This window comes from Chenopodium quinoa, unplaced genomic scaffold (assembly GCF_001683475.1).
Source record: "Chenopodium quinoa cultivar QQ74 unplaced genomic scaffold, ASM168347v1, whole genome shotgun sequence".
Taxonomy (NCBI): domain Eukaryota; kingdom Viridiplantae; phylum Streptophyta; class Magnoliopsida; order Caryophyllales; family Amaranthaceae; genus Chenopodium; species Chenopodium quinoa.
This window is the reverse complement of record NW_018744062.1, coordinates 1,509,907-1,568,563: the sequence shown is the minus strand read 5'-3', so window position 1 is coordinate 1,568,563 and position 58,657 is coordinate 1,509,907. Positions and strand designations below refer to the sequence as shown.

The 58,657-nt window shown below is 37.6% G+C and overlaps 4 protein-coding genes and 1 non-coding gene across 6 annotated transcripts in view; 2 read left to right on the top strand and 3 right to left on the bottom strand.

The window, feature by feature from the left end:
* Positions 1–8,787, bottom strand: part of LOC110690723 — a 9,019-nt gene extending 232 nt beyond the window's left edge. Inside the window, exons 1-12 of the mRNA XM_021867597.1 lie at positions 6,169–8,787; positions 5,929–6,063; positions 5,660–5,804; positions 4,586–4,870; positions 3,889–4,135; positions 3,397–3,563; positions 3,195–3,305; positions 3,028–3,079; positions 2,796–2,905; positions 2,430–2,558; positions 1,693–1,782; positions 1–716 (exon numbers count right to left, since the gene is read on the bottom strand). The exon at positions 1–716 is cut by the window's left edge and continues 232 nt beyond it. Of these exons, the coding sequence (XP_021723289.1) occupies positions 195–716; positions 1,693–1,782; positions 2,430–2,558; positions 2,796–2,905; positions 3,028–3,079; positions 3,195–3,305; positions 3,397–3,563; positions 3,889–4,135; positions 4,586–4,870; positions 5,660–5,804; positions 5,929–6,063; positions 6,169–7,529 (3,354 nt within the window). The 5' untranslated portion in view covers positions 7,530–8,787 and the 3' untranslated portion in view covers positions 1–194. The remainder of the gene's footprint in view (positions 717–1,692; positions 1,783–2,429; positions 2,559–2,795; positions 2,906–3,027; positions 3,080–3,194; positions 3,306–3,396; positions 3,564–3,888; positions 4,136–4,585; positions 4,871–5,659; positions 5,805–5,928; positions 6,064–6,168) is intronic.
* Positions 8,788–21,839: 13,052 nt separating this feature from the next.
* Positions 21,840–26,966, bottom strand: LOC110690720. The gene is made up of 6 exons (XM_021867594.1): positions 26,665–26,966; positions 26,432–26,483; positions 23,442–25,825; positions 23,016–23,336; positions 22,830–22,929; positions 21,840–22,736 (listed from the first exon to the last, which is right to left on the bottom strand). The coding sequence occupies exons 3-6, from the start codon at positions 24,209–24,211 to the stop codon at positions 22,032–22,034; spliced, it is 1,896 nt and encodes a 631-aa protein (XP_021723286.1). The 5' UTR covers positions 24,212–25,825; positions 26,432–26,483; positions 26,665–26,966; the 3' UTR covers positions 21,840–22,031.
* A 50-nt stretch (positions 26,967–27,016) lies between these two features.
* Positions 27,017–34,498, top strand: LOC110690722. 2 transcript variants are annotated; one of them, XM_021867595.1, is made up of 10 exons: positions 27,017–27,087; positions 27,433–28,260; positions 29,700–29,780; positions 30,226–30,300; positions 30,774–30,818; positions 30,902–30,991; positions 31,399–31,500; positions 32,043–33,479; positions 33,581–33,658; positions 33,771–34,498. In XM_021867595.1, the coding sequence occupies exons 2-8, from the start codon at positions 27,538–27,540 to the stop codon at positions 32,223–32,225; spliced, it is 1,299 nt and encodes a 432-aa protein (XP_021723287.1). In that variant the 5' UTR covers positions 27,017–27,087; positions 27,433–27,537; the 3' UTR covers positions 32,226–33,479; positions 33,581–33,658; positions 33,771–34,498. The 2 variants fall into 2 exon arrangements, with proteins under 2 accessions (XP_021723287.1, XP_021723288.1); XM_021867596.1 differs by having other exon boundaries at positions 33,578–33,658.
* On the bottom strand, positions 32,576–32,649 carry TRNAI-AAU. The gene has a single exon. It is a non-coding gene; the product is annotated as a tRNA-Ile (tRNA).
* Positions 34,499–39,588: 5,090 nt separating the features above from the next.
* Positions 39,589–51,817, top strand: LOC110690719 (phospholipid-transporting ATPase 1-like). The gene is made up of 10 exons (XM_021867592.1): positions 39,589–40,161; positions 40,529–40,740; positions 40,838–42,540; positions 44,423–44,777; positions 45,956–46,742; positions 47,128–47,251; positions 47,650–47,869; positions 48,790–49,248; positions 49,346–49,647; positions 51,418–51,817. The coding sequence occupies exons 3-9, from the start codon at positions 41,115–41,117 to the stop codon at positions 49,539–49,541; spliced, it is 3,567 nt and encodes a 1,188-aa protein (XP_021723284.1). The 5' UTR covers positions 39,589–40,161; positions 40,529–40,740; positions 40,838–41,114; the 3' UTR covers positions 49,542–49,647; positions 51,418–51,817.
* Positions 51,818–58,657: the final 6,840 nt, after the last annotated feature.

The following is a 58,657-nucleotide window of genomic DNA, read 5'->3' as shown; positions in this document are numbered from 1 at the left end:
ATTACTTGCAACTTTGGGTATTTATTGGTGAGATATAAAATATTCCAAAGTTGTAACTAATACGAAACGAAGGAAGTACAAAACTAATATTCCAAAGTTGTAACTAATATGAAATGGAGGTAGTACAAAACTAATCACTTTATAGACTGAAGTATATTTTGTGACGACTTTCTTGAGGCCAATCAAAATAAACTTTAACAACTCTGAGATGAGTCCAACTGGTGCCACAAAAATTCAGCATAGGCTATGTCCTCTTCTACCTCTGGTACCAGACAATTCACTGTTGCAACTTCATCGTCTTCATTGGGAACCTCTTCTACCACGTCTTCTACAGCAGTAAGGTCAATTGCTCTTCCCTCCTTGGCAAGTTCGGTTAAGGCCTCACTCATTGCACGCTTCGTTGCCGGCCTATCCCTTGGCCCATATCTTGGGGCAGGTTCCACAAAAGGCAAACAAATATCATCCAAATTTGGGGCGTTATCTTGACTAGTGACCTTAATCTTTGGTGGAGGAAAGACAAATATGATACCAAGTTCATAGTTGCAAACATGAAGACTAGAAACTGAAGATTGTTCTTCACTTCTTCCACTTACTAAGTTGCTAGACGGGCTTGAAATTGGTCGTCCCCAAGCAGCAGCACTCATGTTATGTGACCCACAATAAATCCAGCCAAATGAAGATCCATCTTTTTTTGATTTGAATCGCCTCCTCGCTACCTGCTTGCAAAATTACTAGTGTTACATTTAAACCATTTTCAGTCCGCATTAAGGGGCGTCAGATTAGAAAGTCTTTAATGATTTTTTCAGGTACTACAAAGACATTACATCTTAATGTGATGTTGTGGTATGTTCCAGTCTGATCACTAAAAATTAGAGCCTTGGCATACATCAAATTCAAGACAGAGCTAGGCATAGGAGGGACTTGTTCTCTCTTGCAACCAATAAACAAACTATGGCATATAGAAATTTTTTACATTGACAATCCAAAAGGAAGCCCCCTGTTAAATTCCTCCTCCAAGAGCAACAACAACGGTATGAACAGCCAAACAGCATCATTTGTACTCTCTTCTCATCCTAATCTATCACTGCCCTCAATCCCAGTTAAAGTATACTCTACCCCTGCCCCTAAAATTCTTATATCTCCAGCATTAATATGTTCATGCTGCCCACCTTACTTTGGTGTCTAACTGTTCTAGCCTCCAGATTCCAGAGTCAATCACCACTGAGCATCCATCCTTATCTGACCAATCCTCCCTCACTACACCAAATCAAATAACTCTAGTTCCATAGAGTTCTGTTAGTTGTAAATTGAGGCTGTTCAAACTGACCATTACTTTGTCCATTCACAGCTACTCCTGACTTCTTTTTACACGGAAGATGGGAATAAAAAAAGGGGGGAGGGTGCTGTACAGAGTCATTTCCAAAATAAAATGGTGAAGGCAGATATATTTTGACCGGCATATAAAAGGAATTAAGGATGCTGTACAGAGTCATTTCCAAAATAAGAATGAAAACAACACTGACCAAATGGGGAATCAAAATTAAATAATGGTTCAGTATTCTGGTCTCTGGATGCCCTCTCTTCCCTTATTTTCCTTCTATTTATAGCATTTTTCTTTCTTATATTCTGTCTCTCTTCACTAAGGTTCATGCTCAAGCTACTATTAACAGACTAATGAGAAAGTGTTTTTACCTTGACATGCATAGGATACCCAACTCTTTCACCGGGTTGAGGAATGGCATCATGGAGTATGTTCACCGTCTTCAATCTTTGCCATGTTTTCTGGACAAAATGAAATTTGAAAAGCCCCATTATACGAAAACCTTGGTATATAGCATCCTTTTTGATGTTGTGAGTGGAGCAAGAAAAAAACTCCTTAACTCTATATCACATGAACATTCTAATGAGAAAAAAATACATATAAGAAAAACAAAAGGCAAATCCATATTATTTCTTATTTTTCTATTTGGGCAAAAGTCAGAAAGGAACAAGGGATCATACGAAATTTATATGAATTCACAAGCAGCTCAGACTTTACAGACTTGATGATGACAAGAAGAAAATAAGCTATGCACTTTCGATGATAATATGAAATAGTTTCAAACCCTAGTGTTTCTTTAATCACTGAAACAAAGCACTCTGGTTTTTACCAAACCAAATTTGGCGTGTACTGAAACAAAAGCACTCTAGTTCGCAAGGGATGGAGGAGGAAGATTTTTGTCAATGACTACACGGAATAATCACTTTTGGTTCATGTAGCTGGCCCCACTTATGGGATTAAAGCTTTGATTGAGTGTATTGACCCACTTGCAATAAACTAATAATTGGAAATGCCTAGTCAGGTTTTGTAGTTACTTCAAACATGCTTAATCAAAATCCAATACACGTTAATGAAGAAAAAAACAGAAGAAAAGTCGCATGTTTCATACCTCTGAAAAGCTAAGGAGGTGTTTTGAAGGTAGTATTCCGCAGTGTGCACTCTTCACTCTGTCAATGGTTGGGAAAATTACTCGTATGGATGGGTTCTTCAATTCATGGGTAGTATTCCAACGACCCCACTGCCAAGGTTATCATAACAAAGCTAAGATATGAACAAGGATTAAAAAAACAGTAGAGATTGCTAGTTTGATACTATAACTATACACACATTATTCTTAAAGTGCTAACATTGGACTGAACAGCTTAAATGGGGAGGTGGCTTAAAAACCAAAAGAGGCCTTTCACTTCCAACAGCTAAGTGTATAAAGCAGCATTTCAATTGAACTACCAAGTCCAAAATAGAAAAGATATTTCACCTCTGGATCAGATTCTTCTGAGTCATACAAATTTTGGGATCTCTTACCAGCAGCTGCGGAAAATGCTGCTAGAAACTGTGCACTGACTGAGGTTCCTATAGACGAAGAACCTGAAAAGTATATAGGAGTCGCCAACAAAATAAATAAATAACAGAATACTTTTAAAATTCACAATAAATTTTGATTCTTACAATCATTCATGCAAAGTTCTAAGGAAATTCTCAAAGCTTACCGTAAATGAAATCAGATTCCAAAGGTTCAGGCCACTTATATCGATGTAGCACCTGAAATGGGCAGCATCTTAGTCAACAAAGGTACGAGAAAATAACAAAATCCATTAGCAGCAACATTAAGCACAAGGAAAGCACAGTTTTTCATTCAAATTCTTTAAAATATTACCTCTTCCAATCGCCTCAGTCCAGTACATCTCTGAAGGGAGGCAACAAGAGAACAAAATGCAACAGCATGTTCAGGATTCACTGTCTTTGGCAAGTCTAAAAAGTTGGGTCCCTGTAGGAGTCAATACGTTTTAAATGACCAGTCCAAAGCTATACATGCAAATATAACCAAAAGATTTTTTATTAACATTAAAATACCATGCCTGAGATACATGAAGAATCAGTTGCACTTTTAGGCTGTTTTCTCCAAAAGCAGCTGCAAGAGCTTCCCTGGAACACAAATGTCCACAAAATCTAAAAAATCCAGAATCCCATAATGGGGAAACCCACTTTGCCACTGCTCGGGGAAGGAATCCGAGTTGTACACAATCTAGGGAAAGAAACAAGAAGAGAATTCATTAGACAACAACAACATATGTTAATAACCTAATGAAATAAGCAATAACACCGTCCTTGAAACAGCGTACTATTAATACATAAACTTTGTTCCAGATTTCCAGATAATATATTATCATCCAAACTCTTGCTCAAACAAAACTGGAAAGAGATATTAATCAAACATATTGACCATATTAAGAGGAACCCAATCATGCAGATACTTAACATCTATTGAACTCAATGGAGCCAAGCAGAGACATAGAACTTCACATACATGAGTGCACTCACAATATTAGATTTAAAAGTATGTATCTAACCTCCTTTAGATAGCTCCGTGGAGTTAGGAACAACAACACTCACGGCATTGGGATCCGCAGGTACATTTTTTTCTCTTCTTAGTAGAATCTCTGACACCCCACATACAGTAGAATTGTCAAGATAAGAAGCCAGTTTCCTAAGCTGTATACCATTTGTGTCAACTGCTGTCCGGAAAAGATGACTTAAACCAACAACAGAAGCTTCAACAGAGCCAAGCAACATTTCACTGCATTTAAATTTACAGTACTGCCACAAGAGAAAAACCAAATCAGACTGTCTTTAAAGCACAAACCAGATACGTGAATAAATTAGAAAAGCTGAAAAGGGATCCAACATGAAGCCTGATCGTATACTCATCAAAGCATCAAGCCTGGTTCCAAATATTTCATTACAAATCATTGATCAAGACAAAATTGGAATCATTCTCCAGCAATACAATATGAATAAGATAAGGTAGTATGTAGTATGGAGGGACTATGAGTAGAATCTGACTATTAATATATTGAATCAATATAAAATTAACTAATCAAAATGTAGAAAGTCTACATCTTATCATTGATGCATCTTGACTACATAAAATCAGTCAAATGGTCATTGACTCATTGGGTAATAGTAACAGACTGACAGTGAACACAAACATCAAACCTCATAAGTAGAAACTGTGTGGACACATATTGTAGTTTGAGATGAACTTACTGGTGAAGCTGCAGACAGGGATTTATAAGAATGAATTCCGGGAACTGAAGCAACTAGATAGCCGTTAGCCCCAGAAAAGTCATACTTGGTCAACTCAACAATCCAGTGGGCTTCACTAGGAACATCATTTACAAGAGTTGCCATGAATCCTGCCAACTGAGCAGAAAAATCGGAGCTCAGATCATTATCCGTACTTCGGTTAAGCCGATTGAAAAGGGATGTGCATTCAGGGGATTTTTTGTGTGGGAAGTCTTGCCACCAAATGGTGTTGGTTACACTCTGCCACTGCAGATTCAAAAAGAAAAAGGTATTAAATGAGATTGCAAATACAAGAGCATAAAAAAATTTATAAATTAAGCTAACCACATACTTCCTCCATTTTTTGATAGTTGCAACACACACTTATTCACGGTATTTAAGAAAAGTGGGATTTACATGATTTAATACACTTTGAAATGGGATGAGAGGTTGTTAGGCGTTAATATAGTGGGCCATGAGCTTTAAAGAAGGGAAAGAGTACACCTTTCCCCTAAAATAACTTTCCAATTATAGTGTGTTGCAAGTATTGTGACATTGTCATTTTACGGAAGTGTTGAAAGTATTAAAAAATGGAGTAAGTATGTAGTAGGTGGGAAAAACTGACAAAGAATTACAGAAGAAAGAGCTGACAGGGTAGCAGAATTCAATCTGTAATCATCAATTGCTTTACAATTTAAATTGGAACCAGATTTTTGCACAACAATTGAAGTTTCTTGCATAGTGGTGTGTGCAGGCTGCAGGTGTCAAAAATCTGAAAAGCTGTCCTGAGTAGACTGATATTAACATAGAACTTATAGACTTCAAGTGCTAGGTAGGACATCAGCAAAATTGGTAAACATATTATACAATGAAACAAGCTCTGATCTTGTTATAATTATCTTAAGTGTTGTTTCCTACTGAAATGAAAAAAGTCTTGAGGTTAGTTAGCCTTAACCAGTGTATACTATTTGATTATGAAGTCAAATCCCAAGGGGTTGTTTAATATGCAATGGCTTCTAAAAGGAAAACAAAATTATATATAAACTTAGTGATTACCTGCTTAGCAACCAGATTGGCAGACGTAATTATGACACGCATACTATCCTCTCTTTGCAAAACCAGCAACTTTGGATGATGACAACCAACGCCCCGATTCTTCCGATCCTTACCAAAGGCTATTACTTCAGGAAAAGGAGGGTAACTATCACAACAAAGAGCCAATAAAGTACGTTGACAAATGTACAACATAAAGCAAGCACTTCAGGCTATTAACAAATATTCTCGTAACACTTGTTAGAAAAAAATTTTGAAGGAGGTCAACTCACACTACAACTAGATTGGGGAAGTTAGGGTATGGCGCACAAGATCTCTCACTGGGGTCCCCGCTCCAGCATTTCTCAGTATTATGGCATGCCACCGTAACTGGCAGATGTGAAGGAATATCACAATATGACAAAAACCTGCCATTAATGTAATATTAGACTAGTAATTAGTAAATCACAATATACAGCTATGACAAAGAGAGAAGACTAGCTCCACAGAAAAAGAAGAGCAAGACACTTTACCATTCAATATCACTTGTAAAGGTTGCAATAAACATTCTCAGTATGCTATCAACAGGGTGCAGGATTTCTGGTAAGGAAACAACTTTATTTTGTCTAGATGAACCCTGATGCACGCAATTAAGGTCATTTAAGTAAAAATTCTTCCCGGGTGGTGAAGGAATCTTCTCATGGCATTCAGTCTTCCTCATAGCTTCACAAAGAGGAGAATTTCTCCCATTTATGCAGATAGGTTCTGAAGAATTATCAGTATTACCAGTACACATGTTTGGATATGAAGTGTGAGCTTTTAACACCGACGATACTAAATTCTCGCTCAAAACTGTAGTATCTAAAGTTGACTGTTTCATTGTATCCCTCAAACCTCTAATGTCCTTCACAACAAGAGTCTCAACAGGATGTTGCTTCCCAACTACCACATTCGAAACACTCCTTGTCATGGTTTTGATATTATTATTTGGCTCAATGCCTTTGAATCTATTGCCCTCAATGACGCAATCAAATGACCCGCCAACAGAATAGCAGGAATCTATACATCGTCTAATATAAGATACAGGATCATCACTATGTACAATTTGATTGCAACAAGCAGAAAGAGTCTTTGCTCGTCTGACAACTTCATCACACTCAAAACTCAAGGACTTCAAATCTCTCACTCTCAAGGTGGCAAAAACCCTCTTGTTCACCTTACCCGGCAACAAGGGTCTACTTAACCTCGGCCTCTCAACCCGAAATTCATTAAAACCCGGTGTCACAAGCTCCTCTTGAAAAACAATGCTCCGAACCATAAACCCAATCCAAGAATTCAAGCCACCACAAACACCAATTGTGTTTCCACAAACAAGCATAACCTCATCTCCAACACACAACTCCACAGCCACACCCTCATTAATCTTAACACCATTAACAAACACTCCATTCAAAGAAGCCTTAAAACTATATATACAATTACAAAAAGAAAATTCTTTTTGCTCCATTATATTATTATCCTTAACAATTAATCTATCCCTAAATTGGTTAACAATACAAAATTTATCATTATTGCTACAATTACAAGTAGAAGAAGAAAAAACACCATTAAAGAGGTACAATTTCTTAACCAAAGAATCAAATAAAATCTGACAATGTTGCTTACTTACACGGGAATCATTGAATATGAAATGGGCGACCCGATTACTCCGCCCAATTGTGTAAGGCTTATCGGGTTCGAGCATTGAGGAGAGAGACTCGAAACCCCCAGAAATACTATCATCAATTTTGTGACCTAATTGAATTAGGTCAATCCAAACAGCAGAAATCTTCTTCTTTTTGCTTGAAAAATTGACATCGCCTCTGAAATTGATTCTCTTCTTGTTGGAATTCATTTGATTATTGAATTACAGAAAACCTAATCTAAAAAATTATTGAAGAAAAAGTAATGTTTGTGAAGTGAAAGTAAAAATTAATCAAAAAATGTAAGAAATTTAAATAAGAAAAATCAGGAATAGAGGATCACTGTTTATTCCCAGTTCATCTCTGAAATTTGGGAAATTTATGAAAAGGAAGATGAACAAAAATGGCCAAACAATTTTGGAGGGAAAAATGAAAACGAGACTATAAGAGGAGCCGGTATATAAGCTTCCCTAATACGCAAACAATTGTATTTTGACCGTAATTTCTAGCATAAGACTCTACACGGTACTCCAGTTTTATAAAACTCCAGGAGTACCATGCACTTGTGTTATTTTTTTTTTGCTAATTTCGAGTTTAATTTAATCTATCAAAAACTAAAATGGTCCCTAAAACCTTAATCGAAGATTTTTCGACATGTAAATTAATGTAAAAGTTGAATTGGGTTGCAATTTACAATTTTTACGAACTTTTAGGCTGCAATTTGGAAAAAAAAAAATTAAATGGCTGCAATTTGCAAACTTTTCTTTAATATATTTGCTTAGCTCCGTAATTGGAGTTGTCCATTCCACATTTCCACTTCACAATAGTTAAGATAGCCAATAATGCACTAATCAGCACATTAAATAACAACCATCCGAGGTTCAAATTGCCCGAATCATGAAAGAGAGATGGAAATCCCACATCATCTACTTAATTATTACTATTATAACGATCTTTACCAACCAAAGTGTCACATATTATAGCCAACATTCTGGAAATGTTATGTTAGGCGTTTGCAAAATGTTTACCATCAGCTACAACACGAGATAATTTCTACTACGTAAAAAGTATCCCACACTAATATCAGCTCAAAAAGCATGTGTTCCGCCCTTAATTGTCTACACGACAAGCTAATGAAGTCAAAATACAGGGTCAGGAAAGGTACAAGACTCAATCAATCGGTAATGCAATGCAAATGATATATGCATCTTTTCTGGAAAACACAATTCAAATAATTTGCTATACCATGCATAAATGCAAAGAATTCTCTATAAGATCATTTATATACTGCGCATAAAAGCGAAAAAAATCTCTATAGAATAGTTGTTGAATCTCTAGGGAAATTATGCGACGAACAAGTGAAGATTCTCTCATACGATTTGTGATAATGTGCTGTGTTTGGGGTAAAAATACCCTAAACACGTGGCCCAATGGCCTAGTGACACGTGGCATCCAGCCATTGGTCGGCAGGGCTCCAATCCTCTGCTGACACGTGTCCTCTAAACCCTAAAAGGGAAACCATCCCTTCCCCACTATAAATAGTGGAAGGACCCTCATTAATGGGGGGCTGGAACATTTGTTGTTCACATTGAATACTCCTCAAAAAGAAAAACACTTACCCCGAGCAATATTAATTGCAGAATTCTCCCATTACGCGAGAAGTAACTTCTACATTACGTGCATTCTACCTCCCGTATCTTTACTAACTTGATCGTCGGAGGCGGAGCTCCTACCCCCAGGAGTCTTCGTGATTTTGCAGGCACAGGCGTCGAAGGGCATTCTTGGAATTGTAACTCTCCCGCAGGACACATCAAAAAACCCTGAAACATTTGGCGCCGTCTGTGGGGAGAGTACTTCTAAGATGACTTCTGATACTGTGTCACCGAATCAGGGCAAACGGCCTGTGGTCGAGCCTGAGGTCCAGACGGACCATGAAAGTGGCGACGAAATTGAAACATATGTGGCCCCGGATGGGTCTTTCAGAACGAAGCACCCTCGTGCTAAAGATAGAAGAGAACGGGAAATCAGCCAAGCTGCTCCCAGCAACCCAGCCGGGCAACCGGCTGGAATTGCCCAAACGGTGGAGGGCTCAGCCCCCGTTACAAGAAACGAACTCATGTCTTTCATGAATAGTTTCAAGGGTGAGATCAAGAACCTCATCCGGTCAGCTACTCCAAAGAAGGGTCAGCCGGCCAAGAAGCCTTCTGGAAAGAAGGCGGTCAAAGAACGAGTTCCTACCCCTCATCCCAAGCCAAAGGAGGGGGAGGGCTTAAGGTTTGATCCAAGCAGACTCCGTTTTCCTCAAGGGGAGCTGCGAAAGGCCATCCGGCACGTACAGCCGGATGGCTCCAAGAAAACATTCTCAGACGCCCGCACATTTCTCCAAGAGAAGCGAGGTCAGGCGTCTGCGTCGGCCTCAACGTCGACCTTCCCGGACAGTTTCCATGACGTCTCACACAGGCGTACGGGAACGAACCTTGGGAGCCAGACGGGCGAAGCTTCTACCCGGTCTGGACCCAAAGTGATCCAGCCTGGCCTATTCGGCACACCGAATGGGTTGGGTGGATCCCCTTTCATGTCACCGGGTCTTTTCGGTGGGCAACCGCAGCAGCCGTTCCAACCCACGGACTGGCAGCTGCGCCTGCTAAATTTGGGGGAACAGCCAACGGCGTTCTCACCAGAGATAACCCAGGCGGCACAGCCGCCTAAGATCAAGAATGTTTTGGTGGGGGCCTATGACGGCACCACCAACCCAAAAGACCATCTAATGGCCTACTCTAACCTCATGTACCTCCAGGGGTTAGATGATGCCGTCTGGTGTCGATGCTTCCCGGCTACCCTCAAGGGCATAGCCCAGCGGTGGTTTGGTAACCTACCAGCCGGTTGCATCAACAGCTTTCGAACTTTGGCGTACTTGTTTACGTCAAATTTCTCAATGAATATTCCTGCCAAAAAGACTAGCCTCGACCTAGGGGCAATACAGCAGGGCGACCGGGAGGGCCTCCGGTCGTACGTCAGACGGTTCAATCTGATGAGAATTCAGATTCCAGGACTATCAGACGAAGTGGCCTATACAGACTTCTTTCGAGGTCTGAAGGATGGGTCGACTTTCAAGTTTGACCTCGTCCGGAAGAGGGTTGCTACCCTCCAAGAGGCATTAATTGAAGCTGAAGCCTATATACAGGCGACGGAACTTTGTGCTGTTAAGCAGCCGTCAGATTCTAAAAAGTCTGATAAAAAAGAGAGCCGGCAACAGCATCAGCCGGCAAGAAAGGAAGAAAAGAGAAAAGGGGTCTGGGCAGCTGACCGATCAGGACAGCCGACCCAGAAGATCAGGCGGAAGTCAGAACCATATGTCCCCAAATACGAGTTCACAAAAGATTGCTCCACCATCCTCCTGGAAATCAAAGACCGGATGTCTCTCGACAAACCGGCTGAAATGAAAAGCCCCGTGAATAAACGGGACAAGAGCAAGTATTGCCAATACCACGAGGATGTTGGCCACGACACCAATGGCTGCTATAGCCTCAGGCGGCTATTGGACCGTCTGGCAGATGAGGGGGCCCTAAAATCCTACCTACCCAAGGCTAAGGGTAATACCCAGGCCAAGAAAGGGCAGGCGGCAAAAACCGGCCCAGCAAACTCCAAGACGGATGAAGAGACCATCTTCACAATAGCAGGCGGTTTTGCCGGAGGGGGTCCTACCATCCGGGGCACCAAAGACAACATCAGGAAGCTGGTCAACTCAGTGGATGAGGGCCAGGCGTGGAAAGACATCTTTCCTGAGGTCCTTATTTCTGAAAAGGACCGGGGCAAGGTCAGGCGGCCTCATGATGACCCCATCGTCATCGAATGCAAGGTTGCCAACCAGAAGGTTGGCCGGATCCTAATAGACACCGGGAGCTCGTCTGACCTAATCAGTTATCAGTGCTTGACCAAGCTCAAGTACACATCCGGTAACATGCACCAGACTCCTCACCCACTAGTCGGTTTTGGGGGTGGAGTAGTGCATCCGGTCGGAAGCATAGATCTTCCGATCCGGCTGGGTGAAAAGGGGCAAGGACGCCACATGATAGTCAAGTTTTTAGTTGTGGAGGAGCTGTCTGCCTACAACATGATATTTGGTCGTCCTACCCTCAACGCATCTAAGGCTGTCATCATCCCGTCCCTCATGTTGGTCAAATTTCAAAAGGATGATGGTACAGTCGGTGCCCTAAGCGGGGATCAGAAGACGGCAAGAGAGTGCTATCTCTCTGACGTCAAGACAACTATGGGTGCAACCGGCCAGGGCGAGCCCATAGATATTGATAACTGCGACCCAGCAGTCCCGGCTCCAAGGGCAGCCGGTATGAAAAGAAAGGCGGACCAACTGGCACCCGTCAAAAAGGAGAAATAGCAATCACTAGCCGGGGAAAGGTCAGATGACCAACGACCTCAGCCGGCTGGTGACTGCCTTGATGTCATCCTAGATGGCAGCCGTCCTGAAAGAACAGTCAAGGTCGGGACGGTAGCCTTCGAACGGTTGGGAGAAGGCTTGCTCCAGCTGCTGAAGGAATTCAAAGACATCTTTGCCTTTGAAGTGGAAGAGATGCCAGGCGTCAGCCCGGATCTTGCTGTCCACAAGCTAGCCGTAGATCCCAAAAAACAGCCGGTTAGGCAGAAAAAGAGGGATCATGGTGGAGAAAGATCTCAAGCGGCAGCGGCTGAGGTCAAAAAGCTGTTGGATGCTGGGTTCATTAGGCAATGCTACTACCCGGATTGGGTGGCAAATGTCGTTCTAGTAAAGAAGCCGAACAGTACTTGGCGGATGTGTGTGGATTACACAGATCTGAACAAAGCATGCCCAAAAGATAGCTACCCGCTTCCAAAGATTGACAGCCTAGTCGACTCAACAGCCGGCCATGCGTTAATGAGCTTTATGGATGCTTATTCCGGCTTCCATCAAATACCTCTCTGGAAGAAAGATCAGGAGAAGACGGCTTTTGTCACTGATCAGGGGTTATTCTGCTATACGGTGATGCCGTTTGGGTTGAAGAATGCACCGGCTACATTCCAGCGCATGATAAACACCGTTTTTATCAACCAGATTGGCAGGAATGTAGAGGCGTATATCGATGACATGATAGTCAAATCCAAGCTACAGACGGATCACCTAGCAGACCTGAGAGAAACCTTCACCACACTCAGGCGGCACCGGGTCATGCTTAACCCAAAGAAATGCGTATTTGGTGTTGAGTCTGGGAAGTTTCTCGGATTCTTGATTGACCAAAGAGGCATCGAAGCTAATCCGGAAAAAATACAGGCGGTAATTGACATGAAGTCTCCCCGCACTGTAAAAGAGGTCCAGAAGTTGACCGGTTGTCTGGCGGCATTGGGGAGGTTCCTCAGCCGGTCAGGTGACAAGTGCCTCTATTTCTTTCAGGCAATCAGGAAGAGGTCAAGGTTTGAATGGGGTGAAGAAGCAGAGGCGGCATTCCAGAGGCTTAAGCAGCACTTGCATTCTTTGCCAAGGCTAGTGAGCCCCCTACCCCGGGAGGTTCTGTACATGTACCTAGCCGTCTCTGATCACGCCCTCAGTGCCGTTCTCCTCGCTGAGAGAGACGGCATTCAGCTGCCGGTGTACTTCATCAGCCATGTCTTAAAAAATGCTGAGCTCCGGTACCCCATGATCGAAAAATTTGGGTTGGCCTTATTCGTAGCAGTCAAGCGGTTGAAGCCTTATTTTTTGGCACATCCGGTTGTGGTATATACAGATCAGCCGCTCAAGCGTACGATGACTGCTATAGAGTCATCCGGTAGAATGATCAAGTGGGCTGTTGAAATACAAGGCCTTGAGATAACTTTTGAACCCAGGCGGACAGTGAAAGGTCAGGCGTTTGCCGACTTTATTGTCGAGATGACTAGGCCGGTGCACCCGGAAAACCCTGATCAGGTCTGGAAGTTATTTGTAGACGGCAGCTCTACGGTGAACGGCTGTGGTGCAGGTGTTATCTGTCATTCCCCGGAAGGGGATAAGTTTGAATATGCACTACGGTTTAAGTTCCAAGCCTCCAACAATGAGGCAGAGTATGAAGCCCTGCCAGCCGGATTGCGCATGTGTAAGGCAGCCGGTGCAAGAAAGGTCGACGCCTGCTCAGATTCACAGCTGATCGTTAGCCAATACCTTGGTGACTACGAAGCCACCCATCCGGCTATGATCAAATATTTGCAGACGGTCAAAAAGGAGGCTGGGTCCTTCGATGAATTTCATCTGCGACAGGTGCCCCGGTCTGAAAACAATCAGGCGGATGCCCTCTCAAAGTTGGCATCATCAGCCTCCGGTGATGCTCCTAGGACGGTCTTTTGGGAAGTCATTGAAAAACGAAGTATTCAAAATGATCCCATTGGAGTATTGGACAGAACTGCTACCTGGATGGATCCCATCCGGTCCTTTTTGACGGATGGTACCTTGCCGGATGACCCTTCAGAAGCATCAGCGCTCAAGAAGCGTGCTTCAAGTTTTGTTATGCATCAAGGGGAACTCCTCCGGAAGGGATACCTGCAGCCGTTTTTGAAATGTGTACTCCCGGATACGGGGAGAGAAGTTTTGGAAGATCTGCACGCGGGGTTTTGTGCCTCGCATATTGGCGGCAGGTCCCTGGCCAGAAGAACCATACGGCAAGGGTACTTCTGGCCCACTCTTGAAGCGGATGCCATGGATCTAGTAAAGAGATGCGACAAGTGCCAAAAATTCGCTAAGTTGATACATCAACCGGCAACAGAACTCACGACAATCCATAGTCCGGTTCCGTTTGCTAAATAGGGCATGGACATTTTGGGACCTTATACGCCTGCATCAGGCGGCCGCCGCTATATTCTTGTAGCAGTAGACTACTTCACCAAATGGGTTGAGGCAGAGGCGGTAAAAGAGATTAAAACGAAAGACGTGATTTCTTTCATCTGGAGAAACGTCATCACCCGGTTCGGGGTTCCAATGTCCATGGTTTTCGACAACGGACTACAGTTCGAAACGCCTGTCCTGAAGACCTGGTTGGGAGACCAAGGAATTTCCCATTGTTTTGCATCCGTTGGCCGTCCTCAGGCAAACGGTCAAGTTGAGGCTTTTAACAAGTTGATCTCAGACGGGATAAAGAAGAAAGTAGAAAGAGCCGGTGGACTATGGGCAGAGGAATTACCTCATGTCCTTTGGGCTATCCGGACAACCGAAAAGGGGGCAACCGGTGAGACCCCATTTCTCATGACATACGGCACTGAAGCAGTTCTTCCTATTGAACATTATGAGCCTACTCTACGCATTATGTTATATGATGATGAGGCTAACTGGGAAGCCATGCGGTTAGCATTAGACGCTCTTCCAGAGCGAAGGGGGAATGCTGCCTTGCGTCATGAAATCTACCGTCTGCGTATGACTAGAGCCTACAACAAGCGGGTTCGTAAAAGACCTTTGAAAGAAGGAGATTTTGTGCTTCGCAAAATGGAGGCAACCGGTAGGGCCAATGAACAAGGCAAATTAACCCCAAATTGGGAGGGATCTTTGAAGAAGTACGAGACGGCACTTACCGCCTGGAAACTCCAGACGGAAGAAAGTTGCCTAGAACTTGGAATGTAGATAACCTCAAAAAATACTACTTCTAAGTATTGTACATCTTTTGAAAATTTTCAAATGATTAATGAGAATTACATTCAATTTTGTATACAGCCGCCATGTCTTGTGCCTACCACAAGCGGCACCAGTAACTAATTTTTTCATCCGGTGACACCCATACGGGTGAATTCATCGAAGAGAACATCTCCCATTTGGGTGGTAAATTGTTCTAAGCGATCACACAGGCGGACAAATCCGCCTGACGATCCTTCGCACCAAAAAAAAAAGGGCCAGGCTAGCAACCCCAAACTTGCAGCCGGCTCACTTTTTGGAAGGACATCCGGTACTCAATACCGCCGCCTGACTCTCTAAGAGCAGGCCTAAAAATTAATTTCATCCGGTGACACCCATACGGGTGAATTCATCAAAGAGAACATCTCCCATTTGGGTGGTAAATTGTTCTAAGCGATCACACAGGCGGACAAATCCGCCTGACGATCCTTCGCACAAAAAAAGGCCAGGCTAGCAACCCCAAACTTGCAGCCAGCTCACTTTTTGGAAGGACAGCCGGTACTCAATACCGCCGCCTGACTCTCTAAGAGCAGGCCTAAACATTTGGTCTAGGCCATAATTCATTCAGGGGTATGCTTGCAAAAGCCCAACCGGTGAATGGACATCCTAATCTGGCGTGATTCTTTTGCGAAGTCCCGACCGGTAATTCAGTATAAACCGACTGGCTCCCGAATCTAATGTTGGCACTTAGTGTATATTCGAGCTATATCATATGGATAGTCGCCTGGCTTGCAAAGACCCAGACCGCTATCCAGGGGCAATTACCCAAACGCCATCCGGTTTGGTTTTGGGTCGAAATTTCTTCGCCTAGTTTGCGAAGACCCAGACGGCAGTGTTCCCGGTGGGGTCTTCTTGGCAACCCTAGTAAATTTCTTCGCCTAGTTTGCGAAGACCCAGACGGCAGTGTTACCGGTGGGGTCTTCTTGGCAACCCTAGTAAATTTCTTCGCCTAGTTTGCGAAGACCCAGACGGCAGTGTTACCGGTGGGGTCTTCTTGGCAACCCTTGCAAATTTCTTCGCCTAGTTTGCGAAGACCCAGACGGCAGTGTTCCCGGTGGGGTCTTCTTGGCAACCCTAGTAAATTTCTTCGCCTAGTTTGCGAAGACCCAGACGGCAGTGTTCCCGGTGGGGTCTTCTTGGCAACCCTAGTAAATTTCTTCACCTAGTTTGCGAAGACCCAGACGGCAGTGTTACCGGTGGGGTCTTCTTGGCAACCCTAGTAAATTTCTTCGCCTAGTTTGCGAAGACCCAGACGGCAGTGTTACCGGTGGGGTCCTCTTGGCAACCTTTGCAAATTTCTTTGCTGTTTGCGAAGACCCAAGCGGTAGTGTTATCGGCGGGGTTCTTTTGGTTATCCTCGCAGAAATATGTATAAAAAATAACAAGAATTCTAGTATTGAAGTGCAGAAACATAAAAAGCATTCAAAAGCCGGCTCAGCCGGTGAAAATGTTAATATTCAAAATAAAAATTATTACAGCTTAGCCCATCTCATCCGGTGCTATTACAAGATAATGCAAGGCGCGCAGGCCGGGAAGTAGTTGCTACTCCAGGCGAACAGTGAACCGGTCCTATTCCGGTTGGTTCTGGGTTGGATCAGGGTGAGCGGCTGCGTCGGCTTCAGGAACAACTTCTTCCTCTTCAGCAGCCTCCGCCTGCCGTCGCGCAATCTCCTCCCTAACCCAAGCGTCATAGGGTCCGGGCCCCGGCTCATTCGCCTCCTCGGCCAGAATGGCAAGATCAGAATATTTGAAGGCGAGTTCCCAGACGGTGAAGTCCGCCTCCGGGTGGATGAGGGAAAACGCCCTTTGCATCCTGTTTGCACAGTCATGCTCATTCTCTTCAATGAGCCTCTCCTGCTCCGACTCCAAGGTGGCCTTGAAGTTCTCATTGGCAGCAGCCGCCTCTTTGCGCAGGCGCTCATTCTCTTTGGCAAGGCGGCCATTTTCAGTCTCCGCCTTGCTCAGCCGTTGGAGGGGCTCTGTCTGTTCCTCCAACTTTTTATTGGCATCATCCAGGGACGCCTGCAGTTGGTCAACTTGGTTTTTCAGCTGATCAATCTGCTGTTGGAGGGCCTTGGTCTTCTCCGCCTGTTCCATGCGTATAGATTTAGATTCTAAGCCATGCATGTACAAAGAGTAGTCAGCAACATTATGGGCGTCATCAACAGCCCGTTTGCTTCTCCTTACCTCCTCAGACTTGCGGGTATAAGCTCGTTTGAGCCCCTCTACGCGCAGCATAGCCTGCAAAAATACAGCCGGTTAATACTGCATATTTAAAAATGCACGTCAAGAAAATTACCGCATGGTTGTTGGAGCATACGTCGGCCAGGTCGACCAGCACCCGGTCGGCATTAAAGGAGTTGATCCCAGGGATCGCCTCCTTCTCGTCCCTGGGGACGGCTTTCAGCATGGCCCGGGCATATTGTGCCCCGTCCGGCCAGCGGGGAGAATTATCTGCACCAGAAACAGACGGTGAGAAACTCGCATATGCTCTGCCTATAGATTGCCGGCTGATTGGAGAATCCCCCGGCTGCGATCGAGACTGTGAATAAGACTTGACCCGCATGGGCAGATCAAGTAGTGTAAGGTCGAAGTTACCTTGGCGGCCCGAACGGCCTTCAGAGGGACCGGTTGCGGTCCTCAATGGGATGGCAGAAAGCACATCCGCAGATCCAAGCCCGTCTGGGACCCTTATTGATTTGCCGCCGGTAGTTTGCCGGTCAGCTGTCTTCTGCACCTTGGATGCAGACTCTTGTTGGGTCGGCGGAGGCCTGACCTGTTTTTGAAGGGACCGGGGCATCTGCTTCCCGTCTTGTAAACGAGAAAAATATAAGTTATGGGATAAAAGGATTGAAATAAACGAGAAGGATCAGACGGTTATACCTTCTTCGCCGCCTGGGCAGCAAGTTTTTTCTCGAGATTGGCTTTCCGGATGTCGGCAGCCGACCTAGCCGGTGTCTTCTCGGTGGGCAGCATTTTCTTGGCTTCTTCTGCAGAGGAAGGCACACAGTTAGAATAATAAATAAGCAAGGAAATAAAAGCATCCGGTTTGAAAGAAACCGGCTGAGTTCCGAATACATACGTTTTTTAAACATGCTGCTTAGACCACAAGCGGACAAGAAGCATTTGTCCCTAAAAAATTCATGTTTGGGCACCCAGTTTCTAGGTACCCTTGCTATCTCTCCGGATGAGAGGGTGTCAGGAACTAACTCAAAAAACCCGGAGTCAAGGATGGTCTCTCTATCATCCTCCGGGACAGGGGGCAGGCAGCACTTGGTCCCCAAGAGTTCTGGTTTCCGGTTGTAGATCCGGAATTCTCTGTTCTCTGCCGTAGTTGGGGCCTTAACCAAGTAGAACCGGTGCTTCCAGTCCGACCATTTGGATGGCTTGTCCAAGGTCATAAGGTATTTGGGCTGGGTGGTCAAGGTATACCAGGCTCTCCAGCCGCCTGGGCTCCTACTCAAGTAATGCATGTGGGCAAACGCCTCCCAGCCGGGGTTGAGGCCCTGCATCTCGCATGCGGCGATATACCCTAAAATATTTACCCATGAGTTGGGGGTTAATTGCCAGAGACCTAGGCCATACCCCCTAAGTATGGCTTTTATTGTGTCGTGGAGAGGGAAGCGGACTCCGGCCACGAAGGCCGCCTCGTAGCACCCGAACCAAGCGTTCGCGTTCGGTTTTCCATCCTCCCACCATATTGTTCCCAGAGCAACCGGGACTTTTATTGTATAGTCACCCCCCAGCGGCCGCCGTTTGATAAAATCTGGCAGCGCAGCCCGCATGAGCTCGCGGTCCTTAGAGGAGACGGCGATCATGAGAGGATCGTTCCTATTATCCCAAGAAGGCCTCTCCGCCTCCTCGCTATCCTCAGATTCGGTTAAGTAGCTGCTACTGCTACTTTGAATGTGACCGGCATTAGAGCCGGCTGGGGAGTTGGAGACCTCCTTATCAGAGCCTACCTGCTCTCTGGTCTCCTGGAGGGGAGCACTCTCTTCGTTTAAAATTCTATCACCCGGGGTGCTAGGAGCGCCCCCGGGTGAGCCTCTCTGCTCTACCTCTCCTTGCTCTACTTCACCGCCTGAAGCTGGGACCTCAGGCGGCTGCTCATCTGAGCTCCCACTTCTGTAGTTGGGATCTCTGGCAGTAGACCGGATTCTGGCCATTGTGTCCTGCACAGACACAGAGTCGGTCGATATGGGTGTTGAAAAAGGGTTGTCCCAAAGAACAGAGGCGGCAGACCCAGTTCTAGACTCAGCTGTACTAATAAACCGGCTGAGTTCACAGCTAGGTTCCGGGTATGGGTATAAGGGGTCCATCTACTTATGGGACCAATGAACAAAAATGCGAGTAAAAGACTCAAACGGAAATACATGAAAAAGCTAGAAAGAATAGAGACGGTACCTAGAAGAAAATCTGGAAATTCTTTGGGATGCTTGCGAAGACGCAGGCGGTTCAAAATCCGGCTGGGTTTCTCTGATTACCCTCTCGAAAACCTCTGGCTAGCTTGCAACGACCCAGACGGTCTGTAGACCGGTTGCTCTCAACGAATCTCAACTCCGAATGCTCTCAACTCTCAAATTGCCGGCTGCTCTCAAATTTTCAGAAATTTGGCAAAGTTTGTAAATGAGAGCTCGGGGGACATCTTCTCCTATTTATAGAATTTGTCCCAGAAGGTGAAAAGTCGTGACTCTTCGCCTTCTGCTTTTCCATCCTTCAAAAAGAATCTGAAGAGTGAGTAAAAAAAAAAAAAAAAAAAAAAAAAAAAAAACCTTTCACCGGCGCCACGTGGCACCCTGCCACGTCAGCACCAGTGAGGGGCAAATGTTTGGGGTAAAAATACCCTAAACACGTGGCCCAATGGCCTAGTGACACGTGGCATCCAGCCATTGGTCGGCAGGGCTCCAATCCTCTGCTGACACGTGTCCTCTAAACCCTAAAAGGGAAACCATCCCTTCCCCACTATAAATAGTGGAAGGACCCTCATTAATGGGGGGCTGGAACATTTGTTGTTCACATTGAATACTCCTCAAAAAGAAAAACACTTACCCCGAGCAATATTAATTGCAGAATTCTCCCATTACGCGAGAGGTAACTTCTACATTACGTGCATTCTACCTCCCGTATCTTTACTAACTTGATCGTCGGAGGCGGAGCTCCTACCCCCAGGAGTCTTCGTGATTTTGCAGGCACAGGCGTCGAAGGGCATTCTTGGAATTGTAACTCTCCCGCAGGACACATCAAAAAACCCTGAAACATGCTGCATGCTCATATCCATATTATGCTTACTAATGCTAGTACTGCAATAGCAGATTAAAAGGACAGATTTTGGTACCCTATGGTCTTTAGTTTCTTGCCTGTACCTTCTACAACAACACTTGAGGTGAGGCCAACAGCTTTGGGGAGTAAAATAGGCCTCGATGTCCTGACCTTGCAGAAATTGAGCGTGCTTCCTGGCAGGGAAGAAAAACGTAGGTGGTTCAAGTTTCTAGACTTCTGGTACAGAAACTACATGCAGAACTGAACCTTCTTTGCCACAACATAAAGCTGTAAATGATATAAGCAGTAAGAAAAAGCCCAGAACACCCTGTGAAACTATCTAATTTAACAAAGACAGTGGTCTTGGTAACAATAAATCAATAGAAAGAGCAAAGCCAACAAAAACTCATAATGCAGCTGCTGAACATGTTAAAGGGCTACAGTAATTCTGAAGAAAGAACCAAGAATATCAAAATTAGCCTATATTTCATAAGAGCTGATATATTAGATAAGTACTTCTATTGGTCAAAATGCAGCAGCAACAACACAATAAGATCGTCTTGTGAAGACTGAAGAGCATGAGCTGCAAAGGCCATTACATCTAAACAAGCGCTACACAACAAAGCTAATGGGAACCATAACAACAAAAGAGTCCCCTACTTCCAATTCAACAATAGCCTAATTTTAAAAGGTAATACCGAATTCGATCTCAATAGACTTCCTATGGTCGAACAGTTTCTAGTCAGCAGGAACTGAAAAGTAAACAGGGACCTCATTCTCAGATGCAGGGATAACAACCAAAATTATGCAGGGCTTGCTTTTCTTTGGAGGAAGTGGACAGAAGTCAATCCTAATTTACCAACCAAAGTAAATCATAAATCAAAAGTATCATAATCAAATTTTAAAGACCAGCCACCACAAAATTACCCAGCAAAAGCAATAAATTTTCCAACCAAAATCATCTAATGATCCTAATTTAACCTTAGATTTGTCTCCCTAAATTCCCAATGGCACCAAATCAAGATCAATCAAATCAAACCAAAGAAACCCAAAACAGAATTAAACACAGGTAATCAAGGAATCAAACTTAGGAATAGAATTTCAAATGAAAAAAAAAATCGAGAGGAGCAGATTCAAAGTATTTACAAGGACATATCATGGTTTTGGAACATCTGGAAAGAAACGTGCAAAAATTAGCAGAAACTATAAAGAACAGATGAGTGATTACAATACTAAAAATAAAGACTCTGGGCATGATTCACAGAATTACAGATATTACATAGAATATGTCAAACAAAAAGTATTAATATGATGAAGGGATAATTCTTTTGATACATGCAACATCTCAGAGCCCAAAACCATCACTGCTAAAAATTACGGAGTAGAAGGGAAAAACAAACCTGGGTCCACCTTGGGATAGCAGGTCTTCAACTCGCTTCACCTCTTTTTAAGACAGTATCTTTTCCAAAGTAGAGACTCAAGGGGCAGCTTTCCGTTGAAACAGAAACTTTTCTGCATTGTCCCATGTTGGAATTTTCTGAACCGTTACAGTCATTTAATCAAGAAATAGTTCACATGAAAGGGACAAAACTAGGACACAATGGACTCAACTTTGTCCAATACAAGTTCTGCATCCTACTAATTTCTCTCGTCATTTTAAAACAGCATGAGACACAGTGAAGAAACAAGGTTTTCAAGATCATTAATCATGCCAACATACAAAAAAAGCAATACATCCTATTTCACGATCACTAATCATGTCAAAATACAAATTAAGTAATCCAAATCAACACTAAATTCAACAAAACAAATCAGACTCATCATCCTCATCATCATCATCAGCAGCACCGCTGTCATCACTTGAATCACAGCTAGACTCGTCGTCATCAGCCTCTTCTTCAGCATCCACTAGCATTCCCTCAACACCATCATCCTCGTCCTGCGAAATACCTTCTTCACCATTATATTCAGGAATCTCATCTGGAGCACATAGAGCTGGTGGAACCTCAATAGTTGCCTCCTGAAAAATGCCTGAGTCAACCTGAGCATCAATCACTGACTTCGCCTTTGTCTTAAACACAGCCCACCATTGAGCAGAATCCTTCTTAAGGCTGGGATAAGGTGCAAAGTACACTTGCCTTACTTGGTATGGCAACACAAAAGGATTACAGTTTGGGTTTTTCTTCACATGGTTGACCTCAACAAGCTTGTACTGCTCATGAATATTAATATCCTCCATCCAACTGCACTTGAACAATATTGTCTTATACACTCCAAGATTTCCGGTGTAAACAAGTTCAATCACATCATCCAAAATGCCGAACTCTGATCCATCTTGATGGGACACACAAACTCCATAATTCATGGTCGACTTGTGTTTGCCATACTCATATGTTTGAAAACTGAAACCATTAACAGAAAATTGACTCCATGTCTGAGCTTGTTTGCATGGACCCAACGCCAAAGCACGCATCACATCACTGGTTGTCATTGATCGAAGTACCTAATTTGAAATAGCCAATCAATGGTAACGAATGTGAATACATATAGATTAAAATTATAATAACAATTCAAGAATATTTTGAACTTCACTCACCTGTGACTTGAACCACTCAGAAAACTCAGCTTCGCATTTTTCCCAAACGTCCTCCAATACTACACCCGGTCGAGTACGAACAATGTGCTCCTCAAACCACCTATATAATTTCAAATTTATCATGTCGTAGTAAGTCTCTGAAATGCCATATAGATCTCAAACAATGATATGTATTTAGGTACTTACTTCTCGTAGTCACCTAAGATGCCACAGTTTGCTAACACATACATATGTGCATGTTGATACTCAACGTTTTCCAAGAAACGACGACTACCTTCATTAGGTGCATGACCATAAACCTTAAACAATTCTGGGACATCTTTTTCTTGCAAGTGTCTTTCAACTTTTGAATTCACATTCTTTCCTAAGTCCTGTGCTTTTGTGTCCACTTCTGACTGAAAGTAATGTGAACAAAAGTTTGCAATCTCCTCGTTTAAGTAAGCATTGCATATTGAACTTTTGACACGAGCCTTGTTTCCGACCTTGCGTTTCAGATGGTTAAAAAACCTAGCAAAAAGGTAAATAGTGCCTGAGAAATTTAATGGACCACTTTGAATATGGAAACTAGAATGTAAGGACATTTTAACAATTTAAAACTGAAGTTCCTATTACCTTTCAAATGGGTACATCCACCGATATTGTACAGGACCACCCATCTTGGCCTCGTATGGCAAATGCAATGGTAAGTGTTCCATAGAGTCAAAAAATGCAGGGGGGAAAATCACTTCAAGCTTGCAAAGGATCTCAGCAATGTTGTGTTCCAAGCGCTCCATGTCACTCACTTTGATGGTAGAGGAACACAGGTCTCGAAAGAATTGACTGATCTCTGTAATTGGTTTCCAAACATGCTCTGGGAGCAATTCCTTCAAAGCGACCGGAAGTAGCCTCTCCATAAAGACATGGCAATCATGACTTTTCATGCCGCGAAGCTTACAAGTCTGTAGATCAACAAATCTGGTCAAGTTTGAAGCATATCCATCTGGAAATCGCAGATTTTGAACCCACTCGCACAACGCCTTCTTTTGTGCCTTGTCAAGTGTAAAAGGTGCTTTTGGCATGCTTTCTTTTCCTCTGTCATCTAACGTGAGCTCTAGTTGTGTTCGTTTGCAAACACGTGCCATGTCTTTTCTAGCAGCCACCGTGTCCGAGGTATGTTTTTTCACATCCATCACAGTGTTAATCAATTGATTAAAAAAGTTTTTTTCAATGTGCATAACATCTAGGTTGTGACGAATTAGCAAATTCTTCCAGTACGGAAGCTCCCAAAGTATGCTTTGTTTAAACCAACCCTTTTTTGCATTTTTTATCCTTTTAAGAGCTTCCGGCCCATCAATAGCTTTTGGCATGTCCTTCACACAACGCCACAACTCTTCTCCAGACATGATGTGTGGAGGGGAGTGCTTTTCAACTCTATTCTTACAAAATGCTATTTTATTGTTTCAAAAGGGGTGGTTAGGAGAGAGAAATTGACGATGACAGTCAAACCAAGAAACTTTGCCTCCATGGTCAAGCCAAAAGGCTTTGCTTTTGTCCAAACAGTAAGGACATGCCTTTTTCCCCAAAGTAGACCATCCAGATAGTATTCCATATGCTGGAAAATCACTAATGGTCCATAAGATGGCTGCCCGGAGATTAAAATTTTGTTTCCTTGAGATGTCATAAGTAGTGGCGCCATTCTCCGACAACTGTTTCAGCTCTTCAACTAGCGGTTGCATGTACACATCTAAGTTTCTTTTCAATTTTTTCGAACCAGGTACAAGCAAAGAAAGGAACATGAAAGGCTTTTTCATACACAATGACGGAGGCAAGTTGTATGGGGTTAGAGTGACGGGCACATATTGCCCTCCAAATTTACCATGTGGTGCAAATCCATTGGTGCACATACCAAGTCGAACATTACGAGGCTCGGAGGCGAAATCAGGAAAAGATCTATCCAAGTGCTTCCAAGATTCACTGTCCCTAGGATGAACCATTTGGTTTTGGACTCGGGGTTTCTTGGCATGCCATGTCATGTCCTTTGAAATGCTCTTAGTTGCAAACAACCTTTGCAACGTGGTGTGATTGGAAAATATATTAAAACTTTTGAGGGAACCAAGGCACCCTTAGAAGTCTTCTTGTATCTATCACTATCACACAATCTACATTTGTCTAAGTGGGCATCACCTCTCCAAAAAAGCATACAACCCTTAGGGCATGCATGTATCTCCTCATGAGGAAGTTCAACCCCTTAATAACTTTCTTTGTTTCGAGGAAAGTCCTACCTATGTTGTTGCTGTCCGGAATCGCTTCACTTAGCAATGAAGCAAATCCATCAACACACTTGTGTGGCAAGTTGTATTCACATTTCAGTCTTGTTATTTTAGATGCCATCTCCAACACAGACATGGTACTCCCATCATAAAGTGGTTGCTCTGCTGCCATCACAAGGTCAAAAAACTGCTTTGCTTCCACATTTGGCTCTTCTTCCACGACACTTGAGTTTCCTTTAGCCAACAGTTCCTGGTTATTCTTATTAACATTAACAACCAGTTTCTGAGAAGAAGAATTCCCAACCTGTTTTTGAGAAGAAGAATTCCCAACCAGTTTCATAGTAGAAGAATTCCCAACCAGGTTCTGAGAAGAAGAATTCACAACCAGGTTCTGAGAAGAAGAATTCCCAACCAGTTTCTGACAAGAAGAATTCCCAACCAGTTTCTGACAAGAAGAATTCCCCTGGTCTAGATCTGAAAAACCTTCCCCATGGCAATACCAATCATAGTAGTTAGGAATAAATCCCTTCTTGTGTAAGTGATCTTTGACTGTCTTCGGATCGTAGATACGTAAGTTCTTACATTTAGAACAAGGGCATCTAACTTCATCTATGTTTGAGCCCTCAGGATTTTGTCTGCAATGCTCCATGAAGTCTTCAACCCCTTTCAAGAACCCGGGCTTAAGATTACGCCCACTAAGCCTATCATACATCTAGCTGCGCTCCCTCCGTTTCATGATAACAAATTCTACGCATCACACAAACGATGTCATAAAACACTGTGTGACCGCACTTAAGGAATTCATGTAAGAAATAAACCCAACTAAAGTGACTCTGTGTTTAAGTAATGATATTACACCACTTGTGGCATTGTGGCAACACAGTGAGAGTAATCTGATTATATAATCAGGCTTATTGGGTGAGCAGGAATGAATAACAAATTTAAAATCTAGCATATATAAAACCATTCAATGCAATTACTATTGACTCAAGATGCTCCTACAACGAGTTAAATGTTTCCCATACATTACTATTCAACACAGAATTAAAATACAACTTAATACAATACTACATAATTAACACCCACATAATTGCAAAACTTAGTCTACTAACACAACTTAGTATAATAACACTGTATCTAACACTTAGAATAAATATTAACACAACCTAACCAATTCAAAAGTATAACATAACTTAATTTGTCAACAAACAACCAAATTATAACACACTACTCCATAACATAAACAAGTAGGAAAAAATCAATTACACAACTACCATGAACATACAAATTACTGCATTTCACATTTCATTGAACAAAATCTGAAAAAATAAAATAAAATTGGAGATTACTTACCTCTAATTAACCTGGATTATTGGCTCCAACCAAGAAATATAATTGCAAAAATCTACCAAAAAAAAAAAGGGTTAGTGAGTTTGGAAAATGCTTGATACAAAAAACTCGAAAAACAGTTGAATTACTACATTAGAAAATCAAAAAATATAGGGTTAGGGTTTAAAAAAATTTGGGTAAATTTACTACAAAAAAAAAAATTAAAAATTGTATAGAAAAAGTTAAGGATTACATACCATGAGTGAAGAAGGACAGAATCCGGCGGATGAAGACGGCGGAGACGGCGGTTTGGACGGCGACGGCGGTGAATATCTACTTTCTCTCTCCTATCAATTCTTCCCTTTCAATTTTTTTTTTTTTTTTTCCAGAAGTAAAGTTTGGTTACTGAAGAATTTGCTGAGTCAGTAATTTTTAGTCGCATTTCAGCAATAGTTTCAAAACTGTCGTAAAATCGGTCGTTATTATTTCTGAAAATTAAAAATAAATTGAAAATGCAACTTATTAAGCCGTCGCTAATAAGTTTTACCGACGGGTCTTTGTCAGTCGGTAAAATCCGTTGCTTTTTATCTGTTTTTTTTTTTTTTTTTTTTTTTTTTGCTGTAAATATACTTCGTCTTCCATCAATTACTTTTGCAACGCTGCAACATTCACTGACTTCGGTATTTTCTCTCTCCTCCCTAATCTCCTATACCTCAATATAAGTTCATTAACCATATTAATTTCCAATTTGTTTTTGGAGTTTATAATTACTCGTTTAATATTGTAATTTCCCTTTTTTAATTTATGTATAAGCATACTATTATTGCAATGGTTTTCCAAATTGATGGTTATATAATACAAATTGATGTTAGTTTTGTGTTGTTAGTGGGATTTGATTTCAATTTCATGTATTTTGTGACAATTTATTTCAATTTCATACTGTAATTGGTACTTTTATTTTTTAGTACTGTATAAGTTTATTCAGTTATTGAGTGTTTGCTCCTTTGCTTCTTGTTGTTGGCCAGGATTGAGGGTTCAATATGGAGTTGAATTGAAATTGTAATTCAAAGTTGAAGAAATTTGCATTATATTTCAACTTCCATCTTCACATATTGTCCTGAAGTTTAGTCATGTGTGACTGTGTTCAGTCAGCTGCTATTATAGCTAACCGATTTAGCGGCATTCGATTTCGAATATTAGGTCAAGCTCAATGTGGTTGGAATCGCAAGCCAGTGTTTTTGGCACCAGAAATATTAACTGGGTACAAAGATTGTTCTGTTATTAATAAACTGTCAAACAGAAAATGCAGGAGACATGAGAAGGTTATTATGGATAGAAGAGTTGTGACAAATTTGGGTGTGTTTGGTTTAAATGCATTTGATTCTGGTTCTGACTTGAGGCTGAAAGAGGGAGGGGATGAGGATTTTGAATTGGGTTTGCGAAATGGTGAAGAAAAGCTTAAAGACTTAGGTTTGATCGGTGAAAATGAAGCTTCTGATGATATGAGGAATTATGATAGCTTGAACAGTGAGAAAAATCAGAATGGTGAGCTTGGGCAGTTGAATTTCGACGAACTTTTACAGGAGGAAGGTGAAGGGAGAGTTTCTAAAGCTGCAGATTTAATGTCTATTAAAGGTGATGGGAAGAATGAGGATTCGGAGTTGGGTTTTGACCAATTTGAGGAGCTTCAACAGTCCAACTCAAAGCCAAAACACAAGCTAGAGAGGAAGGTGGAATCTAGGAGTAGAAAGCAGTTGGCAAAGAGATCAAGCATTCTTGCAAAGCAAGTGATAGGGATTGAATCCGCTTGCAGTTTGGGATTTGTTTCACAGCTGTGGGTTGACACTGCAACTGTATGCTCATACTATCCTTTACCTCATGTATTTTAAATCTGAGTACATTCTCCATTTATATATTCAGTATAACTTACATGCACCTTTTGCTTTCTTGAAAGATTGATTAGTATCATCTTGCTGCGAAGATTCACAAGAACTGTCTCTATTATGCACATTCTTCAATTAAATTGCATTACTTGTGTCAGCTGTGTCACATAAACACTTATTTGATACCTCAAATGGATACTTAGGTTAGATTTGATCCATGAAATATGCAGTAAGAGAGATCATTGGAAGACTGCAAAGAATGTGAGTAACTTAGAATTAACAACAATACATCATAATTTCTTAAATATGCAGTGTGTTTGGCTTTGGTTGAAGAGTTTTGGTGAGGGGAGAGTGAGGAGTTCATTACTCTATATTCACTTGTTTGGATGAAGAGTTGATGGAGGGAAGAGGATTAGAGAGATCTATTTTCTTTCCCGGTCTAATTAATTAAATTTTTCTAATGTTTTTAGCAGGAAAATGCAAGTCCCCTCTTTCTCCCCTCCCATCCCTTTTCCTTCCCTCTCTTCCCCTCACCTCCTCTTCCAGCCTTCTCTCTTTGATTGTTAACCAAAAACTTTCTTAGTAAAGCTAAACTAGCACTTTCCATTCTCATAGTGTCAGTCATGGTTCTTTTTTTTTTTTACGCTACACAATTAGTGGTTAAGCCTCATTAGTGGTTCTCTTTGCACTTTGGTCTGTTCTTTGACTAGTATTTGCAAGGAATCAATATTTAGGGGAGGGTATGTTAGGAGGGATTTTCTATGAATAGGCCTCATTAGAAAGAAGAAGGATATGTTGAATATTGTGTGGTTTGGGAGAGTGAGCCTCTCGAAAGCTCATATTTAGAGAGAATCCACCTCTTGAAAATGGAATTATCATCCAATTTATTGTAATTCTCATCTTATCAATATAATCATCTTCTTATTAATTTTCTGCCATTGTTAGAGCTGTTAGCTATGTCAGTTCCTAGCATATTTTTTCCTCCAGAGATTTCATGCTCGATGACTGTTATCTTTAAAATGTTGGTCGTTGATACTTAAATAATATTGAATAAGGTGCTTGTTTAAATTTCAGGTTTTTTCTTTATAAGGAAGTGGTGCGGTACAAGTCAATAAGATATGATGAATTTATCATCTTAAGCTAAATGACCAAGCAATTATTTGTTAGCATATAAGCATACTCTGTTTGTTTTATTGACTATGGATTTTATCAATGGGGTGCCACTCCTGTATCTTGACTTTGTGTATGAATCGAAAGTCTGAATTCAGTTCTAGCAGATTTTATTCGGTATTTCTGTGACTAAATACACAAATTTTCTTTTTCTTTTTTTTTTTTTTTTTTTTTTTTTTTTATGACATGTACTTTGGCCTGTTATAATCCCCTTTGCTCTTGTTGCTTATGTTTTTCAGTGGGCAGTAATGGAGGTTGAAGTCAGGCCAAACTTGCTTTCTTCAGAATCAGTAAAATTTCTTCTTGAAGATATTAAAAAGGTATATAGCTTTACTCTTTTGTAAGTTTTGGCTTTAATATGTCTAGCTAAAATAGCATACAAATTTGAACAATTCAGCTGCCTATTGTTGCATGCACCTATACCACCATAACAGTTCTCTTTTTTCGTCTGCCCACTTCAGATTGTGTAATTTATTCACGTTTATAGCTGGACTTATGCTTGGATCATGATCGTGGTTTTGGTTTATTGTTACATTGGTGGGAGACAAATTGTGTGGCTGACCACAAGTATTGTCATGCTGAATAGACTTCAATTATGTCTCCCTTGTTATGAGATTCACCTATTTCACCCACAGGCCATTTTGTACCATGTTTATGACATTAATGGAAGTAATTGTTGAAGCAACACAAGTAATACTTTTTTTTATTAATTGTAATAGTAATTGTTCTCTTGTCATTTAAGTATGAATTTTTAAATGTCTACAGGTTGGTGATGTGGTGCTTGTACAGGAGGAAAACTATATACAAAATGAATTTAGTACAGTTGGACTGGAAACCTTGGTATGTTCTGTGATTTCTCTTCCAACTACATTTGAAGTGTAAACTAGCTGGTAATTATAGTAAAAAAGGTAGATGCGGCTGACAAACAATGATGTTATGGTCAAAAACATGCCCTGCAATACATGGAAGTGTGGTCATATAAAAAGCTGCTCCTAAATTCATGAACTCACACATTGAGTACATGTGGTGGATAGATTAGAGCTAAAGTGACTAATTTATTGTTAACTTGTGGGGTTCATACACAGTATTTGTAGGAATATACCATTTACTCTTCATAAAAAACTTTGCTGTGAGAATACTGCTTGCTAATACAATATTACGGCAAAATAACTTTTTGCAGAATATAAGTTTGATCTGTTGCATAAATATATTTGTGTGATTTGGTAGGACTGTGGGAGGTTTGTTACTTATACATTTGAATTCTTGTAATATTCGTATCCAGTTATGAGATCTGACTTTTGCCTTTCTGTTAGGTAGGGTACAGTGTTGTAACACCTAGACAAAGAAATTTGGGAAAGGTGAGTGTGTCTGATCCATGCTTGATTTAGAGGACAAATTTACTCATGATTCAATTGCAATTAATTTCTGCTCATTCTTGTAGGTTCGTGGCTACACTTTCAACATCAACTCTGGTACTGTGGAGTCTCTTGAGCTCGATGCATTCGGGTATTCAGTTATTCCTTCAAGTCTGGTAGGTCATTTGTGCTTCTATAGTCATAGTTTGAACTTGCACACCATTGGTTAGCATAGGCTTAATTGGAACTTGACAAATCCGGCTTTGATTATTAGACAAGGCCTACCACACTTATGAACATGCACTTCAATAATGAAGAGACAAAAAAGCTGACAAACCCCTTGAATATCATTTTATGGGTGACAATGACTTTTTATGACATATGGTTGATCAATTATCATCTCTTCCTTTCATTGATTTGCATAAAGGTTTCCATTTTTGAGCGAGAGTGAGGGACCACATTTAATGTCTACCATTTATTATGTAAAATGGAACTTTCATAAGCTTTTGTTATGATTTTCTTATATAAATCAAATATAGTCTATCCTATTTAATGAGTTATTGACTCATCTTGATGATTTCAGGTAAGTACTTATGCCTTGTTCAGTGATGATGTACTTGAGGTAGTCTCAGATCTCATCATAGTGCATGAAGCAGCAGTCTCACGCATCCAAAGGTTGACCAAGGTAATGACTCTTTGAGTTTTTCTTAATGCAATGAACAAAATTATAATCATTCATTTGAGGAGTTGGTAACGTTATTCAGATCACTGCATTGCCTCAACTTTTAGGCTCATGTCCAACATATTAGGGTTCAAGGCTGTGATATGTCTTGCCTAGGATTCAGGTTCAATTCGCCGTCCATATTTTAGGCTGTGAAGCGGCAAATTAGCAATGCTCATTGATAATTGGCTAGTTGTTTTGGAGAAAATTACTGCAGCAAACTTTACTCAAACCTTTAGGATTTTTTATGACTCCTCCCGCCCCTTTTTCTTTCTAGGGATGATAGAGAATGCTCCCTATCTGTTCCAGAACACTCTACAGTACTAATGCTAATAAGTAATATCAGTAAATCACATGTGCATAAACAAAAGACGCTATAGTTTAGAATTGAAGGAATAATTTCCCTGGAAAGCTCTTCCTAAACTTTTAAACTGCAATCAAAAGTGAATATGCATAGTTTTTACACATCCATGTTGGTTGAATATCTTATCTTGTTCGCTTGCCAGGGATTGTTAGGCACGAAGATCGCTGAGACATCAAGCATTAATCTCAAAAACCGCGACATGGAATTAGATTCTACACAATCTGTTAAAGATCGTAAGCCAAGAAGGAAACCAAGTAAGCGAAAATTCTATCCAGGAACTAGGGATCTGGACAATGACTTTGATCTCCCTATGGATTACATGTAGTAAATACTACAGTAAATGTTAATTTTTTTAAAAAAAAAAAAATATATACTCCTCCTACCCTCCCTTTGTAATTAATTTCATATACTCCATAAGTTTGTAAAATTTCGTTCTCACTACCTAATTTATTTGAACAAAATTATGTATTCAATAGTGAAATAAAATCAATTTAATTTCTTTTCTTTGAAGTATTTGGTCTACAAATAAGATTGTAATTCAATTTTTTTGGTTTTTTACACAACTTTGAAACTCATGCATGAAAGCTGAAAACTTTGCAGTTTATGAGGTTCAATTATACAATGATACATAGACTCTTGATGTTGATTTTAATTTGGGAAAAAATAAATAAATAATGGCCTATGCAGGTCTCGAACCTGCGACCTTCGCGTTATTAGCACGACGCTCTAACCAGCTGAGCTAATAGGCCTTGATGTTGAGACACTCTAGTGCAACATAAAACACTAAATCAATAATATCACAAATTCTTCAGATTCTCTCATTTCTAAAAACTGTACAGTACAAAATTCTGATACTCCTTAATAATGTGTTTTTTGTCGTAACATTGGGACACTAATTATCGTTTCACGGAAAAGACATACATTTGCACCTAATCCCCTAATAGCCGTTACCCGCCCCTCTCAATTCAAATTCAAATTAGCAATCATACTTTATTTTTATACATTAAAATAATCATATATAAATTGTCTATCAAAATTTTCATAATCACCACCTTCATTTCTTTGACTATCATCTCCTCACTCCCTACACACATCCTTTCTCTCCTGTCTTCCATTCTCGATGCTCGCCGCCGAGCAACCCTCCGCATCTCCCCACTTCCGCCACCCAAAACCCGGTGGCCGAAAACCTTTACAACCCAAAAACAGCATTGTCATCAACAACAATCACTATGATCCTTCTCCAAAACAAAAATCAAACCCACCAAAAACAAATCAACTTTTCATCCCAACATTATCACCCATTATCATCGTCAATGATTCTAATAAGGAGAACTGGGATCCGACCATCCCTCTCATTGAATCCATGGATGCTTCCTTAGCCGATGAGCTGACCGCGGTCAAGCAGAAGCTAGAACGACTCAAGTTTGAAAAAGATAAGATTGATAAAATGCTTCAAGAGCGAGACCGTATTCTTGAGATTCAAATGACTGAGCTTAATCACCGTGGAGAGTTTCAGAAGGAGCTCGAAATCGAAGTCGATCGACTTTATCGATTGAAGCATCTCAAGCTCGCTTGCACAGTATGTAATTATGCAAATTAATACAACCCCAGATAATTTAAATATTGCTGGATTTATTTTTTAAATTTTGCTGATTATTAAATTGAATTGAATCGAAGCAGAGGATGTCTCCAATTCGGTCATTGAGGGAAAAAGAAATGGAGAAGAAGAACAAGGATTCACAACCTGAGCTCACTATTGTAAGTGTTGTTTCATTCTTGTATACATTTGGTTATTGACATTTTATTTATTACATTAATTTATTTATTTTGAGACTGATTAATTTTGTAAAATTATTTATGAATTTTATAGAGTGAATCGTCTGAGAAATCAGGGGAAAATAAGGAGGAAATGGTGGATGAAAACAGCACTTCAGAGAGTCCAGCCCCGAGTTTTTCGAGTTCGAAATCATCCACATCAATTACTTCCACATCCAATTCCAATTCCAATTCCAAGTCGACAGCGAGTTCAAAATTGTTGCCAATTCGGTTAAGGTTGGGGTTGGGATTGGAAAGTGCATTGGATGATGATAAGTAACAATGTATAAAGAGATGGAGGAAAACACATACAAGTAGTATATTTTCAACCATGGTTGATTGATTGATTGATATAAGATAATGTTCCAATTGCTAATTAATTTTCAGGCAAACGTATGTAATGTCTTGTTATATATGCTGCAATTTATGGTGATATCAATTTGCTCTTTAAGATTATGTTTGATTTGTTATGTGTAGTTGTTCGTGTACACAGGCAACTTGTTTTCCTGTTATTTATGCTATCATTCTTAATAGCCTTTAGGCAGAAGACTACGTACTAGTGGTAGTACTCGAACTTGTGACCTCCTAGCCATAACCGAACATAGGTGATTAACATCTAGACCAAGGCACCAAGCAATCAAGCATGCATGTTCCTGTAGCAACAAGCCAACAAGTACCTCAGCTAATAAAAGGGTGGGTCAGTGGATGTAGTGGGGAAGTCACAGTAGTGCATTTAGTGTCTGGCTGATACCTCGTTAATAAATAAAAAATTATTCCCTATAATATATACTATTGCAGTTTTTTTTTAAAAAAGTTTTTTTAGTTGACACGTATTCCTTTTTAGAAAGTTTTTTTAGTTGACACGTTTTATTTTGGGGTAAATTTTTTACCTTGCATTTACAAGCTACCCCACTTGTTTTTTATTCTCTCTCACTCTCTCTCTCTCCTCTCCTTAATAGGCGGAGGAACTAAATAAAGACGGAGGAAGTATATGTTTCACAAAGATATACTTGTATGGAGTAATTTACAGTCTTTGACACTTCATGAACAAAACATTGACACTCTTCTCTGCCTTTAATATTCTTGTTGTGCCAAATCAGCCAATAGGATATGGATTCATAATTTTGCTGGTATTGTATTCATGAAATCAAATACTAGAAGTAAATATCAAGTTTAAAATAGGATTGCAAAAAGTTATTTTACATTAGAAACTTGTAGGCAACAACATAAAACCATACGAAATATCTTTTAGTAACATTCCTAAGCATATTCGTCTCGCTTTTAATTTAAGGGAATAAGGCAACTAATGTTGGAAGATTTCCCTAAAGATTTTTGAATTGTAAATTAATTCCCGATTTGCGTTGGTTTAAAAACTTATTCCCACAATATTGTCCACGTAGGTTTGGTAGTTTTTTTTTTTTTTTTTTTTTTTTTGCAAAGAACCGCTAACGGTGATAGCGGTTCTATACTTATAAAACCGCTAATGTCGTTAGCGGTTCTTGTATTAGGCTCTTGTATAAGAAAACTTCACAAGTTAAACTTAATATAAATTAATATAATAAGTATAGAACCGCTATCACCGTTAGCGGTTCTTTGTAAAAAAAAAAAAAAAAAAAAACACCAAACCTTTTTCCAATCCTAAGTGGACAATATTATGGGAATAAGTTTTTAAACCGACGCAAATAGGGAATTAATTTACAATTCAACAATTTTTATGGAAATCGTTCAACTAATGTTCTTTTCATCCAATTAATAAGTATCAAGTAACTTATCTTATAAAGCCTAAAGCTATATTATTACAATTTTATTATTAGTTTTTATCTTATCTTATACAAACACATTTGAACGTATGTACATTATCTTATAATTACGTATTCCCCTCAATGAAAAATCTTATAATTACGTTAACTTATTAATCCGAAAGAAGTCCATACAAGGTGAAGAGATTAAATAGAAAGATTAAGCTCAAATCACAAAATAATTAAGTGAAGGTTAGATTTGTTCAAACTAGTAGAATTAATTTGGTGAAGAGATTAAATTTTTGTTCACAAAACTCAATCAAATATTCACCTAATCAAATCTAAAACGTGTCCAAATATATTTTAAATGGTAACGTGACCTCAAAAGGTATAATTCAAAATTAAAAGGAGTATTAATTCAAAATAATACTAAAATCATCCATCCTACAAAAATAAAATAGTGGTATATATACGCAATGTAGTCATTGTTCTTCTACAAGCTTCTTAGTTGCATATTTGGGAGATTTAAAGATTGATTTTTTTAGCCACATAAACGGCAACAAAGAACGATAATACAAAATAAAAAGGCATAATAACAAAGAAACAGGCTAAGGTTGTGATTGTTACGCATAATTTAAATCACATCAGGCGAGCCGCAACCAAAAGCTTTCGCCACTACAAATCAAACTTGTTTTATGCGTCTGCCATTTTGCTACTTTGCTTATAATGTTAGTGAATGAAAAAGACTCTCTTTTTTTCTTTGTTATTGGGGAAGTAGTGGACTAGTGGGAATGTGGGATTGCCTTCATCAATCTTCTACATAACTTGTAAAGGAGGCCACATATATAATGGTAACAAGATGATCATGTACGCTTTTACTAGAACTACATGCACACGTAAAATTCATATATATATATATATATATATATATATCATCTCGTATTATATTTATTTATTTATTTATTTTGGTGTTTAGAGAGTCACAAGCCCATAACTCACAAGGGTAGGGGTGAGAATTGATCATAGGATCACTTGGGATAATGAGGGAAGCTCAAACCACTTGAACTATCTTTTACTCTCACATCTCGTATTATATTAACATTGTCTTAGAATTAAAACAAAATTGCATTATGTATGGGGTTATTTAACTATTCTAGGCTATTTACTTGTTTTGTGTGTGGATATCAAACTATTAAAGATTTGGTTGGCTTAAATAATAGAGATATTAATTAGTAGCCAACATCTTTTTAATTTTGATTACTTTGTCTCATTTTTTGCTCTTTGCTCCTGTTAAATAAAAAAAGTGGATATATAAACAAATTCCATTATTTTATACTACTTTCATTTCTATAAATGATTGTAATTAACGCTCGCTGTTTGTTTTCTTCTGTTTAAAAAATTTGCTTGTGTTTTCTATTTTTAGTAAAAAAATTTCCTTGTTCAATTTGCTCTAATACCATGATAAACGGGCCTGGGCCGCACCCGACATAACTATTCACTTTATACAACCTAGGTAGTTTCACCTCAAAACCATATGCCAATAAGGAGAGTAGCCCTTTAGTCTTGTAAAGTGGACACAACTTTCTTATTTCTTCAATGTGGGATACACTTCCCAATACAAACTCTTACTATAAACTAAACCAATGTGGGATAACACACCACTCACATGTGGGTAATCTCATGGGCTTAACACTCCCCCTCACATGTGAATTGTCTATAATATTGGCTCAGATCACAACGCTACTTAACCTAGCTCTGATACCATGATAAACGGGTCTGGGCCACACCCAACACAACTATCCACTTTATACGACTTAGAAGATTCCACCTCAAAAGATTGAAATAAATCAGTTAGTGTATAACCTAGTACTAATGTATTCCAATAAAATAATGTGAAATAGTTTTATTGGGAGTATTATAAAATATAATTATCTCCTTCATAAACATTGGTGGCAAACATGTAATTGAAGTTAGTTTTAATATAAAATCGCTAATGGAGTGAGCAGTTTTAATTTCCCAAATATTACGGAGTACTATTTTTCTTATCTGATCTAAACAAAACTTTTTCTTTTTCTTTTTTATCAGATAAAACTTTAAATAATAAGGTATTGAACATGGTGAATTAAACTTTTTTTTTTTTTTGGAGGGATGGTGAATTAAACGTAGTATTATGACTAATCACACATTCACAGTTCTGCTTTTACACGTCAAACATATAAATAGGAGAATAATTCTACTGCATGGGCTTATCCATTTTGCCATACATGGTACGTATTCCCTTCTTAGTGGATTAGCTTTCTTCTTTAATTCTAGACCCCTACATTTGGATCAAAGCTTTGAGACCTATTCACCTATTGCACTCAAAATTCGTTAGTTAAAGATATACACAAAATTTCTTATGGAGATTGGAGAATAAATCTTAAGGAAGAAAAAAGAAAGAAAAAGGGTAGATTTATTAAGTTGAATACAATTCTACTTTCTAGTGTAATTATAAGATTAAAAATACAGAGTATTGGGCATATGTGTGATTCCATTTAAGCGTGTATCCATCCATCCAATTCCAAATATGGATAGTCTAATAAGTTATAGTATACAATCCCAATTTCATAATATTTGCAACAAATGTTGAGTTTGTACGAGTTTTTAGCTAGGTAAAATTTATTTGTGAGTATAAATAAAGAGACATAGAGATACATATGACATATCATGTGGAGAGAATAGAAAGAAATGACAGATTAAAAAAGAAATTAAAATACTGATATATTTGTTGTACATATATAATGTGTAACATCCATATTTAGTAATGTTGCATAGATATAATATGAAACAATGGGAGTATAAAATTTTAAAAAGCCTATATAATTCTAAAAACTTTTATTTAAATTTTAAAAGTTGATAGGTTTAAAATTTCATATGAAATTTTCCTTAAAATAATAATAATAATAATAATAATAAAAATATATGAAACATCCAATAAGTTAAGTTTGCTCACCTTGAGCCTAGACTCATACAATATTTTTGTCAAAATAATGTAAACAAATGGCCTTATATTATTCCAATTCAATTGGTTTCTTTTTACTTTTCTTGATTTCATTCATAATTTCATATTGATGTAAATGATAATCTTTTATTAATATATATCTTTAAGTTGAGTTAAAAATAAAGTTTCTTTTCACTTTAATTTTATTTTATCTTGTCTTATTAGCCTAAAATCCTTTAACTTATTAACTCTTGTTAGGACGAAGGGAGCGATTTATATTGATACATACCAATAACACATGTCAATGATATTACATACAAAAGTATTGTATTATTTTCGAAAGACAAAATCACAAAAGTATTGTATATCTATTAAAAGATGAAGAGCTTCCTTAACCCTTAAGAGTACAATAATCTCTTTCAAAATTTCAATTATGTATACATAAAAATCTTTTAATATTGATATGATAAAGAGCTACTCCATACCACTCTAGCAAAGCAATACACCATTATTATTATTATTTTAAAGAAAATCCTATCAATCTAATACACATGCATGTTCTAAATTTGAGTAACTTTTGCGCATAATATATATATGGATTACTTTCCCGTCTAAAAAAAGAGGTTACTTTAAATGAGTCTCAATCAATTACCAAAAAAAGAGTTTAATTAATGAGTGAATTAGAAACTCATATGGAGCGGTGACCTAATCTTTACTAATCAAACAAATTGAATTATTAATAATAAAGCCTAAACAAAAATAGCAATAATTGAATATCAATTAACAAAGTGATGGAAAAAAAAGACGCAACCTCTCTACAATATCCTTCATTATTATTATTTCTGTGCCTCATTTGATATTTCACAATCTTTAAGACACTGTTGTTTTTCTTTTTAAAAAAGAACAAGTCTATAAATGCATATATATATATATATATATATATATATATATATATATATATATATATATTAAAATTTTGACCCAAATATATATGCAATGAGACATAAACATAAGGAACGGATAAAGTATATAAATAAAGTCATAAATGTATCTTCTTCTTTTGAACAAGAGTAGTGAAAGTGTGAAGTGGACCATAATATCTGAGGGGGCAAAATAGTAATTTGACAAAGACACAATAAATACACCCAAATTTACCTTTAATTTTTTAATTAACATCTAACAGAGGCGCGATTTGTGTTCCTCCATCCATTTTTTCTCTCTCCTCTCTCTTCGTGCAATCCACTCCACCTTCATCATCCATCACCTACATTCTGGAAATTCGATCCCAATTTTTTTGATCAAATTTTCTCTAAACCCTAATTTTCTTAATTTCGTTCCCAGATTTTTTTTGTTTTTTCGAGGTACAATTTGATTGATTTGATATTTTTTTGTCTTATACACTGCACACAAAATTACACCTAAGTGCCAAAAATCTCAAAAAATAATAATGAAAATTAAAATTTGATCTGAAACTTCGCGATCAGATCTGGTGTCATTGAATCAGAGAAATTGTTTGATTAAAGTCTGCAATTTTTTTTGCTCGATTGATTGAAATTTGTTATCGTGTTCAGTGCCACAAATTGAATTTCAAGGACAAATCTTTCTGTTTTTTTGGCTGATTTAACGCAATTATCGAAGCGAATTGTTTAGGGTTTATCGCCCTCTCAAATTTGTGATTGTTTTTTACCTTTTTGGATCGACGCTTTGATCTTTACCTCACAACACCGGTTAGTCACTTTCTCTATCCTCCTTCTTCTCTTACTTAGCTTTCAGTAGCTGTTGTGAGCTTCTCTTTTTGTATTTTCTTTTTTCTGCAATTCATTGTTTTAGTAGCTTGATATAATGTACATTGGATGAAATTAGGGTTCTTGCTCAACCGCATTTCGTTTTTTTTTTTATATCTGGAATTTCTGATTTGGCAATTTGGAGGTGAAAAGAGGAAATAATTGAGTCATTAACTAATTTTGGTGGAAATGCAATTACTGTAATCGAGAGAAATATATAATTCTGATCAGCATTTTAAATTTTAATATAATTGTTTGTTAATAATTATATCTGTCCGTTACATTGATTTGAGCTTTACTGTTGTTGCAGATGTAGTTTGAGGATGGTGGATACTTCGTAACGAATCGGTTGAACTTTGGGGAATTAGTTGTGAAATGATTGCTACTAAAATTGAGGGATGCTTGAAACAATCAGCTCTTTCTAATTCTTGAATGAGGGAGAAGAAGAAAAAGAGAAATTGATCAAATTATGCTTTGGAGCTTCTAAATTCTGTAGCCTTTTAGATTGGTGGAAGTTATTTTGTGAGTGTTCTTTCTTTAATGTGCACTTTAAAATTCTGTATGATTTCTGTTGTTGAGCTTTTTACTTAGGTAAGCTGAACCTTCTTTTTGAATTCAGTGTGTAGGCATTGGTCTATAGCTAGTAAACGGGTTATCTTTGAGCACATGCCTCATTTTCGTTTTCAACGTTTGAGGCTGAGACTGACCTATTTGACGTGGAAGAGTACACAAGACCAATTTCATTATTGACAATAGTTTTGTTAAGAGGGTGTTTGAGAGGCCTCCTACTCCTGGCTCTAGAAAATAAATAATCTTATTCTGTTGGCTCTCTCCTTGAGCTATCTCCTCTGTAACACCCCACACGAGACCGCAAGTGCCTCGTGCCGTGGGGTGGAATGGAGCAAGCAAGTCGTCCTGCTAGTTTTGAGATTTCTGGTACTGCATCTAGGGTGCAGGAAAAATTAAGGAAGTCTCAGGCTGTATTCTATAAGAGTGGGCAGTTGGATGATAATATTTTCTGTGATCAAAGTCCGAGGTTAGTCTATATTGATGATCCACAAAGGACAAATAGTAAGTATGAATTTTCAAGTAATGAGATCCGTACTAGCAAATATACATTGTTCAATTTCTTGCCCAAGAATCTCTTCATCCAATTCCACCGGGTTGCTTATCTGTATTTCTTAGCCATAGCTGCTCTCAACCAACTTCCTCCACTTGCAGTCTTCGGAAGGACAGTGTCTCTCTTTCCTCTCCTGTTTGTGCTTAGTGTAACTGCCATAAAAGATGGTTATGAAGACTGGCGGAGACACAGGTCAGACAAGAAAGAGAATAACAGGGAAGCTCTTGTGCTTCAATCAGGATTTTATGAGATGAAGAAGTGGAAGGATATCCAGGCTGGTGAGATTCTGAAGATATTTGCTAATGAGACAATTCCTTGTGACATAGTATTGCTGGGAACAAGTGATGCTAGTGGTATTGCCTACATTCAAACAATGAATTTAGATGGTGAGTCTAATTTGAAGACCAGGTACGCAAGACAAGAAACAGCATCAGTTGTTGCGGAAGGAGGGACAGTTTCAGGGCTGGTCAGATGTGAACAACCAAATCGGAATATCTACGAGTTCACTGCCAATTTGGACTATAGAGGGAATAAGTTTCCCCTCAGTCAATCAAATATTATCTTGCGCGGTTGTCAGGTGAAAAACACAGAATGGGTGATCGGTGTTGTGGTTTATACTGGTCAGGAAACTAAAGCAATGTTGAATAGTGCAGCTTCCCCTGCTAAAAGAAGCAAATTGGAAAGTCACATGAATCGGGAAACCCTATGGTTGTCGGTTTTTCTTCTTATCATGTGCTCTGTTGTGGCCCTTGGAATGGGCCTATGGCTTCAACGCCATAAGGAGCAACTTGACACTTTACCTTACTATCGGAAAAGATATTTTACTGGCGGAAGAAGGGAAGGAAAAAATTACAAGTTTTATGGGATTGCTATGGAGACTTTCTTTGCGTTCTTGAGTTCCATTATAGTCTTTCAGATAATGATACCAATCTCACTTTATATCACAATGGAGTTGGTTAGGCTTGGTCAATCCTATTTCATGATAGGAGATAAGCATATGTCTGATAGCAGTAGTGACTCAAGGTTCCAATGTAGATCATTGAACATAAATGAGGACTTGGGTCAGATACGTTACATATTCTCAGATAAGACTGGAACACTTACACAAAATAAAATGGAATTTAGGACAGCTAGTATTCATGGAAAGATGTATGGGACTTTATCTTTTTCTGCTGCATCTTCATCAGGCCAGAGTCTTTCAGGTAAGCAGTGGTCTGTTTCTATGATGCGTGTTCTTGAGTTTCTAGGTGTATTTCCAATTGATATTTGTATATACTGATAATTGTATTATTAGTGGTCTCCTGATAGTTTATCACTTTTTTTTTTCTCCATACTACTCTTCACATTTCTTCTCTGATTATATTCACATAGTTATTGCATAAAAATTTTCTTGTTTATTATTTTAGCTTAAGTGTTTCTTCTTCTTATTATTATTACTTCGTATTTAATAAAGCTGATGTAAATCCTCAATCTCGTCTTTTCCGTTTGATTCTTTTCATATATGACTATATTTTGACCACATATGCAGCTTTTTTAGTTGCAATCTCCAGTTTACACCAAGGTCCTGTGATTTGTTTGGAGCGTGTCTAAGTGTCTTGAGTTTTTAGCAAATTTAACTACTTATTCTTTATTAAAATTTGTATGTGACTGCTTGAAAAGATTATTTAGGCCAAAAATTTGCAGTAACAAAAATTGAATTTTCAATTATGTATCCCAGCCTGTAACCGAAGAGAAAAATCTTGATTACTGTGCTAGTGTTGGGAATTGATACTAATTTTAATGTGTGAATATTAATTATGAATCCATGCCTGTGTGAAGAAGCTATGTTGTTTTTCTGGCAGAGATGTGATTTATGCCAAAATATTTTCATAGAGGTTTATGCGTGCAAGGATTTAAGCTATTGAAGTTGCATATATTGATTAATTGATAAAGTCACAGTTCAAATTTTATATGTCATGAGCTGAGAACTATATACGATGCACTGAAGCATGCATTTCAACAAAGGGCTTTGAAGATGCATAGGTTGTATGTATATTAATCAGTACAATCCCTTTGCTCCATAGAGTTTGAATGCTTACGGTAGGCCTTTAGCTCCACATACCTAGGGAAGTGATTAAATTGGTACTTGTGATTTTTTTTAAGAGAGAGAGAGTGAAAGAAGAATAATAGGCTAATAGCCCAACAAAGTGGGAGAAGTTGGGGTTTAGATTATAGTATATTTTTGTTAGAGGGAGAGAGATAATACTTCCTCCGTTTTATTTTACTTGCAACACTTCCCTAAAAAAGGAAATGTCACAATACTTGCAACACACTATAGAAGGAAAGTTACTTTAGGGAAAAACTATACTATTTCCCTTATTTAAAACACATGGCCCACTAAATTACACTCCTAACAACCACTCATCCCATTTTAAAGTGTATTATATCATGTGAACCCCACATTTCTTAAATACCGTGAAAAAGTGTGTGTTGCATCTAAATGAAAACGGAGGAAGTATATAATAGGCTATTAGCCCAACAAAGTGGGTGAGAAGAGAGAGAGAGAGAGAGAGAGAGAGGGTGGGGGGGTTAAGGGGAGTAAGATTGTAGAAGGGGGAGTAAGACGGTAGAAGGCGTCGTTTGCCAATTATAGTGGGAGGGAGGGTTAAGGGGAGTAACATGGTAGAAGGGGGAGTAAGATGGCAGAAGGTGTTTGCCAATTATAGTGGGTAGATATAAAATGGTAACATGGGGAGTAAGATGGTAGAAGGTGTTTGCCATTTATAGTGGGTAGAGATAATTTAACACCTCAAAACGGAAAGTGGGTTGAAAAAGAACCGGAGGCAATAAAAGTTTATAAACTTTTGGAACACAAGCCGAGTTATTGTGCTATATGTTCACATGTATGACAATTATATTCTTGTAATTGAACTTGTATGTCTTGAGCTACTGCATATTTTTGTTGATTAGTATCTAGTTGGTTAGTTGATCAGTCATATAATCCTGTAGATTTAGATCAGTAGGGGTATTTTAATTCCCTCAACTTTAGAAGTTTTAATGGTTGGTATCTAAGTCTCTTAATAATTCCTCTTCGTACATTTGCAGGAGTCAGTGGTGTAACCTATGTGCCTAAAAAAAAGTGGAAACTGAAATCTGAAGTTGATGTTGATTTTGAACTTTTGGAATTGTTGCATAAAGAATTGGAAGGAGCTGACCGAAATGCAGCCCATGAGTTCTTCTTGACATTGGCTGCATGTAACACTGTCATTCCTATTTTCAATCAAAGTGCTGCTCTGGAGCATGTAGCAAATGGTGTTGAAGTAGATGCTGAGGCAATTGATTACCAGGGTGAATCTCCTGATGAGCAAGCCCTTGTTGCTGCTGCTTCTGCATATGGATATACCCTTTTTGAGCGCACTTCTGGTCACATTGTGATTGATGTCAATGGGGAGAAGCTCAGGTAAAAGTTTATATTCAGTTTAATTTACAATTGTAAGACTCAGCAATCAGTATGCTGGAGAGTGGAGACAGAAGAAAGACACCTAGTTTCTCTCTCCTCTCCTCCATTAGCATTTCAGTTGTCCGTCTTTAGTCAATTTTTTTTTGGGTATTTGACCATATCATGGTATACAGTGCTACTAATCTTTATGAACCGGTACTATGTAATTGTATTCCGTTGTTCACTGCAGAAGTTTTATGCTTTCTTCATTATTATTGTGTTTGTATGTGTAGTCAGTGAGAACTTACATGATTTGTGAAGATCCACCTTCAAACATGCCCTTTTTAATGTCACTATTAACTGTTCATTGGATTTACTATATTCCAATGGGGAAGAGGGTGAGGAGTTTGTCTTTTTTTCCCCACATTTGAAAGGTGAGGTGCTTTAACTATTATTTAATGCCATCATAATACTTAACAAATGTTGTTGAATAAAGTTAGTCGAGATAATGGTGCAATGTAAATTTTGATTTATTGGTCTTTTGCATGGAATTGTCAAAAAAAGAAGGGGTAGTATACAAAATTTTCCATACGTAAATCTTTACATTCTTCCCAACATATAACGTTCTCCATTTTTCCTGAATAAACAGAACTATTGAAAGTTTAGTTTCTAATGAAATTTGGAATGCTCATATGAATTCTATTCAAAATGTAATATCTATATAATTAATTCCCATCTTTACTAGCCAATTTTCCTGATTCCAGATGACCTTGGTGATGGACTGATGGTAATGTCACTTATCTCAACTTTATGCTCAGTCTTTATTGATGTATATGAATCATCAAACACAAGGGATTTTTTTTTTTTTTTTTTTTTTTTTTTTTGGGGGGGGGGGTCTAAAGTCGCTTGTTGGATGCTTTATTATCTTTGATTATGTATATGTAAAAACTATACAAGTCTGATTTTTTAAAATCAGTCATTGAGACAATCAAACAATACCCCACATGATAATATTTTGATGTTTGTTTGAGTAGAAATACTTGGTCAAATATATAACTTTGACCTCAAAATGTAAAGTGTGACCTTTTTTCCTATTTTTCCTACTACTCTTCTATCTAAATCTACGCAACATAGTTTCATATTTCAGATTACATACATCATTTTTCTTACCAACACTAATCAGGTTTTCAATTTTGCAGGTTGGATGTGTTGGGTCTGCATGAATTTGATAGTGTTCGGAAAAGAATGTCTGTTGTGATTAGATTCCCTGATAATTCTGTCAAAGTATTAGTAAAAGGGGCTGATACTTCGATGTACTCTATTTTGGCCAAAGGAATGGACAGGGATGATCAAGTAGAAACTGCTACTCATGCTCATCTTCTCGAATATTCTTCGTTTGGTTTACGAACATTAGTTGTGGCTGCACGAGATCTAACAGATGGAGAACTCGAGGAGTGGCAGAAAAAGTACGAGGATGCTAGTACATCTTTGACTGATAGATCTGTAAAGCTACGTCAAACAGCAGCTTTGATTGAGCGTGACTTGAGATTACTTGGGGCTACTGGTATTGAGGATAAATTACAAGTAGGTGTACCTGAAGCTATCGAGTCACTTCGTCAGGCGGGCATTAAAGTTTGGGTTTTAACTGGTGATAAGCAAGAGACTGCAATTTCCATTGGACTTTCCTGCAAACTCTTGACCTCTGATATGCAGCAGATCATCATCAATGGCACTTCAGAACAAGAGTGCAGAAGCCTCTTAGCTGAGGCACAGTCTAAATACTTTGTCACATCAGAATGTTCTGGGGAACAGAGATTGATACGGAAAAAGGGCGCTGCTAATGTTTATGTTGAGATCCCAGATGATTCAGAGAATGTAGTGTCATGGAACCCAGGAAATGAGGAAGAACTACCAAATTCTTCACTGGCACTAATTATTGATGGGAATAGTTTGGTTTACATTCTTGAAAAAGATCTTGAGTCACAGGTGTGTAAATATTTTTGGCAAAGCTGTCTTATGGTAGTACGTTTTTTTAGTTCATTACCTTTTGGTGTTGGATATTTCATATCTGTCATACGGTTTTGATTCTATAGTTACCACTTTTGCTGCACTGGTGCTTTTTCATACTATATAGGCTAAAATCTCTTTTTGTGTAAATATTTTTGGCAAAGCTGTCTTATGGTTGTACGTTTTTTTAGTTCATTACCTTTTGGTGTTGGATATTTCATATTTGTCGTACGGTTTTAATGCTATAGTTACCACTTTTGCTGCACTGACACTTTTCATACTATATAGGCTAAAATCTCTTTATAGTTTGTATGAGAGAATCTCATAATTTTTATAATTGATAAGTCTATTTTGCTTGTTACAGCTTTTTTATCTTGCAACTTCGTGTCAAGTTGTGGTTTGCTGTCGTGTTGCACCCTTGCAAAAAGCTGGGATTGTTGATTTAATCAAGAGTCGCACTGATGATTTGACACTGGCTATTGGTGATGGTAAGTTAAGTTTTTTTATTATTACTAAAGTACCTTTGTTTAGGCTTTTATTTCATGATGTCATGAAAAAGAAGTATTGCAAAATAAGCTACATAGCTGGCTAATCCTCCATGTTTTGATGGAAGTTTGTTATGGATTTAAAAACTGTATGTCTGTATGATTTAATTTGCAAGTGACTGTCTTTACACGAGACTTGAAATATATTTTCATTTTGTTGCCTACTTAAATACTTGTAAAAGACTCAGTTTAAAGGTACTGGAGCATGTTTGGTTTTGATTTGGGCTTTTGTACAAAACCTATTCTGTGTAAAATATATTCCTTGAATCCTTGTTTGTTTAAAAGGAATATATGAACTTAAGCATCAGCTTTCTTATGCAAAATGAACTTTATGAACCTAGGTGCAAACGATGTTTCAATGATTCAAATGGCGGATGTTGGGGTTGGAATCTGTGGTCAGGAAGGACGCCAGGCGGTTATGGCATCTGATTTTGCTATGGGACAATTTCGATTTCTGAAAAGACTTCTCTTGGTGCATGGACATTGGAACTATCTTCGTGTTGGCTATCTGGTTCTCTACAATTTCTACAGAAATGCAGTTTTTGTACTCATGCTTTTCTGGTATGTGCAACCTGGTTTGGGTCCTAGTATATCAGTGATCAATCTAACCATCGAGTATATCTTTGCTTTTATCAATGAGTCTGAATGTTCAGTAAGCATAGTTGCATATATCATCTCACCTTCCTTTTTTTTTTTTTTTTTTTTAAATAATAAATGCAAGCATTTTGGTCTGTATTTATTTTTTCATATAATCCTATCAGTAGGAGTGTAGGACATCTACCATGAAGTTTTTTTGTTATGGGTTTTACAAATTTTGTGATTCAGTATTAGCATGTCTTGGAAAAGACGTATTCTATGATTAGATATTTTATTTCTTTATGTAAAAGTTAGTTGTCATATGGTTATAATGTTTTGTTTCTTTGAGGGGCATCATATTCTGCTGCTGGTGATTATATGTAAAATTTAGTAATTTGATCTGGATATGTTGTTCCATTTTGTATCTATATGCTAAACAAGGGAATTATAGTGGGCTGTCATTTTGATGTAGTGTAGAATGATGCTATTTAATCTTCCCACTACACAAGGATAATTGCAGTGTCCCTATGTTATTCTTAGTTCTTTGAATGCTCTAGGGTCTTGTCATACATATTTTAAGCAACTCTAGCTAGCTATTATGAGTAGCCCATGCTAGAAGTTTTGATTCAGGTTTATGAAATTTGGGCGACAAGTTGTCTTCTTTTTTAACATCCTTGAGTCAAATTACACAAATTATATTGTTTGAACATTGTGTGAGCACAAGAGAATTCTTCTGTAATATCCTTCAGATGTTCGGTGATTGGAATGTATAACTTTTGGCCTATTCGTTGTTGAATGATCATTATTGCCTATGACATGATCTGTTTTGAAGTCTCAAGCTATCAGATATAGGCTTTGCTCCAACCAATTATATTAGTTCTAACATTCACCTTTGGTTGTCTCAGGTATATATTGTGCACTGCTTTTTCAACAACTCAAGCGTTGACTGATTGGAGCAGTGTCTTTTATTCTGTTATATACACTTCTGTGCCTACTATTGTTGTTGGAATTTTGGACAAGGACCTGAGTCATAAGACATTGCTCGAGCACCCAAAGCTCTACGGTGCTGGGCACAGACAAGAGAGCTATAATTTGCAGCTATTTTGGATAACAATGCTTGACACCTTATGGCAGAGTCTTGTTCTCTTTTATGTTCCCCTGTATACGTACTTTGAAAGCACCCTTGATATCTGGAGTTTGGGCAGTTTGTGGACTATTTCTGTTGTGCTCCTTGTTAATATGCACTTGGCGATGGACATTCAGCGTTGGGTAATTATCACTCATGCTGCTGTATGGGGCTCAATTATTATTACTTGTGTATGTATGGTGGTTTTGGATTCAATACCTGTTTTTCCAAACTACTGGTCAGTTCTCAATTTTGCTGTTTAAAATTCATCATAATTCATTTTTAATTGTGCGGACTATTTATGTAAAGTCTTATCCATCAACTTTGCATTACAGGACCATTTATCATCTTGCAGTTACACCTACCTATTGGCTAACAATTGCATTGATATTAATCGTGTCATTGCTTCCCCGCTTTCTTTGCAAAGCTGTGTATCAAATGTTTTGGCCTTCAGATATTCAAATAGCCAGGGAAGCTGAGATAATGAGCAGATGGAAAAAGTTGGATGCAAAAGCAGAGCATGCCAGTTGACGTGTATAATGCACAAACATACAGGCTTAGTTGTTGAGTCCACTATAGCATTACTTCAGATTGTGCACTAATTTAATACATTGCCCATGGCCCTCAGTATCCACCAGTAAGCATCTGTTTTTTTTTTTTGTTTTTTTTTTTTTTATTTTTTATATTTTTGTGAATTTCTTTAGTATTCAATATTCATTATTGGTATGATGGTTTATTTGTTATACATTTGAATGGCTAGGTGTGTACACACATTATCTTAAACTTGGTTGTATGATTATTCACCCTTTAATCAGAAAAAAACTAACAAGAGTTCAGAGCCATGGATAGATGCAACCTGTATGAAATCAATCAACCTTTTGTTTTCTGAATGCAACATTGTCCATAGAGGAATACCTATCTTCATTTTCCTTATATTTTAATGAAATCAATTGCTGTTGAATATCATGATGCCTTGTTCACTTGCTTCAAATACTCAATCTTGAAAAATTTACAAAAGAGTAACCAAATATTTGAGTTGTATAATCTATTCCCCAGCTAGTTCTATTACTGTAGCTGAAGACCTAGAGCCAATCTGCTGCATATCAGATTATTCCTAGTTCTGAGATACCTTTATGATCATGGAATGACTAAGATGTAAATATTCAAATTAGCTAGTACTTTATGTTTCATACAATATTGATAGGCTTGTTGGGCTGACTATTCCTATAAATATGCACTGGGAGCTCTGGTATGCAATGACATTGTTCCTTCCTTCTCCTTGCTGAGTCAATTCTTAAGGCCTACAGTTATCAAAGGGCAATAGCAAGTCCCTGGATATTATGGATCCAAATGGGCACCAAAAGTTTGCTTTTGGAAATTGGGTCGACAAAATTTTAGATTAATACAAATAAATAAAGTCAACATATGACAATTTTTGTCGATGACTACACGGAATAATCACTTTTGGTTCATTTAGCCAACCCCACTTATGGGATTAAGGCTTTTATTGATTGATTGAACAGATAACAATTTTTGGTTGATATGTGTTTGCAAAGTCAACTGTTGGATGATTAGGGCTAGAGTCTTTACCAGACTAGTGCATATGTTGTTCAGTAATCCAGCTCTTGCTAGCTTATACAAGTCTGTCAGAACTTTGAGATTTTTATCTGTTATTAAGCATTGATATAAGTAGAAAACTTCAAGCTGAGAAACTGAGGTAGTGACAGAAGTAGGCATATTATCACTTCCATTTTGCAAGAGAAAAGCATCAGACAAAGCAAGAGTTGAGAAAGATAAACTTAGTATCAAATTTAAGTGCATCAAATTTTGTCATGGCCTTAAATGATTTTAAGGAAAAAGTCAGCGAGGAATCAAATCTCATCTCGATTCAACTATTGTTTGCTTATTATTTGGAGAAGCTACTGACAGTCCAATCCGGACTGAATAGTTGTGTGTTTTGTTTGATTCAGTCTTGTTTATCTGGTTGTCGCTCATGAACATATTACAGTGAATTATGGAGCAAAATATTATGAAAGTGTAATTTTCTCTTCTGTGAAGCACAAAAGGAGCACTATGCATAAGGTTATAAGCTTGTAAACACTGTATTTTAGAAATTCTCTACCACTCTGATGATGTGGTTAAAAATACTGCATACAGTCTGGCTAGAGGCGGGCTCTAATGCTGGTGCTCGTATTGCAATCAAGTTTGATGCAGTAGTTGCTTTTGCAACAGAGATCATTGCTTCAGTCATCTTCTGCTAATCTGGCTGGGTTTTAGAACTATTCTGATGCTGTACATTTTTAGTTGAAGCCATTCTAAGCATGGATGCAATTATTTATGGAAAAGATTATTTTGATCCTTGATCCTCCGTTTCCTTTTATTTCTTATTATTCTTCTTCTTTTCCAGGTCGTGCTATTCAGGCTTTTGGATCAATGTAATGATACGGCGGTCATTTCAATTTTACACAGAGCGGAAAACAAGAATGTCAGAGAATCCAAGGGGATGTGCATTTAATAACAATCCCATCTCTGGAGAGTTTTTTCTGGACGAGTCAAGACTCGAGGCATGGTTGTAAAATGTGGTTCGAGGAAGCAGAAAATATTATATATATCTGCGTCGACACAATTCTCAGTACAGGATTATTTGGCAAGAATTTGTTGCCCAGGGGGTTTGTTCATACGGAATACCCGTAGATAGAAAGAAAAAAAATTAGTATAGTACATAATATAGCTAGCTTCATGTAAAGATTAGGTCTGTCAATTTAGACTGTCACGAATGAAATGAAAAGAGCTCTTTTGTAATCAAAGTTGCTTGTTGATTGTTGTCTTTCAGTAACATCAAAAGGGCACGAAAATTCTCATATTGATTTGACATTGAAAGAACAATGTATACGAAAGTTGAGTTTAAATACTTTTAGCCAAAATAAAATGTTATAAGGAAAATGTGTATAAACGTCCAAATATTATCTGTACTAATATATAGAGTAAGAGGGGGTTTTGGGTGATAAATTTTACTTTCCCAAAATATCCCTTTCATCTTTTATTTCTTTAAAAAAAAAAAAAATTACAATTAATTTATTAATTTATAACTACCATCTTTTAAAAATAACAAAATAAAAACTACCACCTTACCCATTCTTTATAAAAACAAAAAAAACTATGGAGTACCATTTTTTTTAGAGAAGTCATATTACTAGTGTTAACCTCTATGATTTCATCAATTTCAAACCCAAATAAGGTAAATAACATTTTAGAAAAAAGAGAGAGAGAGAGAGAATTGAGCCGTCTAGATTCTTGTTATATTTAAACAACGAAGAAAGTATATTTTTATCCTATTTCCGACATTTACTAATTCTTTTATTAGGAAGAGGGATGGTGAGGGTATAGCACAATCTTACCAAATTCAGTGGAATGAGAATGAGTCTACTGTCTATATAATCTATTGTAATCAATTATAATAAGATTGTTTAGTCCACTTGAAAGTATTTGGTGGATATTAGTACGGTAGTAGTAACTAGCAAGTGCGAAAGAGTTCGAATATGGAAAGTCTAATCATACCTTTGGTACGACTTCAATTTGGATGCTTTATTTCCTCCCAGATAGTTTGGTGGACTAATCAGGAATTTTATACAAAACAATCTACGTAAACATTATCTCTAGTTTGCATACTTGAATTGTATTCACGCATGATGAATTGGGAGAATGAATGTTTTTGGAATACAAGTTTGGAGAGTACAAATTATGTACATTTAATTGAATGGTTTAGAAAAAACGAAAAATGTCATTGATTGTTAGTCTCCTTTTCATGAAAAATGATTATAAATGATTGATCAATTCCTTAATTGTTTCATATAGGATTGTGATAGAAGTCAATTTTCTAATAAACTCATGATTATGAATAAGATTAAAAACATTTAAACAACTATAACAAATTATTAAAACCTCATGTCTCAATGTTACAATGTTACATATATACAAAAGACAAACTACATTGAAAATTCTATTTAGTTTTGATTTTAAAAAAATAAAAAATAAAACTCAATTTAATCAAATTAGTTACGCATATGCTAGATTCGGAACTTACATTTATTATTTATTTATTTATTTATTGGCAACAAATTAAATTTACTACGGAGTATAAATGATTGATAGCTACCACTTATAAACTCACCCCAAATTTTCTATTTTGCTTAGACAAAATATTTGGAATAATTCTGTGGTTGTGCCTAACCCTCTATGGCTGTATGCGTGACCCAAAAGATTAACACAATTCGTCTCTCTCTCTTTAGCTATGTAGCACAATACTTCGTATATTTTTATCTCGATATGGCTCATAAATTCAAAATACCATCTTTTATGAGTCTTGCATAGATTATACGAAAATTATGGTCATTATGAAATTGAATGGAAAAATTAAGAATAGACCAACTTCATCATAACTCCTATATTCCTATATGAAGACTTGAACGTGGGATGTCAAAGTTCAAAGACAAGTTAAAAAAAAAAGTTCAAAGACAAGTTAATACCAACTCTCCCACCAACACACCTCGGACATTACTTTTTGACTCTACCTTTTTCTTTTACAAATTGTCTGCACCATATTAATTAGTAACCGAATACTTAGATCATCAATTGCATAGATTCTGTTAGATAAGCGTTCTATTAAATATTAATGGGGTCATTAGGAAGTTACACAACAACCTGGCAATTCTGACCCGACTCGAATGATTCATCTCGTGACCTAAAACTAACCTGAATTTAAAACACATCCGACCCAAAATGGAGTTGACCTGAACTTGATCCAATAATTAATTTGATTTGACCCACTCGACCCAATACTTGAAGTGACTAGGCCCGAAGTTAACCTGATACCTGAAGAGACCCAACTAGATTTTGACCCGAATTGATTGAACCAAATAGACCAAATATTTGAAATGACTATAACCAAAAATAATAGGTGCCTAATATGATCTAATTGATTATTATTTAGTTATGAAGGTATGCTAAGAATGATGATAATAATAATAATAAATTTATCAATTTGAGCTTAACCCAAAGTATCGACCCAAAATGAAATGACCTAAACATGACTCGACTCGAACATGATCCGACCTAAACTTGATTCGAGAATTGGGTCTGATAATTGACCTAACTTAAAATGACTCGACCCGAACCTAACTCAATCTGAAGTGTTGATCCGATACCCGAGTACCCGCCTGATTATCTGTTCGCTCGAACTTGACCCAAAAGTCAAATTGACCTGTCCTGACTCGAAATTGATAAGTTTCTTTAATAACTTAAAATTGAGCTGACCTAAAATAACCCAACTCGAACGACCCTTTTGCCAAGTCGAGTTACACTTAAGGTACTTATGAGATTTTTTGCATTGTATTGGTTTAGATCAAGAGGTGTTACCGTGTTAATTATGTCTTGGATAAAAATCATCAGTTGTTGAGCAATTCATTATTTCCAATTATTACTTGTAATTTGAGACTATTTATTTTCTTATAGCAAATTATTAACTTATATACCTTTTTTTCAAATTTTTTGTAAAGATTAAATGTTATTTTTATTACAATTCAAGTCAAATAATTGCAATAATTTGAAATGTAGGTAGTATTTTAAAAAAATATCGTACTCTCAATGCCTTGCCTCAAACTCTCAAAGCAACATTTTGTATTCATAATCTTGTTACACTAGCTAGCTAAGACAAATAATTCTGAATTCTTTCTTTAGTCAACTAACATTATTTAAAAGGTTGCATTATACGTAGTATATCATATGTGTGGTCAATCTTAGATTTAAGTCTTCACAGTTTTCTTCTCTTATATTTTTGTCGTTTATAATTGAAATTAAATAAGCAGTTTCTGTTATTATTGACTAGCTAGACTAGAAACCGTGTGAATATACGTAGGACAGTACAAGTACAATGCATGGTGTTGCTAACTTGCTATATGTACACTGATATGATGGTTATAGCTTAATTATTTTCAACGTTTTATCATCAATTACATCACTCCATAGTCCATGAAAATATAGTATGTATATAGAGACTTAGCTAGCTAGTCATTAAACTAAACGAGAGGAATTAACCTATTCTATTCGACACCATATAATGAAAGAAGCTCAAATAAATGATGCTATGTAATTAAAAATACTTTCTCCGTTCTTTAATGAATGTGTCGTTCTTTAAGGATAATCAATAGAATTTGTTGATGTGAGGCGTAATCTCCCCCGGCCATTCGGCCTATACAATGTTTTGAATTGGTCCTTGTATCGGTGTAAAAATTATTAATAATTTTTCAATATCTTTGGCTTATAAAAGCCACCTTATTCACTGAACTTGAAATACTGTATTGGTTAAGGAAGTCTAAAACATTTGGTTAGTGCGTTTAGCTATAATAAAGAAAAGACAAAAGATAACGTGGGCCTCTTGATTGAACTTGAATTTGCTAGAATTTTCATACAACAAATTCCTACTAACTTCCCTTTTGCCCCCTTTTTTATTCTATAAAACTTTCAGCCTAAGAGATCAATAGAATTTCTTTCAACGTGCTTTGAAATCCTTAACATTATAGTCTAACAATTTTCGGCCTAAAATACCACTTAACAACATGTGTATATAAGCTCAAAGAAAACTTTTTATATACTATTATGGACTTTCGATTAAAACTGTCACAAGTATATGTATACTCCATATATATTTATTAAAAAAAATAAAAATAAATAAATAAATGAATAGTTTCTCTTAACTTCTTAAGCACGTAGGTCAATGCAATACATAATTTGACTAATAATATTTTTAATTATCAATAAGTAAAAATTATAACAATTAATAAATATTCATTGAGACGATTTAATAGTTGAAATGAATTAGATAAATATTGTAAAAAGTTACAAGTATTACAACGTTTTAATTCATTTATTTAACACTTAGGGAGTAGATAATAATAGTTACTCCTTATATTTTGAAACATATTATACCTCAAATCCTCAATTGATTGGATAGCAAATGACAAATATTTCAAAGAATATCTTAAGATAATGATATCTTCTTCTTATAATTATAAAAGTTTATAACAAATACTATGATAATGGAGAAGAAATATAAAAGTATTATTCTCAATTCATCTCTCTTTTCCATTGATTGAACAACCTTTTCTTTCATTGACTAAACCGTGTGCGTTACTTAAATAATTGACTGACTTAGTTGTAGACTTTTGACACTTAGCTTTTCATCATATGCAATCCTACAGTACAATACCTATTACGGATTAATTTGTAACAAACATAATACTATTATTATATAACTATATTAGGTTCATCAATCCTTGTCATCACTTTGGTTTTGTATTAATTCCTAATTATTAAGTTTATGAATTAACAATACCTTTTGACCAACGTGACCTAATTGTAATTTTAAAATTTATTAATTATTTTCCATCAAGATAAGCTGTCTTATCCTTGTCTAAAACTACTCCTAACTGAAAGATACCGATATATTACTTTTTTTTTAGTATTATGTAAGACATAAAATCCTATTACGACATAACTCCATTTTTTTTCCTCACAGTTTTTTCGCCTTTTAACCATAACACTCCAAAACCGTTTTATACCATAACAGCTTGCCTAGTGACTTTTATCTACAAAGATTATATTGTCCCGGCCCATGAATTAGCATTGATACATTTGAGTCATAAAAAAGTACAATTAAATATTCCTTAATCATGATGTGAACCCTTTTACTTTTAATTGCCCATATCAATAGTACTTCATGGGAAGATTCTTCCACATATTATGGTGTGAACTTAAGTAGGAGCATTATTCCTAGATCCAAATCTAGTCTTAAATGGTAGTTCAAAGAAAATCTTTGCATTCACACTCTTTTTAATAAAATACTACACCTTTAGCCTTTGAGAGTATGACAATTGGCGTAATTACTTTACAAAGGGCCCAAATTAGATAATAACACAATAAAATAATAAAATGATGAGGGCTATTATGTGATGTCATTGATTAATGTCATGCCAAATAGTTCATCCATGAAGATAAGAGGAGTCGCGTCTCACATGGGATAATACTATTAGCTGTGTGTCATGTGTTATAATGTCAAAATGTCCCTTTTAATTTGTTCATTTTATTACTATACAATTATACAAATACAAGTATGCAATTTCAATATCCTTGAATCTATCACTTGATCGATTCATATGTTTCTCAATACAAAAGGAGTAATGTCCTAAGCTATATGTTTGCAATTTCTATCTTACTATCATTTTCTGTGATTTATATTATCGGTTTGAATAATAATAATCTCGATTCTTTATATTTTTCTCAATATTTAAAATATATTTTTAAAGAGAGAAACTTGCTTTAATTTGAATATGGATATGTTTATCAATCCACATAGTGCATAATTTAAAGAACACTCGTAGCTTAAAAATTATGAATATTTTATACGAGGCAACCATTAAAAGATAATTAAAGAGTCGAAAAGGGTATTTTATAAGACACTCGTTAATTTTAATGTTAACTCGTACGAAGTATATAATTAGAGAGTGAGGGATAGCTCAAATGGTTAGAGCTCCCCTTCCGGTTCCAAGTGATCTTGAGATCGATTCTTATCACCCGCTCTTGTGGCTCTCTCTCAAAAAAAAAAAAAAACTCTGTATATGATAAGATAGGAATAAGGGGGCGCCGGGGCGGTAGAAAATGGGACATGGCGACAATAGCGAGCGTTACTTGCGCAGGTTTTCTTGATCAGTCTGTCACCATCTATTTGCAATAAACAACTTGTACAACACCAAATTACTAAAGGAAGCCAAAGTTCATGCATTTGCCATTTACCCTTTGATTAAATTAAACTTTGGGTTTGTTTTGTTTGGTAGTTGATAAATGGCAATTTCAGTGGCCACCATTCATTATTTATCACTTATTTTTCTACATTATATTGATGCACCCGGAAATTCCCAGGGTTTCATACTACGTGTCTTTAAATATTACTCACTTCATTTTTAAATATCCTTATTAGGATAAATTTATATATTTTTTGTGTTATACTCCAACGTGTCCAGCCTAGCAATGTATGTAATGCATAACTTTGTACATGACATCCTATCGTAGTTAGTAATTAAAGTTATATGAAAGTCGGATTAATTTTTTTTTTTTTTTTTTGACAACCAAGTCGGATTAATATTATAATTCATTTTATATGAATATAAATACTTTATTTTACGGTAGCATTTATATAAAGGAAAGATCAATGTTAATTTAGATCATGCAAATTAACTAAACCAAATTAAAATACTATCTCCAGGAAGAAAATAACTTAGGCAATTGTACACTAACAATCTTAACGACTTTACCAATCTTATATACTACCTCCGTTACATGTTATGTGCAACGATTTGACATAAAGCAGAGAGGGAAAATGTCTAATCGTTGCACATAACCTGTAACGGAGGTAGTAAATTAAAAAATCAATACACTAATTGTCGTCATTTGTTAAAATAGCAATGCGCTACTAGCCTTTTCTTTGTTTTATTTGATTTTTTTCGGAGTATATAGTTTTGCATATATATAATTAATCATTTATATTTCAACTATGTACTCCGTATTATATTACGTCAAAAAAAAATTATTATTAT

What these genes read in the sequence shown, in the direction of transcription:
- LOC110690720 (XM_021867594.1), bottom strand. Translation starts at nt 24,211, where the DNA reads ATGTCTGGAGAAGAGTTGTGGCGTTGTGTGAAGGACATGCCAAAAGCT. An exon ending in TGGATGTACCCATTTGAAAG is followed by an intron (nt 23,337 to 23,441) that starts GTAATAGGAACT and finishes CCTTTTTGCTAG; the next exon opens with GTTTTTTAACCATCTGAAAC. An exon ending in ATCTTAGGTGACTACGAGAA is followed by an intron (nt 22,930 to 23,015) that starts GTAAGTACCTAA and finishes GAAATTATATAG; the next exon opens with GTGGTTTGAGGAGCACATTG.
- LOC110690719 (XM_021867592.1), top strand. Translation starts at nt 41,115, where the DNA reads ATGGAGCAAGCAAGTCGTCCTGCTAGTTTTGAGATTTCTGGTACTGCA. An exon ending in TTTGTACTCATGCTTTTCTG is followed by an intron (nt 47,870 to 48,789) that starts GTATGTGCAACC and finishes TGGTTGTCTCAG; the next exon opens with GTATATATTGTGCACTGCTT. An exon ending in CCTGTTTTTCCAAACTACTG is followed by an intron (nt 49,249 to 49,345) that starts GTCAGTTCTCAA and finishes TTTGCATTACAG; the next exon opens with GACCATTTATCATCTTGCAG.
- LOC110690722 (XM_021867595.1), top strand. Translation starts at nt 27,538, where the DNA reads ATGTGTGACTGTGTTCAGTCAGCTGCTATTATAGCTAACCGATTTAGC. An exon ending in TGTGGGTTGACACTGCAACT is followed by an intron (nt 28,261 to 29,699) that starts GTATGCTCATAC and finishes TATGTTTTTCAG; the next exon opens with TGGGCAGTAATGGAGGTTGA. An exon ending in CAGTTATTCCTTCAAGTCTG is followed by an intron (nt 30,992 to 31,398) that starts GTAGGTCATTTG and finishes TGATGATTTCAG; the next exon opens with GTAAGTACTTATGCCTTGTT.